Genomic DNA, 72,089 nt, shown 5'->3' with positions numbered 1-72,089 from the left:
TTAACCATATTGCACATAAACTTACTTACCAACTTCAGTTCTTTTCTTTTGGGGCAGATTTCTTGAAGAAAGGTGTCTGTCTTGACTGTTGATGACGTTGGTAATATCTGTAATGGGTAGCAACATGTTCGATGAATATGTTCATAAAGAAACCATGATACAAACAGAAGGTCAACGTTCTTCAAGATATATACAGTGTTTGGTGTACAAAAATAGAATAAAATACTTCTTACCCATGATAACGTGGTTGAAGCAGAGCTGGTGAACCCTGCTTAGGCATCCAGAGCTTCTCACTGCGACCAGCACTTGGGTTTTCGATGTGATTTACCGACTTGTTGAATAGTTATCGTTTGACCGCCTGACTGAACGTTCTCGAAGATTTAACGATATTTAACGATACGTAATTAGGGTTAAATCTACATATACCATTTTTATGGTCGGGCGTCCACGGCTGATTGGTTTTGCAAATCAAACACAAGGGTGTATATCACGCCCCCTTGAGTGTTCACTGGGTGGTCACGTAATCTGTTGTAAGGTTTGGCACCAGCATCTCAGGTTACAATTTGATATTAATTCAAGTAATCCACTGATAATGTACATAGGTAGTTAACCTAATTACATTCAGTTTTGTCCGACAAGGAGCGAGTTTAATCTTTTTTTAGACATCCATAGTGTAAGTCAGCTCGAGGAATTTTCATATAGTATTATCATTAATCAACGTATCCTATGCAACAGTTATGTTGCTACCCGGACAAAACTATTTCAACATTCTATATTGTATCGCAAATGTAAACGAATAGTTTTTATTATAAATACAAACCTACATGTTAAGCGGTAATACCAATCACGCATTAAATAACATATAGAGAGAGAGAGTATTAGTGGATTTTACGACCGCTTCAGCCGTTGGCTATTTCGCTGTCGGGGCCAGACGGGTTAAACGATAATAAATAATAGTGGGAAATAAGAAGGTAATCGGCTGGCCCAAAAAACTATAAGTTAGGGGGTATAAAGAAGAAAGAAATACAGTAAAGGGGGTAGAAGGGGGAGAGAGAAGTTTAGCGGAGGTGTAGTAGAGCTGTATGAAACCTAGTCTATGAGGAGCAACTAGTAAATAGACTTATAATGGTATATAATCAGTTAAGCTGATATGCTAGTATAATAATATCTAATAATAAGTTAAAAAAAGAAATGGGGTGGGTGGAAAACCTACTATAAAAAGTTTGGGCTTATTGGCTGGGGGTAGGGGAGTCAGGAGAGGGGGTGAGTCGTGACCGTGAGCGTGGGGACTGAGCTTGGGTAGGTGGCTGGATGAACGGGTGTGATTATGTGTGTCTGGATATGGGCGAATTTTTCGCGCGGACGTCGGAGAAGTCGGTCCGCGCTGAGAATTTGGATCCCGATCCTAAATTGTAAAAGTGTGGATTTTGTATATAGTAATTATGCTGTGATATGTTGGGATTTTTCTAAAGTCTACTTATGAGATTTGTTGATTTAAGGAATGTAGCTATATGAGAGAATTTAGCGGGATGATTGAAGGGATTTAAAAGCAATGTGATGTTGTTTTTGAGCTGGGGGGGAAGGGAGTTGTATAGTTGTGCTTGTTGTTGTGTATATTGTGGGCAGTGGTTAAATATGTGGTCTAGGTTTTCTGGTGTATTACAGTAGGAGCAGTTTGGGTGTGGGTGTCTGTTTTGTTTATAGAGAGTTTCGTTTAGGGTAATTTGGCCGCTTAGCATTCTGTTTATAATTTTTTCTGTTAAAATAGACTTTGTAAAGTTGCGGCACTTTGTGACTGCATGTTTACTGAAGAAGGATTTTGTCAGTGTGGACTTACAATTTTGAATATTAATTTTGAAATTTTGAGATAAAGTGTTTTTCCTGATTAGTGATTTGATCTCGGCTTTACTGGTGGTGAAATTTATGCTTGGGGATGGTTGGGTGATGGCTAATTTTGCTGCTGTGTCTGCTAATTGGTTGCCTGTTATGCCAGTGTGTGCAGGTGCCCATAAGAGAGTTACTGTTTTGTTTGTTTCTGTGATGTTTGTGTGTATATCAATAATGTTGTTTATAATATCTTGCCTTGATTTGGATTTTTTGTTATGAATCTGAGTTAATGAGCCTAAAGAGTCCCGAAATTATTAAGAAGTTTGTGTCGTTAGATAGTTTTATGTAGTGATAAGCACATTGTATGGCGAGTAATTCAGCTGTGATGATATGTGTGAAGTTTGTATAATGGAAGTTTGTGGTGATTGATGTGGGTTGTGTAATCTGAATGCCTAGTCCTGTTATGTTATTGTTTGTTTGGGATGCATCGGTATAGATATGGGTATGATTTGGCCAGTTTTGGTGTATGTAATTGTTTGTTGTTGCTTTTTTTGTCTAGGTTTTTAATGTCTGGGTGTGATGTGAATGTTTTGTGAAGGGTGAGGTCTGTTTCGGAGGGGGGGGGGGGGGGGGGGGGGGTTGTCATTGATGTATATGTTTGATGGGGCTGTATGTTTAATGTTTTCAAGTTTGTGTGTTTTAATGAGTTTGTATAGGTGTGTAAGGTATGGGGCTAAAGTGTGATTGTTTTTGAATTTCTTTAAGGTGGCAGGTCTAAGGTTGTTGTATTTGGTTATGATTTGTTTGAGAATAGGGTTGTGTTGGGCCCCAGCCCAGTAGTTAAGGATGGTTTGATTTCGCCTAAGTTGAATGGATGTAGTTCCTGATATGAGCTGAAGATAATTTAGTGCGGTACCGGTTCTAGTGCCCAGGGCTGTTTTAAGGGCTTTATATTGGATGGAAATTAGTTTATTGTTTAGCTTTTCTGGGAGTTGAGGACTGGAGCAGCATAGTCAAGTTTGGATTGGATAAGTGTTTTATATATATTTAGTAGTGTTTGTTTGTCAGCGCCCCAATCAGAACCGCTGATGGCTCTCATTAGATTTAGATCTTTTTGGCAGGATGTGACCAAGTTATGAATATGGGGAGCCCATGTTAGTTGTTGGTCAAAGATGATTCCCAGAAATTTTGCTTCTTTTTTGAATATAATGTTTTGATTATTTAGGGTGAGTTTGGGTGGACAATTTGGCATGTGTCTGTTTTTGAATAGTAAGCCGATGTTTTTTTTAGTGTTAATTTGGAATCCCCACTGGGCTGCCCAGTGTTCTAGGTGTTTAAGAAGGGGTTGAATTCTTTTTTGGATTTGTTTTAGAGATGTTGACGATGTCCAGAAAGAAATATCATCAGCAAATTTTGCAGTGGTTATATTTTTAGTTATAGGCGGAAAGATGTCGTCAATCATGAAGTTGAAAAGAGTTGGTGATACTATACTTCCCTGTGGGGTGCCATTTTCTAAATCATGTGGGTCAGATAAGGTGTTTTTTGTTTTTACTGTGATGTTTCTGTCTGTTAGGAAAGAGTGAATGAAATTTAGTATTCTACCATCTATGGCTTTTTCTTTAAGTTTTTGAATTAGGCCATGATGCCAAACCATGTCAAATGCTTTACTAAAGTCAATGAAAATGGCCACAGTGTATTGTTTCTGGGCGAGTGCTGTTTTAATGTCATGTTCTAAATGTAAAACGTGGTCTAAAGTTTGTCGGTTTGACATAAAGCCACTCTGGTCCTCATTAAGTAGGTTTTGGGAGGTAATTTGGAATTTTAATCTATTGTTTATGATGGATTCCATTATTTTACAAATGTGGGATGTTAGTGAGATAGGGCGATAGGAATCCGGTTCTCGTGGGGGCTTGCCTGGTTTAAGGACTGGTACCACTAGGGCTGTTTTCCATGAGTGGGGGAGGGAGCCAGATGTCCAAATTTGGTTGAATAGTTGGAGAAGAAGTTTTTGAATTTTTTGGGGAAGGTGATTAAGTATGGTGTAGCTGATGTTGTCTGGGCCTGTGGCTGGGGCTGTGTTTTTGTTACTGATTGCTGTTTGTAGTTCATAGATGTTGAGTATTTTGTTGAGTGACATGTGTGTGAGGGGTGGTCTGTGGGAGTATGTGGGGTGGTTTTTTATTGTGTCTTGCATGAGGGGAGTGTGGTTGGCGGAGCTGCTAGTGGCCGAGAAGTGGGCAGCCATGGCGTTTGCCTTTTCTTTGTCAGTATTTAGATTAGGAAAGGATGGGGCTGAGAAGGTTTTTGAAGTGTCCTTAATGGCCTTAAGTTTTTTCCATAGGATTTTGGTATTTTGTTTCCCCATTTTCAAGGAGCTAGTAAATGTTTCCCAATGTTTTCTTTTGGCTGCTCTTATGAGTTGTTTAGTTGAGTTTCTGAGATTTCTAGCCAAGGGGAGTTTGGTTATGTCCCGCTTGGCTTTATTTAAGGTTTTTTTCCTATGTTTTCTAGATGTTTCTATTTCTGAGCTCCACCAGGGGACAGGGGTATGATGGGGTGAAGTTTTGACTGTTGGGATGCATTTTGTGGCTATTTTATGTATGGTGTTTGTGAAGTTTGAGTTGAAAATGTCATTGTCTATGTTATGAATATGGTGAGTGTTTATTTGGTTGCAAAGTGTATGGAAAGTTTTCCAGTCACACTTCTTTAAGTTAAATTTGGTTTGCTGGGAGGTATAGTCTAAAGGGGGGTCGATTTGGGATTGGGTTTGAGATTGGGGTAGGTTTTGGGTGGGTAGAGATATAGAAATTTTGATGGGCATGTGGTCACTGCCCCATGTGTCCGATTAGACCTCCCAGCATAGTTCGGATTGAAGATGGGGGGTGGTGATAGTTAGGTCTATTGCTGAGGGGGATTGGAGGTGGTTTGTGGGAATCCTAGTGGGTTGGTTGTCATTAAGGCAAATAAGATTGTTTGTTTCTATCCATTCTTGGATTAGTGTTCCGAATTTATCTGAGTAGTTTTTTGTGCCCCACAGTGGATGGTGAGCATTGAAGTCGCCTAGAAAATTAGTGTTTTGGTCAATATATTTGGTTAGGACATCAAGGTCTTCACCTGTGAAGGGTTTTGTTTTGCTATGGTAAACATTTATGATGCTGATTTTAGTTTGATTTATGGTAGTTTTGATGGCCAGGCATTCAAGATTTGGAGTTGGGATGTCTATTGTATCATAGTTGAGATGGTCTTTAATGAATATGCCCAGGCCACCATGTGGCGGTCCGGGGAGATTAGTGGGGCGGGGTCTATCTTGCCGAATGAAAACATAGCCTGGAATTTTGAAGGCTTTTTGGGGGGATTATTTGGTTTCTTGTACTGCGATTAATAATGGAGAGATTTTTTGAAGGGCAATGAGGGCCTTAAGCTCATGCCCATTTGAGGCGATGCCATTACAATTCCACTGGATGAACACCATTATCTGGTTTTGGAATGAAGGGGGTTTTTAAGTTGAATATTATGGTGTTCCGGGGCTAATTTGGAATATGGTAGGTGGGGTTTCATTTAAGGGCCCTGATGGCTGCTTGGAAATTTTGAAATGTTTTATGGTAGATGTTTGCAAGATGGGCTAGGGAGTGGAGTTTCTTGGGGGTGGGTTTTTTAATGAGAATGGCTGCTGATATGAATTCGATAAGTTTGTGTGTGTTTGAGTTGAGTTTTTTGGGTGTGACTATCAATGATGGGGCTGTTTTGAGTGTCTGGAGTTTGTGGGAGAGTAGTTGTTTTCTTGTTGTGTTTATCTTGTAGTTGATTTGTTTATGTCTATGTTGGGGGTGGTTGGATGGGATTGGAATAGCTGATTTGGCAGGGGGTTGGGGTTTGGGATGGGGTGGGTTTTACTGGGGCGGTATGGGTGTGGGGAGGTTGGGGGGGGGGGGGGGGGCGGTTTGTATGGAGAGGAGGGCTGGGATTGGGTCAGTGGGGAGGGTTGGGGGGAGGGCCGGGCAGGTGGGGTTTAGAGAGGGGATGTGGTAGGGGGCTGAGGGCGGGGGGGTTGGGGGGGCGGTAGCAGAGCCATTTTGGGGGCGGTTGAAGTGTTTGGCCTGCGCGGGGTGTATGAGGGTGGTTTGGGGGGGGAGGAGGTCGGGGGGGGGGAGGGTGGGAGTTGGAGCTGGGGGGGGGTTGGGTGGCAAAGAGTTGTTTACGTTTATTTCTCTGGGGGCGTGGTGGGGGGGGGGGGAGGGATTCGGGGAGGGAGCTGGACATGGAGTCAGATGTGGAGTCTAGATCAATATATTCAGTTATGGAATTGTATGTTGGTATGGTGGCGGGTTTAGGTAGATGGTCTTTTGTGATGTGTTTGTTAAGCTTGCGTATGTGTGTCTGTTTTATCAGACAGGTGTTTTGTGTTGCTGTGTGGCCTTCTGTTCTACATTGTGTGCAATATGGGGCCCATGTGCATTCTGCGGCTTCGTGTCTATACGAGTCGCATTTTTGACACATGGGTGGTTGTCTGCATGTGGATGTTGGGTGATTGAAGGAGTGGCAGATGGAGCATTGTGGGGGATTTTTCTTACTGGGTTTACTTTATAAGTGAGAGTGCCGAAAATGATGTGTGTTGGGAGATCTGTTGATTTGAATGTAAGGAGTACTGTTTGGTTGGTTGTCCTGCCCAGTAAGGTGTGCGATTGTTTATGTTTTTTGTTATCTTGGGTTGAGAGTGGTGATTGTTTGCCATGTTTATGTATTCTTGTATGTCCTCTTGTGTGTCCCTGTAGTCTATATATATTACCCCTTGTATTTGAGTGATCCATTTGGGCACCTGCCATGTGATGTTGAGTCCGTCTATTATGGGATGTCTGCTGGCATGTGTAAGTGTTTCTTGGTTGGGAAAGGTGAGTTTGAAACCTCTGCAGCATTTGTTTATGTATTTGTATGTAATATTAGCTTGGTGTAGGCAGAGGGCAAACTTGTTTGTAGAGAAGGTGTCGTTAAGGGGTGTGGATGTAGTGGAAAATGCCAGTAGGATGTGTTTGGGTGTTGTAGTTGTTTGCGGGGGTGTTTGTTGTGAGCAGGATTTTTAGTTTGTTTGTTCTATTTCAGGGGGTGAGTGTGAGGGGCATTTTGTTTGTTTGGGTGATGGGTGTTTGTTTGCAGTTGAGGGTTGTTTGGCTTGGTTTGGTTTTGGGGGTTGTTGGATTATGATTTGTGGTTCAATGTGTTGGCGGGGAGGGGATTGATGTTGTGTAGTGTTTGGGTTGGGGGTGGGGGGGAGGGGGGATGTTCCTGACGGGGGTGGGGGGAGGATGAGATTTAGTTCTTCCAGGTCTAGACCAAAATCGAAGGGGACTGGGTTTGTACTGTGAGTTGGGGTAAGACCTGGAAAGTTTTTCTTGCTGTTAATGGGTGTAGTGAAGAGTGAGGTGGATTGTGGGGATGAGCGAGGAAGGGAGTCCATGATGGGTTTGTTTTGAAATGGGGGGTGGGGGTTTGGGGGCGTGTGTGTGTGTTGACAATCTGTGTACAGTGGGAGGGTAACACAGTAATAACACAATAGTATATAGAAAAGGGGAGTAAGAAAGCATGCAGTATTGGAAGGAGGGGATAAAGGTAGATATACTTAGCAGGAATAGAAAGGTTGGCGATTCGTGGATGAGGGCCAGTCGGTTTTCCAGACGGAGAGGCGAGTGGGTCTCCTAGCCCGGGGGGCCGGCTTGGCCGTGGAGCGATAGTGGCGTTCGCTGATGTGGTGTTTGAGTCTTTTAGTTCGAGATCCCTGTATTTGGAGAAGTTCGAGATCCCAGTTTGGGTAGGGTATTTGAGGAGGGTTAATGCACCGCAAAATAGCGTCCGACCATGCCGGAAGTAAACAAAAGCCTATGAATATATATGAACAACTGTCGGATTATAAAGTCTCACGTCGGTTCCTCCGTGCAACTTCATGCCTGACTTACATTCATATTGTTCTTTCAACACACTTACGCTTCTCCAAATTTAGAAAGAAGCTGTGTACACAGTGTTCTTGCTAGTTGCAATTACGCGTCCGGTTTGGCAGCAACTTCAAAGAGTGGACAAATGGTTGCTCCTTCAGGTAGCTATAATTACCCTCTCTATAATGCAATATCGTATTATCCATTTGTAATGAATGATAGTAACACTTGATTGGATTGGATTCAGTTAAATCTACATTTCTCAGGGTCTCTAACATCGAGATTTGAAATATCTTTCATGTAAATACATTCTTTGTCTTGTGACTTGTATATATTCGCATTCCTGAAAAGTCTGTGCACAATTGCACAAGCAACGTGGTCTCTTTCTGTGAAAAATAGCACTCTTTATTTCAGCCACAGCAAAAATCCCGAACCACGCGCAGTCAGCAATGTTACGTCTGGTTACCGTCTTGCAGTTACGATACAGGTAAGACGTCAAAATATTTATGAGAGAGAGAGAGAGAGAATTTGGAATACCCAAGCGATGCCTATTGTACGTGCTGTGCCGCCAGACTTCCTGCCAACAAGGCAATTAAATTTTCTCGGGTATTGTCACTTCATACGGTGATACATTGTCTCGCGAGTGGTCGAAGGGTATTGTTTATCAGCGCCACCTTTATCATGCCATGTGATCGTTTTGTTAATTACGCTGTATGTTACGGTTTCGCCGATCCTCAACTTTCATAGCCTCCAATAAAATTTATGTGATCATTATCTTTTCCTTATTCCGACTGAATTAACTAAATTATTACCCCCCCCCCACACACACACACACACACACACTCCAAAAGCAAATTCACTGTGGCTTGTTGACCACTACCAATTAACAGTTGTCAATTTAACAGTTCGCATCTAGTATGTTATTGTATATATTGAAAAATGTGAGCGTGCTACTATGGGGAGGGTTTAGGAAGGGTGTTGGTTCTTCACCTGGTCACTCATCAATCAGACTGTATACGGTATACTTCAATAATGATAAAATATCATTAGTGCCCCTGTACCCCAACTGGATATGTCATGCGAATTAATTTTCTTTTCGTCTGTCGATTCATATTTTGGAAAATCAAAGGGGAACCACTCCAGCTTATGCAGCACACACATTTGGGAAGGTGGCTTCAATCATTAGGCTTAATACTAATACTTCTTATCATGGCTTCACACTCGTTCCGAACTTTTTAAAGATCGGACACCAGGTTATGCTGTCGAAAAATTCAAGACATTTCTTTATTTTCTTGAGTAGAGACAGGCCTATCAGAAATTCGAACTTGAACAGCAGCGCCAAATATACATTCCGGCGCAGTGATCAGCTGGTGTCAGTGGTGATGACCAGCCTAGTCCTGTACCAGGCTGGCCGCATGGAGCTCTAGGTGGTTTGTGCATTATGTATATCATGACAAGTTCAGTCCCTCGTGTTATTTAATGCCACACTTGTCAATATTCAAGCCATTTGAAGACAGCTTGGTCCGGTGATTGTTGTTATGAGCAACAATTCATGCCACCATGCCATGACACTGTCAACATCGGTTGCTGTGGACCAATTCTAACCTGAAATTCCCCAGTTCAGTAGCATAAGAGCCCTATCTTCTCCTACAAAATAAGAGATATATGATAAGGACCTCTGTATTTGTTGCATTGTCTTGTTTACAGGTTTATGCATTCAGTGATGATGACCTGGACCTACAAGTGACCTTAGTTCAGGTGAGTTACAACAATTCATACTCAATGAAAATGAACCATGTCACCTAATATGAGGTAATACTTTTACTTTATGTTCGGGGCTTATCAGGGATAATTACTTAATTATTTCATCTTGGTCATGAGGCCATTAGCGGTGACATGATGACAACAGCAACCTACATGTCATGTACAGGCTCCTAATATTGGATTAGCAATGAAGCCCAGTTGCTGATTCTTTGAGTGGATAGTCTGAACTAGGCATTACATTTATCTTCAGAAAAAATGTCATTTATATGTAATGTACATTTTTCAACTGAATTAGTTTGACGTTGACATTATGTTGCAGGGGTTACTCCATGAGGAATCAGCACAGGAACGTCATGAGATTAGTAAAGCAGAAACAGAAACCCAGATAGCCCACCTGTACCTGTAAAGTTTGCATACTATTGTTACCGGGGGCACAGGTGGCCTATTCATCTATGGCGCCGCAATTCGCTGTACAGAGTTGCATCCCCTGGGCACACCCGAAACCTATGATTGTGGGTTCGAATCCTGTTTTGCCCCGGTTCTAGGTTTGTCAGCACCATACCAGTGATCGTGGGTTTCACCGAAGTGGTAAACGTCTGAGACCTGCATCACTTCGGGGTTTCCTCCCACATTAAGCTGACACGCCAGATATACATGTAACTGTAATACTGTTAAAAGCGGTGTTAAACTCACTCACTTCTTTATGACCGTATACTTAATCTTGCCATAGACTGAAAATGCCATAAGTTTATAAAGCTATTTTGACCCAATATTCAGCAGTTTTTTTTGTGCATGTATCTGCATATATTTAATGTGAAGTGAAGTGTGTTAACTGTTTGAGAAGTTCAACTGACTAGTGAGTAACATATTATGGAACCATTCACCCATATGATATGTTTCTTTTATTAGAATCTACCCGTCATGGAATGCCAGGATCTTCCAGTAAGTACTTTGTCAGATTTGATACTACTTTAACCTCATTTTACAGTGCATATTAAACATTGTGTGTACACATGGTTTGTTATTCTTAATTATACTAAAATATTAATACATGTATGTAACTGAAAGTTATTATGATCCACATGATCAAATAAGCTATTTTGAATACCTATAATAAGAAAAGTATGCAATTTATGTAACTTTATGTACCTACTAGCGTATCTTTTCGAAAAACTACTATTCAGGTGATACATTACAAAGGAAGAGCACCACAAAAGAGTAGAAAGGTAATTAAACTTTAATCATTTCATGAACAACATACCGGTATATCAAATGAATTACTATATTAGCTTGAAAAGTAATGTTATTGCTGTGATGGTCAGGCTCAGTGACTGCATGTCTTGAATATGTCTTTCAGACTTGAATATGAATACAGGCCGCAAATGTTGTTTTTGGTAATAGTTAATTTTTTGTAAGAGTGGTGTTTAAGTAACAATGATATCATTCATATGCATAAGGTATTTAATACTTTCTTTATCAGATTCCACATTCAAGTTCAAGGCTTAGAAGCATGAGGAAAACAGGATCTGAAAAGGTAAGTTAGGAAAGCTTTCCATATATGGATTGGATATATATGGACGGCTTAGTTTTGAATTAATGCTGTTTTCAAACATTCCTTTAACACTTAACCATATTAATAAATGGTTTCACACAAATAAATGCTCTCACTGCAATGTTCCTCAATCCATCTGTCAGTTATAAAACTTCCGTTTGTCATCTTCTCTGAACTAAGTGCCAGGTCATAGAAAAGGAATATCAATGTCAAATAAGGCACATGTCAGGCAGACTGATCAAGCACCTGATAGTTTCTTTTGGTGTGGACTACATTTAAGTACCAAAATTCTATAAAAAGGACCCATTTTAGGATCTTTTTATGACCTTTTATGCTTCTAATTAATCTGACCTATTATTTTCAGGCATCTAAGATTGTGCAAACTGAGAAAATGGTAAGTTAATATATATGTAACTGATTTATAGTTAATTGACTAAACCCTAATATGTTAAAAATGGTAGATAGTTCCTGATATATGTAAACCAATAGTTTGATTCTCTTTCAGGTTGAGACATACTTGCAAAGGAGGCGGCACAATAAAAAGGTGAGCAGATTGTAGAAATAAAGGGCAGTAACTGACAAGCTCATATGCTAGTGTATACATGTTTGTGGATTTCATGGGCCATGGACACTGTTGCTGTGCATGTCTATAACTGAAATTGATGACTCACCCTGATTATGATCCTTGGCAACATTACTATCCACATGGGTTTCATTCAGATGAGAGCTAATGATTCACTGTCTTATCAATATGATAACCACCACATTTCCTATAGCAAGATCAGTATTGTGAAAAACTGGAAATTAACACAGGCAAAGGCACAGGCACTGTGTTAATACAGTGTGGATTGTATTTGTGTATCTTTCTTCCCTTATTTGGCTTATTTGTCATACAGCATCTGGTATAAGATATGAATTATCAGTATCCAGTTCAGACAATCTGATATGCCCTTGCTTTAAATTGTTAAAATATAAATTGAAAACTTCAAAATAGAATAAACAGAAATGACTGAGTCCTCTTTATCCACTTAGTACCATGCTTTAATATAAACACACATAACACTGATTTTGTCCATAGATGTCCCCCTGCATATTCAATGTTGGCATGATTGTGGAGGCACTGGAGGAGGATGGCTTTTGGTATGTAATTACTGTTTGCATTGTTGAAGGAAATTTCATATATTGAATTGTTTTCATCACGTTTCACACAAGTATTTTTTTATGATTATGTTCAGATTGCAACGATTTGCTAAGATACTGATGGATCATGATCTTCCTTATGTATCAATATTTATTATTTCATATCAATTAATTGCTTTAACTCTCCTGACTGAAAATCAATTGTCTGTCCCCCTTTTTCATACTAGGCATTTCATCTGAACTTTTTAGCTCTTTGAAACAGAAACTTTGCTTGAAGGATCACACTTTTTGTGACTCTTGAAATTGCTCACAGAATTGCATTGCGGCAGTAGTGAAAATGACATTTGTGTTCATTACTGAACCATTTCTGCAGTTTATGCTAAAAAAACATAATGTCTTTTCTGTCTGATCTTTCCCATCTGTTACCCAGCTACAACCTATGCCAAGTAACTCCAGTTTTCATATCTTTTGAAACCTCTGGGTTTTAAGCTGACATTTTATGTGATGACATGCAGATTAACACATGTTAGATGCATCTGAGTTGTACAATTCTTATAATTTGATGTTCTCTTTGAAGTCCAGTTCATTTTCCATCTGCTAATAATAGATTCTGGGAAAATGTCAGCGGGGCAAAAGTTATTTACAGAACAGTGAAAATGGAAATTGATGTTATCCTTCATTTTCTGCCTAAATCATGATTTATTTTTTATCTTTATAAAACAAATACAGGTATAAAGCCAAAATATTATCGGTCCAAAAGGAGAAAGTGAACCTACATTGGACTGGCTACAACTTAGACGAGGGGCTATCAAAAACAAGATTAGGTTAGAGGGAAGCAGAATACAAAGATAGAGCATAAACATAATCAGTTATAAAAGTTTTCACACAGATTACAACATGATTAATGATTTTCTTACCATCAATAATTTCTCATAGCTTTTTATCTGAATTTTTACATTTATCTTCAGAGCTCATCACTATTTACATATTTGTATTGTCTAAAACTTTTCACTGTGACTTTTTTAAGCCTTCAAGAATTGGTAAACATGTAACAAGAATTAATGAACAGGTTACAAGAATTAATATATAATTATATATCTGATTTAGTTAAAGAAAGGTGATGAAGTAGAGGCCCCATGGCTGGTGCACAGAGCAGATAGGTACCCTGGTCATGTGGAGCGCATTGATGGAGGTAATTCTAAGAATATTTAAATAGCTTATACCCCTTCAATTGTACGTGTGCTAAGTGACCTTGGACTTTGAATATGCTATGATTCAAATTTATTAAGTCTTACATTGTTGATCCCTGGCCCCGTCATACCAAAAGACGTTAAAAGATGGTACTTGTTGTTACCCTGTCTCGCGCTCTGCATTAAGGAGCTAAAACAGGGACTGGTCAGCTTGGAGTCATGTTCTGTGTTTGAGTAGGGTATTCATGTTAAACTGCGGAATGGTATTTTAGTGGGCGAGCATCAGTCCGGACTAGTACAAGCAGCCACACACACACACACACACACACACACACACACACACACACACACACACACACACACACACACACACACACACACACACACACACACACACACACACACACACACACACACGTTACTTACTTACTTACTTCCTTCGGAGATTTAACGTGCGCTTTCCGACTGATGCGTATTTCGCACACGGCCCGGCCAGGCCATTTAATGTGTTTCTGAAAGGGGCGAAAGTGGTCTGTGCAACCCAAGAGGGGGGTTTAGGGGTTATAGAATATATAATTTGGGAATTTTGAGATTTGGAATAGATGCTGATGGGGTTGGGGAGGAGAACTAAGGGAGCTGGGTATGGTGGATGTTTGTTTGTTTATGTGATTTTGATTTGGTAGGTTATTGTGTTTTTAGATGCGTTTTATTAGTTCCGTTTTTATTAAGAATACGCCTAAGGCATTGAAATTTTCTAGTTTATTTTGTGGGTTTAGTATTGCTTCTAGAGTGAGAGTCTTGTTTAGATTGAGGGTGGTTTGTAATGCGGTTCGATGTGTTAGGTAGTGTGTGCATTGGATGAGTGCGTGTTCTGGGGTTTCTGGTTGTTTGCAGTGTGGGCAGTTACCTGAAGTGTGTTTTTTTATTTTTTTTAAGTGGTTATTTAGGTTGGTGTGTCCTGTTTGGAGTTTAGTGATTATTCTGTCGATTTTTTTTGATGGATGGAGAATTTTTGGTTTGGTAAGTGGTTTGCTGAGCACTTTTTTGATTTGGCTATTTGAGTTTAGATATAGGTTATGCCATTTTTGTGTGATTTTTTGCTTGTTTACACTTTTAATTTCTGATGCATGCACGTTGCTATATATGTGCAATAATCTTGGACGCGACGTTAAACCCAATTTCAACTCACCTCACCTCTCTTACATTGTTCATGTGGCTAAGGCATGTGGAATGTGTTTATTACTGAAATGAAAAGCATTTTAATGTTTTTTCATATCTTTTCAGAAAATGTGCACATAGGTTTCAATAACCAGACGGAAAAAAGAATTCAATTCAAGTATGTTGAGAAGAAAACTTAAGTAAAGCAGACTATTTACATTCATAGTACATCTTATGCCGTAGGCTCTATTGTAAACTCTAGGCTGCATATAGGCTGCAATTTATCTGATGCTATATTAGACAATATGGATCCACTCATCTATACAGCTATTTTCTTCTGTGACAGGACCCATCGCTGAAAACATCGCCTCACCCATGAGACATAGTGCAAAGTCGCCCTTGACATGTCTTGTAATATAGCATGTGAATAAATATTTTTTTGAAAGATCTCACGAAATTAGTTTTATTTTTTGTGCTTGTAATCATGTGAACTAAAAATGTTTGTTTTGGGGGAAAAGGTCATTTAAAGCAACTCCAGATTAAACTATCCAATGATTGAACCTTATTTCTCCTGAATTTAAACAATCCTGCTAAATATTACTGCAGAAAAAAAATGTGCTAGAAATTTCTGTAGAAAAAAAAAATTGTGCCAGAAATTTCTGAAGTAATGCATTTTCTGAGCCAATTTTTGAGCTTGTAATCATGTGTACACACTGGGACACACATTATTTGGATTCGTCTCCTCGAGATCTTTCCAATGATATAAAACATGTTTTTGTCGCTCGCTTCCTTCTGTTTGGTCAAGTTCGGACTCCTGGCCATTCCTAAGTTGTCCCGCCCTGCCTTATATGCATTTAGCTTTAACCTGTAGTCTAATAGTCTACCATACCGTGAGTCAGGGGCGTTGCTGAGTCCTTTTGCAAGTGTGCAGGCAACATTGATATAAATTGCGGAAACATTATGAGAGGATGGTGTGGGTCTCGTTTTGTTTTTAACACACACACACACACACACACACACACACACACACACACACACACACACACACACTGTTAAAAACAAAACGAGACCCACACCATCCTCTCATAATGTTTCCGCAATTTATATTTCCAATGTTGCCTGACTCACGGTATCTTAGACTATTATTTTTATGACAGGTTAAAGCTAAATGCATATATATAAGCTATTCCATGAAAGCTAGGGCTTTTGTGTGTGTGTGGTGTGTGTGTGTGTGTGTGCGCGGGACATTTCGGCAACATCCGAATAAAGACTCATCGAGCAAGCTCTTTTAGGCGGGCTATCAGTACATTAAAAATACAGAAAGGGCAACACTAATGTAGCCTGTATTGGCCAAATATAATGACTTAATGACACATCCATTTATGTCTTTAATACCTATTTTCAAAAAAGATCACGATAGCGCAATTTTAATGTGTGGGAAACAGAAGAAAATATTCTAAATGAGTGCAATACTCGTGTCCACAATATATTTGGCGTGTACTTGCTTGTGTTTCAACATTTTGTCATTTATATCGAGTAGGTCCTGTCGCCTGACTGTGGTTCAGTCAGAAGCCTGGCTTGTCAGTTTAATAAGATCTTTGTTCATATTCCGGTCGATGAGATTTAACTGTTTATCATGTGACACAGGACACATTATATCCCCAAATTTCCCTCCATTTTGTGGCAGATTCAGACAGACCGAACTGGATATCGCTGTAGACTTTGTACCCTAACCGTCCGTAAAAGCAAACAGCAACAGTAATTACTCCCCAGTACGAAAATATTTTCAAATGTCCCATATTACATTGATGCAGAGTATCAAAGTTCCCCGCCATATATGATGCCTCACAACTGCATAATTATGATGTTACTGAAAGGCATGAAGGAGCATGCTTATATTAACCACAAATAAGACAACGCTGTTGTGGATTTTTAAAAAATTATTTTAAGTATTGAGCAATACAGTTGATGGGGTGGGTCTATTTAACAGTTTTCTTGTTAAACGCGCACTCAGCATTATTCCAGCTATTTTACTGTGGACTGTACATAATCGAGTCTGGACTAGACAATCGATTCATTTGGAATATGATGTCATGCATCAACCAAATCAGCGAGCCTGACGACCCAACCCTGTTCGTCGCCTCTTACGGCAAGCATGGTTTGCTGAAGACCTAGTCTAATCTGGGTCTTTATTAAAATAATAGATCGAAGGAAATGGAAGCACTTTCTGGAACAAATGTAAACATGTGGAAATAGTATCAAAACTGCCAACTGCCTCATGGCCTTCGGTGTTAACGATGTGACCGCAGAGAGCTGTGCCTTAGTGCAACAGATGTTTGAGGTCAGTGTATGAGGGCCTCATTATTATAATTTGAACTAACAATGCAAAACTTGGAAATACCACCATTCCAAATGGAAATATGACCATTCCAAAATTTGTCAAGGTCATATTTCCAAGCTTGGATTTGTTTGGATTTGTTTGGATTTTTTTGGATATGTTTGGATTCAACATGTCATAATCATATCTGTTAAACGTTGTACAACTTTTGACCTTATGTGAGATTAGTAATGACATGAAAGTAAATAATTAAGAGTATTTTGGCGCTATTTACCACGAAAAGACCAAATTATGAGCAAATTTAACTAAAAGAATTTCTGTAATTTAAAGTGGCTACTCTTTATATTTAATTTCTTATCTTCCTTGTCTATAATCATATGACATTGACTATGGACTTTGAACAATTAAACAAATATTTTGTTTTCCCATACCGACTTACGGTTGTCGTAGAACAAAGACCGTTTCGAGAATAGAGGGAGTCATTATTATAATTTGAACTAATATACATATGTACATCATAGTACTAGGTATAAATGAATTTTGATAAGTGTTCGTACAAGAATATGAACTTCGAATTATCTCGGAATTATGCGCAACACATTGGTCTGGAACTATCTGACGGTAATTCAAAACAGGGAACAAGATTTCGTCAAATGATCATTGAGCCAGGAATGCAACGATTTAAATGCTGACAAAATGAATAAACATATCTGAAACAGAGTAGACTGTTCATGCGGACAATAATATGCTACGTCTATTGCCAATGAAGTTTATCACCCCATGTTATAGCATTTGTTTCATATAAAAGATAGAAGCCAAATAAATGGACAATTTGTTGTTATGAATTAGCTTTACCTCTGTGACATATCACGCAAATAAATGTGAATATGTTTATCAAATAATCAATTACAGTTATTAACCTAGTGTCCTTATTTATACACAATTTAATTACGTATTGGGGTACAATATATAATACACATATACACGGAATGATTTCTTATTTTGTCAATTTAATCATAACACAAATCATACAAATCAAAATGTGAAAGTAGTGACTAACTTTATGATCAAGGGTATAAATACTCAATTGTATCTATTAATCCTAATAGTATAACAATAAACCCTGTGTATATACTGAGCATATTTAGATACATCCGGATCTACGACCGCAGCCATATAATCAATCAAGGAAAGTATATTAGATTGAATTACAAATGCGCTATCACTTAAACAAAATTTTCCGTTATCCACGTAAGCCTAAACCTGGGAGAAATAAAGTTCTGTTCTGTTCGGAAGACGTCGTCATGCACAGGACCAAGGAGGGTCCATTCCAGTTTGGAATGAACGTTGGATTGCTTTGGAAAGATCGCTCATTCCAAACTTTCCAAAGCTTGGAAGGATCGATCTTTCCAGAAAATCCAAAATTGGAATGGCAACATTTCCAAACATATTTCCAACACAGGAAATGTTTGGAATTGCTTGGAATGGTTTGGAATTGTTTGGAAATATGGTTAGAAGGAACAAGTTAAAATATGTTTTATCAGTAATTTGAACAATAAAAAGACTATGAATTATTTATAGCGTTTAAACTATATATAATAAATAATACATTTATCTCAAACATTCACTACTTGTCTGTCTAGCGAGGGGCTTTTACAGTCGCATTCTCCCTAAGGTGAGAGAGAGACCCGCACTTGACTGACTGACTGATATAGAAGATTTAACGTGCGCTTTCCGACTGCAGCGTATTTCGCACACGGGCCTGGCCGGACCATTTAGTGTATTCCGAGAAGGGTGAAAGTGGTGTGTGCACCCAAAATTGGGGGTTTTTAGGGGTTGCTTATATTGAATTTTTGAAATTTTTAAATTTGGAATAAATGCCGAGGTGGGTGGAGGAGGGAACTAAAGGAGCCGGGTGAGGTGGGTGTTTGTATGTTTATTGGATTTTGGATTGGTAGATTAATTAGTTTTCAGATGCGCTTAATTAGGTCTGTTTTGATTAGGAATACGTCTAGGGCCTTGAAGTTTTCTAGTTTATTTTGAGGGTTTAGTATTTCATCTAGAGTAGGAACCGTATTTAGATTGAGGTTGGTTTGTAGTGTGGTTCTGTGTGTTTGGTAGTGGGTGCAGTGGATGAGTGCGTGTTCTGTGGTTTCGGGTTGTTTGCAGTGGGGGCAGTTGCCTGTAGTGTGTCTTTTAAGTTTTTTAGGTGGTTATTTAGGTTCATGTGTCCTGTTTGGAGTTTTGTAATTAATCTGTCAATTTGTTTAGAGGGGTGTAGGATATTAGGTTTGGCTAGTGGTTTTCTGAGCACTTTTTTGATTTGGCTATTTGAGTTTTGATATTGATTATGCCATTTTTTGGTTATTTTTTGTTTGTTTACACTTTTAATTTCTGATTTTGAGATGGGTAGGTTTAGGCATATTTCTGGTATTTTGAGAGATAATTTAGCTGCTTTATCGGCGCTTTCGTTGCCGTAAATTCCTACCTGGGCGGGGATCCACAAGAAGGTTATTTGTTTGCCTGCTTTTGTTAGGTCGTTGGAGCTTTTAAGTATTTGGTTTATTAATTTAGGGCGTTTTTGGGTATTTTTGTTTTGGAGGGCTTGTAGTCCACTAAGGGAGTCGGTGAGAATTAGGATTTTTGTTTTGTTTTTAGATTGTTGGTTATGCAGGGCTGAGGCCATGCCCATAAGTTCGGCCGTGAATATAGATTGGTTGTTAGGGAGTCGGTAAGATTGTGTGGATATAACTGGTTGTGTGGTATGGACTCCGAAGCCTGTGTGGTTGGAGATCGGGTCCGAAGATCCGTCAGTGTATATGTGACACCAATTTGGCCAATTTTCGTGTATGTATGCAAGTGTGGTGGTTTTAGCTATGTTTGGGTCGGTTTGTTTATTTATTTGGTTAGCTAGCGTTGTGTCTATTTGGGGTATTTTGAGTTTAGGGGTGAAGATATTTGATTTTTTGCAGTTTTGTTTAAGATTTTGAGTTTGGTGTTCATTGAGGTAGTTAGTTATTCTTTGGCATATTGGGGTTAGTAAGGGGTGTTTGCGAGCTAGAGCTTGGTTTCTTGGGCTAATGTTTTGGTTAAATAGGTTTTGGATGAGAGGGTTTGTTTGGGACGCGGCCCAGAAATTAAGGCTTAGATGTTCCCTGCGTAGAGTTTGTGGCATTTCTCCTGTAAGGGCCTGAAGTGAGGTGTAGGAGGTGCCATGTTGGGTGCGTGTAATTAGTTTAAGGGCTTGGTATTATATTGAGTCAAGTTTTTTAGATAGAGAGTTGTTTAGGGTATTGTATATGGCGCAGCCGAAGTCTAGTTTTGATCTAATTAGTGTTGTATATAGTGAGAGGAGGGTATCTTTGGAGGCTCCCCAGTTAGAGCCGGTGAGACATCTTAATGTGTTAAGGTCTTTGCTGCATCTAGTTTTTAGGTTTTGGACGTGAGCCTCCCAGGTGTGGTGTTGATCGAAAATAAGTCCTAAGAATTTGGTTTGTTTTTGGAATTTGATTGTTTGGTTGTTTAGCTGGAGGATTGGGTAGGCAGGTTTCATGTTTTTATGTTTGAATACTACTCCTGTTGTTTTATCTGAGTTAAGGGAGAAGCCCCATTTGTCTGCCCATTGTTGTATTTTATTTAGAGATTTTAATGCTTTTAGTGCGGATCCATAGGGCACCGTCATCCGCGAATTTTGAAGTGTTTAGTTTAGGGGATAAGCCCTCGAATAGATCATTTATCATTATATTGAAGAGGGTTGGGCTGAGGATGCTGCCCTAGGGAGTGCCATTTTCTAGAGGACACTGGTCCGATAGCGTATGGTCTATACCCACGGTAATTTTGCGATGAAGTTTATTATTTGGCCTTTTAGTCCTATTTTTTTTAGTTTTTGTATTAGCCCGTGGTGCCATACCATATCGAAAGCTTTAGAGAAGTCGAGGAATATGCCTATGGTGTATTGCTTGTTTAGCTGTCCTGTTTTTATATCCTGTTCTAGTCGGGCAAGGTTATCGAGAGTTGATCGGCCAGGAGTGAAGCCGCTTTGGTCGGGGTTTATGATGTTGTTTTGGTCTAGGTAGTGCTGTAGCCTATTTTTAGTCATAAGTTCCATTATTTTGCAGAGATTTGAGGTTAGGGAGATGGGCCTATAGGAGTTTGCCCGATCTGCTGGTTTATTTGGTTTAGGTATTGGGATTACTAGAGCTTCCTTCCATGAGGATGGGACCTGTCAGTTTAGGTAGACTAGGTTGTATAGTTTAAGTAAAGTTTGGAGTAGGTTGGTAGGTAAGTGTTTGATTATTTGGTAAGAGGTGAGGTCTAGGCCAGGGGCTGTTCCATTTTTTCTATTGTTAAGTATGTGATTTAGTTCTTCTATGGTGTAAGGTTGATTTATTTCTAGGTTGTCTTGTCTGTTTTCTTTGGAGAATTTGGTTTCTTTATTTAGTTTATCTTGGAATTTCTTACTGAAGTTACTGTTGCTACTAACTTTAGAGAAGTGTTTGGCTAGGTTGTTGGCCTTTTGGGTGGGGTTAGTTGAGTTGTTTATATTGGGGCTTTTTTTGTGCCGTTTGATGCCTCGGATGGCGTGAATTTTGCGCCACACCTTCCTACCCGCACTTGACTCGACAAGACACTTATAGGTCTCAAGATTACGTATTCGGCTGGATGGCAGCTGCCATTTAATTACAAAACAGACAGTCGTCTAGACGGCTCACATGTAAGTGCGCCGACATGTGCCAAGATCATAAAATGGACAATCTTTGGTAACATCTAATTTATTGTTGTCTCACGCCAGAGCTGTCGATAATTCTGTTCATTGAACAATTGGAATTCAGGAAGTTATCAATAATTGTTTTACTTAACATAAGATAAGATAAGTTGTTTACAACATAATATTATGATGTCAGGACGTACTGTAGTCAAAACCATATATTTTAAAATCAATTTAATGACAGACTATGATTTCCAAGTCCCGATTATCAAATCAATGAGGTATCAGTTTCACCACATGTGCACAGACCGCCTATACTTATATATATATTTTTCATAACTATTCTCCAGTTAAAGTCCTATCCTCTTATCAAAACATCTGTGAGAGTGATCATCATTAACGAAACTCATTCTCATCAAAGAATACAGAACAAATGAAGAATCAGATGCATACATTTATTGCCATGCTTCATTCATCACGAAGTAGATTTACATACATTTGTGAATAGCACTTAAACTGTGATAATGAATTTTACCATTGTCCATATTAACATAATAATATATACAAAACAGGAAATGCATTTAATAAACAATTACCATAAAGGACAATCAAATCAAGCCAAAAACACGAAAAATACATATATATATATGGTTAGCGACCGTCATTATACAGCGAGGGGGAAAATTCGTCTGCTCTAACTGCCTTCACAAAAACATTCCAGGCCTTAATTACCGAGGCAGCTGTGACGTAGTAGCATTACATTCGCTGCGTTTGCAGCATATAAGATGTGTAATCTGTGGAGTAAGTAAAGTAATTTTACGGCTGAAATCTTACTTGCATGGTTATTTTAATATAAAACTTACGTTTTAAAAACACAATTGTTCTTATATAATGTTTTTAGGTTTGGTTTATAAATACTAGAGAAGATATTTTTTACATATAAAACTGATCGAAAATACAGCTGAACAATAGAAAATCAAAATAGGAGTTGTGAATAGTGACAAAATTAAATTACATCACTCTGTCAATAATTATTGATTGATTCCGTCAAACAACTGTCAAACCATTTATTGCCATGTACGTACATGTACACAGGAAGTCGGCGCTGTCTGAGGCGCCACGTAAATAAATATCGTGGTTTTATGACGGGAGATCAGACGAACCGTGAACCAGGGGCATGCGACGAAATTACACCTAAAGGTGGTAGAACCAGGGAAGAGAGCGAGAGAAGAGTCAACCCCGATGCACACCCTCTATAACGATGAACTCTCCAACTTGAACAACGACGAGACAGGAATGATGCCATCCTTCCCCACCATGAGCAGCGCATTATACCGACACAGACCGAAGACGATTCCTGTTTTGCCACAGACAAGATCGGAGGTGGATCTTCAGGATTCCTGGACGCAGACAGCAGATGGACGACCCTTCCTCCTGTTTGCTGACGGTGATGATGACAAGATTCTGGCGTTTGGCAGTCTAGAGAGTCCCGAGGCCTTGCAGAGATTCTATACATGGATGGAACATTCACTGCCTGCCCTGGACTGTGGAATCAAGTGTACATCATCCATGCAAGACTCGGAGCCACGACCTACCCCCTCATCTTTGCCTTACTCCCCAACCGTCAGACAGACACCTACTCAAGACTCTGGGATAAAGAGTGCATGAACATTTGAGATGAAATTTATTATAATGTATTATGAATTTTGAAAAATGAACATTTTGTTATTATGTATTATGAATTTTGAATAATATCGTAATCGTAATTAAATATTTATCTCAATCTATTCGTGTTTCTTTGGTTGTTCCATTGTATGAAATAGGTAACAGACTAGGGATTAGCAGTGCCATGGACCGTGAACTTTGTTGTCTTAAGCTGTTGGGGAAATGGGATGTAGGGGTTTTGGGAGGTTACCGTCTCTTGGACTGGCTAATTGACCGTACATATAATTGGTAAATATATTCGTTTTGACACCCGTGTTCCATGCGCATCCCGGCTCATAAGCAGAATACAGACAAATGAGGCCCCGTGATCAGCGGAGCGTGAACAACATGGATGCCGCCTTTCGGCCGTACCGGACAGTCAAGCTGCGATCTCGGAACTGCTCGCCCGATTGAATCCAATTGCAAGCGGAGACAAGATTTACTTCCCTTACCCAAACATGATCGTTGCTCAGAAATGTTCAAATCTATCTTCAGTAAATCATGAAATTAATGCGAGCATGACATTTATGCGAAAAATGCGATCGACAGCCTCCGTGGTCCAGTGGTAGAAGGTCCGCCCGGAGAGAGGAAGGTCGGTGGTTCGATCCCCGGCCTCGTCATACCAGAATACGTTAAAAGCTGGTACTTGTTGTTACCCTGCCTGACGCTCGGCATTAAAGGGCTAAAATAAAGACTGGTCCGCTCGGAGTACACTGTTTTTGAGTGGGGTATTCATGATGTGGCATGGTATCTCAGTCGACTGGCACTCTAAAATCTCCGGACTATACAAGCAGCCACACACACACATGCACGTGCGGCATGCAGGTCGCCATATAAGAGCAATAATCTTGAAGGCCACGTTAACCCTCACCTCACCTTTCGCCATGGTAGAATAGTTTTGTTTTATTTTGCTTGTTGAATTATCAACAAATAGTTAGAGCTACACTGTAAACACCAACCTGGAGATATACAAAACCACTACTGAAGCGCATATCTGATCAAGAGGACAAATCCGCTAATATTTCCTTCTTAAACAATGCCCGTTACAGGCATTCGAATCATTATATTACACCAGAGACCATACAATATAGTCTATTCTATTCTCTGATTATACGATGTGTAGTTTAAATGTCGGAGGGTGTTGAATAATATTTTTTGTTTGATTGTTGTTGAACGCCACACTGAGCAATATTCCGGCCATATAACGGTGGTCTGTAAATAATCGAGTCTGGACCACACAATGCAGTGATTGACACCATGAGCATCGATTGGGATATGTATCAAGTCAGTGAGTCTGACCACCCGATCCCGTTAGTCGCCGATTATGACAAGCATGGGTTGCTTGGAACGTATTCCAACCCGGATCTTCACAGGTATTTTCTTTAAATAATAAGGTATCAAATTTAGTATAAGTAAGTATAGTTGTTGTATATATTTAAATATGTTTGTCATGAACCCAACCTTGTTTAAATTATATGGGAAGATGAGCGGTAACAATTTATGTCATTATTTCAAATCAGAATGATAGCATTGTTTGTAATAATCTGAAGGAATAACAATGACAATAATATCCTAATTATTTCAAGATATAATACTAACCCTTAACTGAAAACGTCCACTACAGTGTACACTCGGTGAAGAAGCCTATGAACATATGAACTTTTCACATACACTAATGGAAGTTAAGTTTGTGAAGATAGCAAATGATATTATTCGGTCGAACGTCAGCCAGAACTCCTTTTTGGAATTCTGAGTCTACAGTCTGGGTGCTATGTACAAGGCTACTCTAATAAAGTTCCTGACGTATTTTAGGCCAGGGGTGGACACTCGCATTAATGTGGTGACTCATCATTGCATTAATTTTCTCGATTTACAGTATTCATGAAGAATATTTTGTATGGGACCAGACGCATGGTGGAATAGAGAAAATTATGAGGATAGACTTACTAGTAAGTATTTTATGATATTCATGCCAGCTCAAAATAAACTTTGATTTATTTTTATGGTATCCACAAGTTAAGAAGGATTAAACTAACATCTTAAGATGACATTAAACTGAATTATATTTGCTGTTTACATATCAAAGTTTCCGAAAATGTTTAACTTAAAATTTTTTTAGCCACAGCAAGGCTATTCATTCGTGACATGTTTCATCTGATCTGCTGATTTATTTTCAACACTGTCAAATCTCCTTCCTTGTTTCGAGAGAAGTACTGTGAATAATCACTCGACCTCCGGACATGGCACATTGAAACTTGGAGGTCAGGGATCACACCTCCCCTTTCTCCCAAGGAGGGGTGGGGATGTATTCGGGATCTGTTAGTCATCAACCTCGTGTGTGTCAAGAGTTATGTGCGGAAGATTCAATGTTTAACAACAGCGACGCAGATGGTACTGAATGCAACGGAAACAAATCATTGAAACGTTGCCAGAAAACGACCAAAGGGAAGTCTCACCCCTGCTCGTCCATTGTGATATAAATCCAGGGTGTCGAGGTGAGGCCTGTGTCTTGTATGTTTGTTGCATGTATTCTTGTAGCGGGATGTTTGTTGTAACACGTCCCATTTTAATTCTGGAAACCCAAAAGTCCAGAAACTCTACGCTCTTTGCCCAGTCTCGGTTAAAGGTATTTACAAAATTAAACATGCCGTTTTCATGGGAACATACCAAGGAAGAAAAAATGAAAAAAAAATTGTTTAAAAACTCAATATTTAGACTATGTCGCCCATGGGCCTGCCCATGGGCGAAGTCTGGCCCATGGGTAGGCCCATGGGCGAGAATATGTTCCTTTACTTAAAACTCATGTTTTTGTTTCGCAAATACATTTAATGTATTCATTGAAGTATCATGACACAAAATTTAATTCATTTTAACTTAATTCAACGATTTTATAACGATATTGAAATATTTCGCCCATGGGCGAGAAAAAGGTTTGGCCCATGGGCGAGAATATGTTCCTGTACTTAAAACTCATGATTTTGTTTCGCAAATACATTTAATGTATTTATTGAAGTATCATGACACAAATTTTAACTCATTTTAACTTAATTCAACGATTTTATAGCGATATTGAAATATTTCGCCCATGGGCGAGAAAAAGGTTTGGCCCATGGGTAGGCCCATGGGCAGGCCCATGGGCGAGAATATGTTCCTTTACTTAAACTCATGTTTTTGTTTCGCAAATACATTTAATGTATTCATTTAAGTATCATGACACAAAATTTCACTCTTTTTAACTTAATTCAACGATTTTATAGCGATATTGTAATATTTCGCCCATGGGCGAGAAAAAGGTCTGGCCCATGGGCGAGAATATGTTCCTGTACTTAAAACTCATGATTTTGTTTCGCAAATACATTTAATGTATTTATTGAAGTATCATGACACAAAATTTAACTCCTTTTAACTTAATTCAACGATTTTATAGCGATATTGAAATATTTCGCCCAAGGGCGAGAAAAAGGTTTGGCCCATGGGTAGGCCCATGGGCAGGCCCATGGGCGAGAATATGTTCCTTTACTTAAACTCATGTTTTTGTTTCGCAAATACATTTAATGTATTCATTTAAGTATCATGACACAAAATTTAACTCTTTTAACTTAATTCAACGATTTTTTAGCGATATTGAAATATTTCGCCCATGGGCGAGAAAAAGGTTTGGCCCATGGGTAGGCCCATGGGTAGGCCCATGGGCGAGAATATGTTCCTTTACTTAAAACTCATGTTTTTGTTTCGCGAATACATTAAATATATTTATTTAAGTATCATGACACAAAATTTCACTCATTTTAACTTAATTCAACGATTTTATAGCGATATTGAAATATTTCGCCCATGGGCGAGAAAAGGGTTTGGCCCATGGGCGAGAATATTTTGCTTTACTTAAAACTTATGTTTTTGTTTCGCAAATACATGCAGGTGTTCTTACTATTTTCATGGCACATAATGTAACTCAATTTTACTCAATTCAGCTATTTTACAGATTTATTGAAATATTTCGCCCATGGGCGAGAAAAGGTTTTGCCTTCGAAATCCTTGATTATTATATCATGCCAGAGTTCTGAAATTTAGTGACAATGTGGCTGAACAGTAGAATCTGATGGACGTTTTGTGCAGAACCTGTTTGACACTATGGGTTCCAGGACCACTAACACTCTGAGCTGAAAAAGTTTGGTCCTAACCGCACCCAACATCTTTAATGAACCCGGCCTTATCTCTCAAAACGTTTTGGCAGTTTATCATACGAATTCATGTGCGTGTACAACATTAAATTTTAGTTAGTTTCTATTTCATTTCCCATTTTATGACCCGTTGATACATCCCACTGTGCAATTCGTCTTTTATTGCATAACGTTTGGCTGAATATCTTCGATCTAACGAAATCTCGAAATAATTATTTAATTACAAGCAGTGTCGAACTGACCAGTAGGAATTATGTTTCAATGCGATTGAGGAAAACGTGAGTGAATATTGTGACACTAAAGCAACTTTTAACTGCATTGTCACTTTTGGTATGAAAATGGTAATAGTTAAGAAAAACGTAACAGCCTTCTTATGATAATTCTCATATTCTCATTAGTACGTTGTGTCTAATTACAGTGTCGGCCTTATTTACAGGTGATTCTACAATACTTGTTGTCGGTCAATTACAATCTGCCACACCACGCGTGAATAAACAGTTATGCAGGTGTTGCTGTGGGCAAATACCTAGCCTGTACATGTATATTTTTGTGGATACATGTATTACATATTTTCGTTGATGTGTGGATATATTAAGCACCAAGACACAAAAAGTTTATGAAAGATGAATTTGTGCCTTGATATATATATTCAACGCGAACGAAGCTTGTATTTTCTCCGCGATCCTGATGTGTATCATCGTTTAATTGGTCATTCATTAAAAGTATGTTGTGAGGCGATATCAAAGGAGCCGCTCAATATACACAGTGTCGTCCGTTTCGCGTGAACTACCACCCTACCCTGTCAGTAAGAGTTATGTAATCGGTACACAAATATATTTGGTGCGATGTCAGTGTGGAAGGAGTTTGAATTACGTCCGCCAGTGGCCACAGAAAGTATAGTACCAATCAACAAGGCCAATGCCGTACTAATAACCTAGTGACTCGCGTAACAACGGCTGTCAATATGTCTGCTACATCTACCATACCATCATCCCTGTCACAACTGGCGTATTAACGGCTTATTCAAAATATTAATTGTAGAAATGTCGTTACCAGTCTAACGTACGTCGTATTCAGTCCTCAACTGGATGTTACATTCCTTATATCAGTTAACAGCCCTGTTTGTGAAAATATTTACTAGACATAAGATTTAAAGACTAATAAAATCAATTGTAAGACCGCATAGACCATAAAACCGAATAAAATATGTCTTGGTATCATCTCTTGTGTATTAGATGATGGCAATGACCGGAAATTTTATAACTTTAGATTAAGAAGGAGAAACATTAAAGTGTTTTACAATACTTGAAAATGAGCAATAAGATGTAGCAACATAAACATGCATGGAATAGGGAAAAAGGATGAAAACAAATTGAAAAGGATTTTAATACAAAATTATCGAACTAAATAACTTGCCTGAACAGAAGGGGTACCCAAACTTGTTTGACAGTTATTCGTGTGTTGTAGACTGTCGAATGGGACTCATGTGTGTACGTAGGGTACGCATATCTATTGCAAGTTTTAGTACTCATACACTTTCTCTTTTTGTGTTTTGTTTGTTTGTTAGTTGTATAACGCCACACTTAGCAATATTTCAGCTGTATGACGGCGGTCTGTAAATAATCGAGTCTGAACCAGACAATCCAGTGATTGACATGTGCATCGATCCACCAATTGGGATACGATGACATGCATCAACCAAGTCAGCGAGCCTGACCACCCGATCCCGGTAGTCGCTTCTTACGACAAGCGCTGTCGCCCTTTTACGCCAAGAATGGTTTGTTGAAGATCTTCACGGGTCTATTGAATGCAGGGATTTGTAAAGTCATTCAGACAGCATACAATGCCAACTAAAAAATTATACTCAGTGTCTCCGCAAAGTAATATAGTACGGTACTTAGAGTACATGTGAGATTATACTCAGATTAGGGAGATGTTTTATCCATATAACGTGTTATTATTCTACCTAACAATGTATTTAATGAAATGAATGCAAAACAAACTCAACGGCTAAAAGGTTTCATTGAAAAAACTACCCCTAGTCTTGACTAATAAAACAACTGCAACCCGACACAGATTAAACGCAACTTACAAACACAATCATAATCTGGTTAGTCTGTATCACTCAACGAGGCCGCTTACTTTGCCCACAGTATGAAAGTATTGGGCAGTTCAGTAATTAGGAGCCAAAACCAGGCAGGTACGCTGGTCACACTTGACTGGTCTGACTGATGATTAGGTCGTCTGACAATTGTGAGTGAACCATAGCAAGAAGTATCTGCGAAACTATTTGCTCCTTTTATGGGACCGATTAATTTTATGACCATGGGCCTCGGCACAAGCGTGGTGTTGGAAGACAAGTTATACATGTACATCCGATATGGTGACTGTTTTTCGCTATTCATATTCTAAATACATTCATAATACCACAACATTTTAGTACTCCTTGAAACTTTACAATCACTTCAATATGTACAATAGATTGAACGAGAACACTTGATATATTGCAGATTATTAAATCATTGTCTCTATTATCAGCCGCTACGTTTGTATCGTTTGCATTGTACAAAGAAATATTTTATCTGTCCTTTTGCAGATTTAGCCTCAGAATGTGCTCATTCGAATTAGGAACGAAAATAATTGCTTATCATGAGTATATATGATACAGTTAAAAGTTACTTGTACACTGTAGACGTATTCACTTTAAAGTCTACAAGTTTGTAAGCTTGTAGACATCATTAAGAAGTAATTAACAGTCCCATGCTGAGACCTTTCTCAAAATTCAGACCGGTGGCAGGCTGCCAACAAAGAGAAGAAAATATCGAAACCCCGACACGTGTGTGCTCAGTCAAACAATGAACTTACGACCGGCAGAAAACAACTCCAGTTGAGTATGCCGATGCTGTATCTCAGCCGTGTTGGCCTGAAAATTTAAACATGCCAATTAAATCCAAAATCGTATAATTATTTTTAATAGAAACCGTATCTTAATTTGTTCTTGCACTGCATCATATCGTGTATTTCATCTGTATATGTGTAATGTGTATATGTATCAATGACTACACTTATACCGCATATTCTGCAACAGACTATAATTAATCACCTTATTATTGTCTCTCCATTTACCATGGCTGACTGCACTAATACCCTTTTAACAGTGGACACCGATATCAGTATATATATAGGCTTTTCGTTCAAAAAGGAATATGCAGGAAATTATATGTAACAATTAACTGTGTACTAATTACATGTTTGAATGTTATCAGTTTTACGTTCTGAGATACAGTGATGTAAGCATCTTCTAAAATCTTCTAAAAATATAATAAAATACAAAACTCTCTGCCGTAATTTTTTGTGGAAATCATTCGATCAAGTAAAAAATGACTGCGTGACAAGACGAATCAACTATTTATACCCGATAAAAGAAACTGCCGTATTTTAGGAACAGTGCTATAACAAGGCATTTGAAATTTCTAACAAGCAGATACATTAGAGACAGTGACTAGACAACAGGTACGTAATCCGTATCAATCAAAGGTGTAAAAAAACTGAAAATCATATCTGTCGGAGACCTACCAAATTACCAAGTTTTATCATTACTATATTTATTACAATGCAAATACTTTAGTGATACATTTTTAGAGGAGAGGGCATACACACAAGTATATTGCTTCCGTGTGTAAATGCAGGTTGTACTTGGTATCTCAGTTCTCAGTTTCATACCGGTTGTATAACTGAATTTGTATATGGAACCATGCGTACAGCATGACAATTACTTGCTATTCGTCATAACACGGTCAAACAATTTTAGGCACCGCTTTTGCGAGTTATGTAGTACAATAATGTTTTATTAAAATCTATTTCAATTTGTTTTCACCATTTTCCCTATTGACAGTCGTTGTTACGTGCGTCACTAGGTAATTAGTACGGATTGACCTTGTTTATTGTTTCTATACTTTGAGGATTTCTGTGACAACTGGCGGACGTAATTCAAACTCCTTCCGCACTGACACCGCATCAAATATATTTGTGTACCGATTACATAACTCTAATGGACAGGGTGGGGTGGTAGTTCACCGGACGACACTGTGTATATTGGGCGGCTCCTTTGATATCTCCTCCAAACATACGTTTATTGAATGACCCCATTACACGATGATACACATCTCGATGAATATATCAAGGCACTAATTCATCTTTCATAAACATTTTTTTGTCTTTGTGCTTAATATATCCACATATCAACGAACATTTGTAAAACATGTATCCTAAAAAAAATAAACATTTTCAGGCTAGGTATTTGCCCACAGCAACACCTGCATAACTGTTTATTCACGCGTGGTGTGGTAGATCGTAATTGACCGAGAGCAGGTATTGTAGAATCACCTGTAAATAAGGCCGACACTGTAATTAGATACAACGTACTAATGAGAATTATCATAAGAAGGCTGTTGTTTTTTCTGAACTGTTACCATTTCCATACCAAATGTGACAATGCAGTTAAAAGTTGCTTTAGTGTCACAATATTCACTCACGTTTTCCTCAATCGCATTGAAACATAATTCCTACTGGTCAGTTCGAAACCGCATGTAATTAAAAAATTATTTCGAGATTTCATTAGAATGTAAGATATTCAGCCAAACGTTATGCAATAAAAGACGAATAGTTTTTTTCATTAAAATACGCGCACGCGTACCTGTATATTGCAAACCTTTTTCTCGCCCATGGGCGAAATATTTCAATATCGCTATAAAATCGTTGAATTAAGTTAAAAAGAGTTAAATTTTGTGTCATGATACTTGAATGAATACATTAAATGTATTTGCGAAACAAAAACATGAGTTTTAAGTAAAGGAACATATTCTCGCCCATGGGCCTGCCCATGGGCCTACCCATGGGCCAAACCTTTTTCTCGCCCATGGGCGAAATATTTCAATATCGCTATAAAATCGTTGAATTAAGTTAAAATGAGTTTAATTTTGTGTCATGATACTTCAATGAATACATTAAATGTATTTGCGAAACAAAAACATGAGTTTTAAGTAAAGGAACATATTCTCGCCCATGGGCCTGCCCATGGGCCTACCCATGGGCCAAACCTTGGTTGTGTAGCTGGAGGGAGGGTGGGGGGAGAGGTAGGGTGGTGGTTGTTGTTGCGAGACTTGGTTGTGTAGCTGGAGGGAGGGTCGGGGGAGAGGTAGGTTGGTGGTGGTTGTTGCGAGACTTGGTTGTGTAGCTGGAGGGAGGGTGGGGGGAGAGGTAGGGTGGTGGCGGTTGTTGCGAGACTTGGTTGTGTAGCTGGAGCGAGGGTCGGGGGAGAGGTAGGGTGGTCGTGGTTGTTGCGAGACTTGGTTGTGTAGTTGGAGGGAGGGTGGGGCTTAGAGGTAGGGTGGTGGTGGTTGTTGCGAGACTTGGTTGTGTAGCTTGCGGGAGGGTAGGGGGGGAAGGGGAGAGGTAGGGTGGTGGTGGTTGTTGCGAGACTTGGTTGTGTAGCTGGAGGGAGGGTGGGGGGAGAGGGGGAAAGGTAGGGTGGTGGTTGTTGTTGCGAGACTTGGTTTTGTAGCTTGAGGGAGGGTGGGGGGAGAGGGGGAAAGGTAGGGTGGTGGTGGTTCTTGCGAAACTTGGTTTTGTAGCTTGAGGGAGGGTAGGGGGAGAAGGGGAGAGGTAGGGTGGTGGTGGTTGTTGCGAGACTTGGTTGTTTAGCCGGACGGAGGGTGGTGCGAGAAGGGGGGAGGTAGGATGGTGGTGGTTGTTGCGAGACTTGGTTGTGTAGCTTGAGGGAGGGTAAGGGGAGAGGTAGGGTGGTGGTGGCTGCTGCGAGACTTGGTTGTGTAGCCGGACGGAGGGTGGTGCGAGAAGGGGAGAGGTAGAGTGGTGGTGGTTGTTGCGAGACTTGGTTGTGTAGCTGGAGCGAGGGTGGGGGGAGAAGGGGAGAGGTAGGGTGGTGGTTGTTGTTGCGAGACTTGGTTGTGTAGCTGGAGGGAGGATGGTGGGTAGAGGGGGAGAGGTATGGTGGTGGTTGTTGTTGCGAGACTTGGTTGTGTAGCTGGAGGGAGGATGGTGGGTAGAGGGGGAGAGGTAGGGTGGTGGTGGTTGTTGCGATATTTGGTTATGTAGCCGGAGGGAGGATGGTGGGTAGAGGGGGAGAGGTAGGGTGGTGGTGGTTGTTGCGAGACTTGGTTGTGTAGCTGGAGGGAGGGTGGGGGGAGAGGGGGAAAGGTAGGGTGGTGGTGGTTGTTGCGAGACTTGGTTTTGTAGCTTGAGGGAGGGTGGGGGGAGAGGGGGAAAGGTAGGGTGGTGGTGGTTCTTGCGAGACTTGGTTTTGTAGCTTGAGGGAGGGTAGGGGGAGAAGGGGAGAGGTAGGGTGGTGGTGGTTGTTGCGAGACTTGGTTGTTTAGCCGGACGGAGGGTGGTGCGAGAAGGGGAGAGGTAGGATGGTGGTGGTTGTTGCGAGACTTGGTTGTGTAGCTTGAGGGAGGGTAAGGGGAGAGGTAGGGTGGTGGTGGCTGCTGCGAGACTTGGTTGTGTAGCCGGACGGAGGGTGGTGCGAGAAGGGGAGAGGTAGAGTGGTGGTGGTTGTTGCGAGACTTGGTTGTGTAGCTGGAGCGAGGGTGGGGGGAGAAGGGGAGAGGTAGGGTGGTGGTTGTTGTAGCGAGACTTGGTTGTGTAGCTGGAGGGAGGATGGTGGGTAGAGGGGGAGAGGTATGGTGGTGGTTGTTGTTGCGAGACTTGGTTGTGTAGCTGGAGGGAGGATGGTGGGTAGAGGGGGAGAGGTAGGGTGGTGGTGGTTGTTGCGATATTTGGTTATGTAGCCGGAGGGAGGATGGTGGGTAGAGGGGGAGAGGTAGGGTGGTGGTGGTTGTTGCGAGACTTGGTTGTGTAACCGGAGGGAGGGTTGGGGGAGAGGTAGGGTGGTGGTGGTTGTTGCGAGACTTGGTTGTGTAGCTGAAGGTTTGTTTCCGGTTACATCAGCTTGCATGTGGAAATGGACTAATCTGACTCTTAGTAAAACAACTGATGCATTCTGTTTGGAAGGACATATAAGTGTTGACAGAAAAGTTTTGAGGTGAGGTGATGTGAAATAGGGTTAAATGTCGCGTTAAATTATCGCGTGTTTGTGTGTGTGGCTGTTCGTACAAGTCCTTATATTTTATAATGCTAACCTACCTATATACCATGCCACAGTTGAACATCAATACCCAACTCAGACACAGTATACTGACTCTGAGACGACCTGTCTTTGTTTTAGCCCCAAAGAGTAAGGCAGGGTAACAACAAGTACTATCTTATAATAACGTCTTTTGGTATGACGCGTCCGGGGATCGAACCCCGTCCCATCCGCTCTCCGGGCGGAAGCTCTACCAATAGACCACGGCAGCGATTAGAAACGTTTGGAGCCTCACAAGGAATTCAATAATGTTTTGCTGCGGACATCACATAACGACCAAGTTGCGTATCCTTGTCAATGAAGTGAATTGTTTGATGGTAATTTTATGGACGTTAAACGACTATTAAGTAGACACTTTAAAAGGTGAGGTGAAATAGGATTTGCTTGCACGTCCAATATTATTGCACTTATATTGCGACGTGCTTGCACGTGTGTGTGTGTGGCTGCTTGTACTAGTCCGGACTGATGTTGCTTTATAGTGCTATCCCACTGAGATACCATGCCGCAGTTTAACATGAATACCCAACTCAGACACGATATACTCCAAGCCGACCAGTCCTTGTTTTAGACCCATAATGCCGAGCGCCAGACAGGGTAACAACAAGTATCATCTTTTAAGTTAAACGTAGTTTGATTTGACGCGGCTGGGAATCCCCGAACCGTCCTCTCTCCGGGCGAACGCTCTACCACTAGACCACGGAGGCGGTCCCAATTAAAAAATATAATTGTTGTGAATAGTATACTCAACAACAAAAGTTCCTGTCACACCAATATATCAGTGTATTTTTCAAACAAGTAAAGTTTGGTTTTCAATATTGTGGTGCATGTATGGAATCAAGTCACAAAATCGCAACTGCTGCAGAAAAGTTACTATGCATTCCATGCAAAAGTTGACTTTTGTGCAAGCCCCATGCATTTCACTACCCAAGAATGGGTATGAAAACATGTGCGTGAACGGAATTCCATATGCATTGTTTAGCATCGTGCTGACAACCACTCAGAAAAACAACAAAATTACGCAATTATTCAACATTGCGAAATGCCACGCCTGTCCGAAAATGAGCGTCTTCGAGCAATTGGAATTCTTGGAGCAGGATCGAGTCAACGCGATGTTGCAAAACACCTTAATCCTCACATCTGATCTTCACGGGTCTCAATAGTACGGATAATCTCTGTTATTTTTGTTGATATTTCAAACGTAGAACATGGGATAGCATACGTTATTAACATCGCCTTGATCTCACTTTAAGTGGTGAACCACCCACAACACATTTCAATCACACTCACAAACAAGGTACATACAGGTGAAGACTAAGTTATTGTGTGCGCTACTAGCTACTGATGATTTGTCGAGGGACAATGGTCTTGAATGTTGATCATAGTCCCATTGGAATACGCAATAAAAACACATTACCCTCTGCGTTCAACATTGGTAAAAGTCATTCGTTGCTGATATGAATGACTGTATAATAATTGCTTATTCAGTGGTCAAGTACAAAATGAATATCAAGAAATGAATTTCCCTCATATGTACATTAACTGTTTGTGTACATCAATCATTTTGGGGTCATGTTAGGCTTCAGGGATGATATTTTCACCGACAGTTGTACTATTCAACCATAACAAATACTGTGCAAATCACAATAAAGCTCTTATGGTCGTTGTTTACGCTTTGAAATGGTCAACTATTGCCAACTGTTAAATTTCACTTTTCTCTGTATAAAGAACTCGCTGCATACATGGTCCATGTATAGGTTAATTACTGTAATTGGTTATTTGATATTCAGTTGCGTGATATGTCACAGAGGTAAATCTAATTCATATCAACTAATTTATTTGGCTTCTATCTTTTATATGAAACAAATGCTATAACATGGGGTGATAAACTTCATTGGCAATAGACGTAGCATATAATTGTCCGCATGAACAGTCTACTCTGTTCCAGATATGTTTAATCATTTTGTCAGCATTTAAATCGTTGCATTCCTGGCTCAATGATTCATTTGACGAAATCTTGTTCCCTGTTTTGAATTACCGCCAGATAGTTCCAGACCAATTATAAAATTTCCAGCCCTATGTGTTGCGCATAATTCCGAGATAATTCGAAGTTCATATTCTTGTACGAACACTTATCAAAATTCATTTATACCTAGTACTATGATGTACATATGTATATTAGTTCAAATTATAATAATGACTCCCTCTATTCTCGAAACAGTCTTTGTTCTACGACAACCGTAAGTCGGTATGGGAAAACAAAATATTTGTTTAATTGTTCAAAGTCCATAGTCAATGTCATATGATTATAGACAAGGAAGATAAGAAATTAAATATAAAGAGTAGCCACTTTAAATGACAGAAATTCTTTTAGTTAAATTTGCTCATAATTTGGTCTTTTCGTGGTTAATAGCGCCAAAATACTCTTAATTATTTACTTTCATGTCATTACTAATCTCACATAAGGTCAAAAGTTGTACAACGTTTAACAGATATGATTATGACATGTTGAATCCAAACATATCCAAAAAAATCCAAACAAATCCAAACAAATCCAAGCTTGGAAATATGACCTTGACAAATTTTGGAATGGTCATATTTCCATTTGGAATGGTGGTATTTCCAAGTTTTGCATTGTTTGGAATGGATGATATTTTGTCCAGTGATGATTAGTTGACGCCAGTCTAGACTGTCCAATCAACGTAAATATACAAACCGTGATGTTACTTGACCAGTTGATGACACCTGTCAAACTCAAAGTGCCCCTGGTCCTCCACCCACCATGTGTAATACTTTAGCGTAGTTGATTGTTTAATTTGCAGTTATATCACTGTTAGGCTGAGTGATGAGAGAATACATTTTGTTGTTTTTGTTAACGATCGTTTCCATTTTAAACGTGGTAACCTTATAAGTGACTAACTTTTATATCATGATGAAATGAAACATATTAAAATAATCAGAGGGACTGACGATCGCATTTTTCGCATAAATGTCATGCTCGCATTAATTTCATGATTTACCGAAGAAAGATTTGAACATTTCTGAGCAACGATCATGTTTGGGTAAGGGAAGTTATCTTGTCTCCGCTTGCCATTGGATACAGTTCCGTGATCGCAGCTTGACTGTTCGGTACGGCCGAAAGGCGGCATCCATGTTGTTCACGCTCCACTGATCACGGGGCCTCATTTGTCTGTATTCTGCTTATGGGGATGCGCATGAAACACGGGTGTCAAAACGAATATATTTAACAATTATATGTACGGTCAATTAGCCAGTCCAAGAGACAATACCCTGGTTCTAACACCTTTAGGTGTAATTACGTCGCATGCCCCTGGTTCACGGTTCTCTGATCTCCCGTCATAAAACCACGTTTAACCATGTTTATTTACCTGGAGCCTCAGACAGCGCCGACTTCCTGTGTACATGTACGTACATGGCAATACATGGTTTGACAGTTGTTTGACGGAATCAATCAATAATTATTGACACGGTGATGTAATTAAAATTTGTCACTATTCACAACTCCATTTTTTATTTTTCTATTGTTCAGCTGTATTTTCGATCAGTTTTATATGTATAAAAAATCTTCTCTTGTATTTATAAACCAAACCTAAAAACATTATATAAGAACAATTGTGTTTTAAAACGTAAGTTTTCTATTAAAACAACCATGCAAGTAAGATTTCAGCCGTAATATTACTTTAGTCACTCCACAGATTACACATCTTATATGCTGCAAACGCAGCGAATGTAATGCTACTACGTCACAGCTGCCTCGGTAATTAAGGGCTGGAATGTTTTTGTGAAGGCAGTTAGAGCAGACGAATTCCCCCCCTCGCTGTATAATGACGGTCGCTAACCATATATGTGTATTTTTCGTGTTTTTGGCTTGATTTGATTGTCCTTTGTTGAAAACAAATGTTCAATTGTGAAAGCAAACCCTTTTCCCCTGAACGTTAAAAGACAGCTGACTTTGTTTTTGTCTGAAATATCAACGTTGGAGTCGTTTATATATTCGGAAATCCATATTATGGTAATTATTTATTAAATGCATTTCCTGTTTTGTACATATGTATATATTATTATGTTAATATGGACAATGGTAAAATTCATTATCACAGTTTAAATGCTATTCACAAATGTATGTAAATCTACTTCGTGATGAATGAAGCATGGCAATAAATGTATGCATCTGATTCTTCATTTGTTCTGTATTCTTTGATGAGAATGAGTTTCGTTAATGATGATCACTCTCACAGATGTTTTGATAAGAGGATAGGAAATTGGAAATCATAGTCTGTCATTAAATTGATTTTAAAATATATGGTTTTGACTGTAGTACGTCCTGACATCATAACATTATGTTGTAAACAACTTATCTTATCTTATGGTAAGATAACAATTATTGATAACTTCCTGAATTCCAATTGTTCAATGAACAGAATTATTCACAGCTCTGGAGTGAGACAACAATAAATTAGATGTTACCAAAGATTGTCCATTTTATGATCTTAGGCACATGTCGGCGCACTTACATGTGAGCCGTCTAGACGACTGTCTGTTTTGTAATTAAATGGCAGCTGCCATCCAGCCGAATACTTAATCTTGAGACCTATTAGTTGTCTCTGCACTACACAATCAGCAATCTAAAAAACAACAAAAAATCCTCATCCTAACCGACTCCCTCAATGGACTACAAGCCCTCAAAAATAAAAACACTAAAAACCACCCCAAACTAAAAAATCAAATACTCAATAGCTCAAACAACTTAACTAGGGCAGGTAAACAAATAGAGTTCATTTGGACCCCCGCCCACGTAGGAATCTTTGGAAATGAAAAGGCAGATAAAGCAGCAAAATTTTCCCTTAAACTCCCAGAAATAAGCTTAAACTTACCCAGCTCAAAATCAGAAATCAAAAGTCTCACTAAACAAAAAATCAACAAAAAATGGCAAAATATATACCAAAACTTAAATAGCCAAATCAGGAAAGTACTAAAAAAACCCTTAAATAAACCCAAAATACGACACCCATCCCAAAAAATCGACAGAATAATTACTAAACTACAAACAGGCCACACCAAACTAAATAATCACCGTAAAATAGCTAATATACACACAACAGGAAACTGCCCACATTGCAAACAACAAGAAACACCAGAACATGTACTCATTCACTGCACACACTACCAAACACACCGAACAACACTACAGACCACCCTAAATCTTAAAACCGGACTTACACTAGAATCAATCCTAAATCCACAAGATAAATGAGAAAAATTCAAAGCCTTAGGTTTATACCTAATTAAAACAGGACTAATTAGTCGCATTTAAACCCCAAATAAAATAATAAAACCAAAACTACCTTATCTAACAACCACCCAACACACACAGCTCCCTTAGTTCGTCCCCCACCCACTCTTGGCATTCTTTCCAAATCTCAAAATTTCAAAATTACTATATAAGCAACCCCTAAAGGCCAATTCCAAACCATTCCAAGCCGTTCCAAACATTTCCTGTGTTGGAAATATGTTTGGAAATGTTGCCATTCCAATTTTGGATTTTCTGGAAAGATCGATCCTTCCAAGCTTTGGAAAGTTTGGAATGAGCGATCTTTCCAAAGCATTCCAACGTTCATTCCAAATTGGAATCGACGCTATTTGGTCTTGTGCTAGGGACAAACGATGTCCGATGCAATTCCCTGTTTGACTCAAACAATTGACTTACCTTTGCACGTGTTTGTGACGGGTGCCAACCTTTTCGCGAACACGTGGTATCATATCTATTCGATAGTGTTCCATATTCATGAACATGGAAATGTTTTTTTTTTATAGTATTTGAAAAGAACCAGTTCCCACCGCATATCGTTCGCACAATGTGACTGCCGATTGCGTGAAAGAAGGCATTCAATTCTATACCAAGCAATAGCTGCCACCAGTTTGTGTTGTGTAATGCAATAGTCACGTGAATGAGTGGAACCAGTAGATCTACTTCCTATATGCACTGATGCATATTTCTCCTTCAGAAAACCACAATGACATTATTTCTTCGATCTGAAAGGGAATACTATTTCATAATTGTATCATTATTCTCGGGTTGATATTTCTCGAGGGTATTTCTTTGATTAATCAATCAGCGAAAAACCATGCATATTGTCTGTGAAATGAGGCGTCGAAAGGCATGTCCAGTCAATTTACAGACTTTTAAATAACCTGAGGACAAAGTATACTTTTCCAAACACAGTTTTAGAACAAAGAATTTTTGTCAACAAAATATTCCCACCTCAATGAAATGGTCAAGCTCAAAACCAACTCTTGCTTCAAAGAACGAAAGTCGTGGTCTGCAATCGTGAGGAAGGATTAGGGTGGAGAGGTGTGGGTGTTGAGGGTTTGGATCACTCATCGCAACGTACTTGACAGCTTCACTTAATGACAGGTCAACTACGAGGTTATCGTACTGACAAGTTTAAATACGTTGTTAATCCGCGGCTTCAGGTTACATAGCGTGTGGTGTTAATTGATTGTACGGTCTCATGACCTAAATACAGGTCCCCTGGTGATTGTAACATTTGGTTCTCGTTTCCCTTATGATGAACGCTGCAAGTTCAAATAAGTGTACGTGAATAGGCTTTGGACTTTGTTGAGATGTAGTACTAGACTTTAAGACAAAGGGCCTCCACACACAGAAAAGTCGTGATCTACCGTACACCCTCAAGTTAATTTTTCGGCATCATTATTTATCAATAAATATTTTGTAGAACGAACTGTAAATGGACCATGATCGTGTGCGGACAACGCTAACTTACTTAGTCGTTCCTGTGGTTTACCTTTAAGGATCATCAAAACTAGCGCGACACTACTGTGACACTACTACGACAATACTGCGACACAACTACGGCGATACTGCGACAATACGACACTACTACTACAATACTGTGACACCACAACGACACTACTTAGACAATTCGGCGGCAGTACAGCAGCATTACTGCAAAACTACTGCAACATTAATGCGACACTACTACGGCAATACTGCGACACGACTACGACAATACAGCAATACAACTGCGACACTACTAAAAATCTACTTCGGCAATAAGGTATGGTGGCCGAGAGGGGACATCGCTTTCTCGCTTTATCGCTTTATCGCTCTATCGCTTTCTCGCTTTCTCGCTCTATCGCTCTATCGCTTTCTCGCTTTCTCGCTTTCTCGCTCTATCGCTTTCTCGCTTTATCGCTCTATCGCTTTCTCGCCCTATTGCTTCTTCTAATGACTAACCATAGTCATATGAAGGAATCGGGTGTTCTTTAACTTCTTTTTAATAGTATGTGCTGTAAATCTTGAAATTAACGTTAATTATAAATGCAAAAAAATTAGCGTAGACATAATAACCGTATTCGACGTAATAAGTGCCCAGGGCGCTCTCAAGAATAATATTTTGGCGAAACAAAGAGTTGAGTTGAAAGATAAATTTCGTGGTTTATGCTGACAGCCTGAAATGTTTATGTACGACAGATATATTTTTCCCGAATCTAATTGCCCATAATTAAGTGTGCATAAAACGCACGAGTGCGTATTATACGCGAATAAATAAATCTGGTGTACATTAATCAATCGCAAGGGGTGCTAATTGGGATTGTTCAATAGCCAATATTTTAGCAAATATCGCCGTGGGCGTTGATTAGAGCGGGGCGCATATTACTTTCGAATAAGGTTGATTATACTTTGCATTTATGTCTCAGAAATGACTGTTGATAAGACGGCCTCACTGAACACTTTGAATAGCGGAAATACCAACTTGAATATTAAACCAATCAACTATCTATTTCCACATTACGGTTACTGAGAACAATATGTCATCCCAAAACTAGAAATTACATAAAGGACATCCGGTAGTATTAACCATTGCTTGGGTGAGGACTTCCACTTTGATGACATCTACTCCGCAAACAGAATAAACGTTGATATAAGCGTTGTTTTTAGGAAAACACTATTGCTTTTTAGGAAGTACGTACTACTCAGCGCTATTGAGCGGTGTTATTTGCTATTTGTTTTGATAACTTGGCCTGGGGGCGGGGGATCCAATAGCTAAATAGGGTCATAAATCAATCAAATTCTTTTTTTTACGCAGAAATACGTGGATTGTTATAAAAGCACATATGTCTGAACTGTTAAATTATATTTCAGTAGATAGTGAGAAAATTTCAACATTCCGTCCATATGTATTATTTGAAATGCGACTGGAAAAATCTCAGCTCTCTTTTATGATTAAAACCCACAAGAGGGAATATTGCTATACCGCGAGAAAGCGATAAAGCGATAGAGCGAGAAAGCGATAAAGCGAGAAAGCGTTAGAGCGAGAAAGCGATAAAGCGATAGAGCGATAGAGCGATAAAGCGATATTTCCCATAATGCCGTACATTAAAACGGTTTTTGCTGATATTTAGTGATCCTGTAATTCTCACCGCTATTTTGCCTCTTATGATTATATTTTTTAAACATCTAGTAGTAGATAAATATGTTACAAAATACACATGTATTTTTTTCTCGTTTAGCTTGCATATTTTCTTGTAGTGTAATAAATAAGCAAGATTCAAAGAATACAGATAGTCACTGTTCATATTTTCATTTTGCTCATAGTACCAACCCCCCATTCCTCCATCAAACTTAAAACTGATAAAAAGGAGATCATATATGTCAGTTGTATTAGCCAGTTTGTATTGTTTGCAACGTCCAAAGAATTATTTTGTTCGGTAATTAGATTTTGAATTGAAGCCGAATATGTGCTCGTCCGATTTCGGGATCACAATTATGTTCATTAAGTTGCATGTACATTATGCATACATGTACACAGTTATGTTTCCCTTACAAAATACAGATGAATTAGATATATGTCTCTACCTTAAGTCACATATACGACTTTCGAGAGCGTCATTAACCCGTAACCCCATTCCTTGGTCAATAGAAATGAAATGCGTTGTAAATATTTTTTTTAAACAACTCGTTTCTTATAATGACTTTCGATCAAACTGTCTTTGGGAATAAAATTTAATGCTAAAGTGCTTGTAAAATAAAGTTTAACTTTCCTGCAAGGAGAGACTAGATATCCAATTATAGTATAGGCTCAGGCAGGAATATACATATTTATGTAGCAATTCTCTATCCATTTAAACTGTATGGTTAACAATTGTGCGTTCTGATGTGAGTTATGTAGTTATCTACTACCTTTTTACACAGACAATGAGTCGGAAACACACACACACACACACACACACACACACACACACACACACACACACACACACACACACACACATGTGTCTCTCCACATGTGTAGTTTACACAAGTACACATATCAACTGTGGTAACGCCACAGCGATGGGGGCAGTGGGATAGCCTAGTGGTTAAAGCGTTCGATCGTCAAGCCGAAGACCCAGTTCGATTCCCCACATGGGTACAATGTGTGAAGCCCATTTCTGGTGTTACCCGTGATATAACTTGATTATTGTTAAAAGCGCCGTGAAACCATTCTCACTCACTCACAGCGGTATTTATCAAATTACTATATGCAAGTGCATTTTGTAGTTGTAGATTTGCACAAGACAAGAAACACAATTCAAGTTAAACATACATCAAATGTCAAAAAGGACAAATACGGACAACCTTATGACACACTGTAACATCATATACTACCGAAAACAAGTTATAGAACACCCACAATTTAAGATTGTAATTTTGCAAAACAATCAGCCATGACTAATTAACCATAGTCTTCTTAACTTCTTTTGAAAAGTATATATTTAGATTTTAACCTGATTTATTTAGAGCGTATTGCCATGATCTGCCACGCGCTTTCGGCGTGATGGTCACATACAACTGAATAGGGCCATAAATAAATCAATTACATTTTACGCAATAATCGGTGGATTGTTTTAAAATTACCTACGTCTGTACAGTTAAATTATGTTTTAAGTAAATAGTGAGAAAAGTTCAACATTACCTCCCAATTGCAGCAGATATCACATGCGGCCCCTGTAGTGGTCAAGAGGGGATACTGCTTAACCGCGAGAAAGCGATAAAGCGATAAAGCGATAGAGCGAGAAAGCGATGTCCCCTCTCGGCCACCATAATAAGGCAACAGTACAACAATAACAATGGGACACCACAGCGTCATTACTGTGACAATACTGTCACATAAAAACGCACAAATATTTAACTTTAATTCGCAAAATCCCCGCGAAGCCTCCTCAGAACTCGCGCGATTTTTGATTTTGTTATTTGCGTATATGGAAAGGGTACTCATTAGGAACACTCGCCATTCGTCCGTCTACAAGAACTTAAATGAGTCAAACAAGTTTGTTTTGTCTATGCAATATCTATGGAATACTACAAGGGACATTGTCGCGTTATCGCATTGTCGCCCTTGCAAAAACAAGCTAAAAGTGTCAAAATTAGCCAAAGCGCGACATTGCGACAATGTGACAACGCGAGATTTTTGCCTTTGTCGCATTGTCGCGCTTTGAGTCATCTTTTTTTCACCAAAGCCTTGATCTTGGAGTAGGTGGTAGGGTCTTAGAGGATGTTGTTCACTTGCTCATGGAAGTGGACAGTGTCCATGATGACTGTGGCCTTGCCCTTGTCAGCAGGGGCAATCTTGATGGTGTTGTCATCTCGGAGTTCTTTAATGGCTTTTGTCTCAGCTCTGGTGAGGTTAGGGTTTTGCGATTTGGTTTTAGCAAGAATGTCACAGATCTGGTGACGCAGATAGTCCACCTTACCCCCTGGTGCGACCCTTAAGCCCGAATCAGCGCCCTTCCGCATCGCCCTCCCGTTCATAGGAAAAGCCTTCCACATCATCAGCCGCCTCCTCAAACAGCAAGCCAATATTGACACCCACTTCACCAGTTCGAACTCCCTCAACACCCTGCTAAGAGCCAACGGCAGGAACACAACCAAACCCCCAAGAGCCTAAAGGTGTAGTTTACAAAATTGACTGCAACTGTGGACATCTTACGTATGTGAAACACCCTGCCCCATCAACACCAGAACGAAAGAGCACAAAACCTCAACCATTAAATCAGACAGTAAATTAGCCATCTCGGACCATGATTTCACTGAAAGAAAACTAACAGAAGCAGTCCACATTCGCCGCCACAAGCCATCAATCAACAGAGATCAAGGCTATTTCATCCCATCCGCCTATCATGAACTCATCAATAATCAAGCAATAATCACTTATCCTGTTTGATTAGCTTCATGTCTCATTGTCTTCAATCTATGTGTTCTCTGTCCATCGTGTTGTGACAGTATTATCCTTCGGTAGTCAACACTTACTCATGTTATCCCACTTATGTATTTTGATGGTAAACACACATGGATACTGTAAGTATGTATAAATATTTAGGCTTAATTATAACGCCAAAACTCATTTGGACCAGAGCATGTAAAACACTTTCTGAACAGGCTTCTAAAGCACTGTGGCCAGTAAAATCCCTGATCAGGAGACTTGAATTTACTCCTAAAGATTCGTTTTACCTATTTGATAAGAAAATTGTACCAATTTTGTTATATGGTTGCGAAATCTGGGGCTACCAAAGAAGGGAAAGCATAAAAATTGCCTACCGAAAGTTTTGTAAATTGTTGTTACACATTGGATATAGAACATCTGACGCTGCTGTCTATGGTGAGTTCCTTTGTACACGACCTATTTTGTAAGATGTGTTAAATATTGGTTAAGATTGCTTCATATGATATTTAATAGATATCCATATAATTGCTATCTCTTTTTATTAGCTACTGTTGATAGGAAACGCCCCAACTGGGCCACCGTGTAAGAAATTTATTATTTTCCTACGGCTTTGGTATCGCTTGGATTTCACAGGATGCTGGTGATCCTAAGCTATTTATTACCCAGTTTAAAGAAAGGAGTGTACAATTGTTCTTTGCATGAATGGCATGCCTCCTTAGACTCAAATGTATTAGATTTTAATAAGACCCTGAAATCATAGTTAGATTGAAAAATATTTATCTCTTCAAATGCCCTTGGAGTACAAACGTCTATAAACAAAGTTTAGAATTGGCTGTAATTCTTTGGGTGTGCAGCATCTACGCAGGGATGTATCAACAATGACCGATGATGATGTTCTGTGTGAACATTGCAACGCAATTGAAGATGAAATTCATGTTGTATATGTCTGAAAACATTATGAAGATGAGCGTAAACTCTTATCACCTAAATTGTCAAATAAGCAGCATTATTCCCTTAAAAGCCTAATAGTATGTACTTCGTCAGATATTGATGTATTATTGCCATTTACCAAGTTCTTAACGCATTCTTTCAGAACGGTTCCTCTTAATAAGTTATTTTGTTAATTTGAGTATATCTTCATGGGGTAACTCAAATTATGATGTAAAAAGTTTTGTACTTTAGGTCACGTGGCGTTTAATGCAAATAAACCTGTCTGTCTGTCTGTATGCAATTGTTGTTACTGTTAATCCTCTACTGTTAATCCTGCACCTACTATATATATTCTGTACTATGTCCCTCATTCAGCTCATATCAGGAACTACATCCATCAACTTAGGCGAAATCAAACCATCCTTAACTACTGGGCTGGGGCCCAACACAACCCTATTCTCAAACAAATCATTACCAAATACAACAACCTTAGACCTGCCACCTTAAAGAAATTAAAAAACAATCACACTTTAGCCCCATACCTTACACACCTATACAAACTCATTAAAACACACAAACTTGAAAAAATTAAACATACAGCCCCATCAAACATATACATCAATGGCAAACCCCCTGCTTTTAAATCCCTTCAATCATCCCGCTAAATTCTCTCATATAGCTACATTCCTTAAATCAACAAATCTCATAAGTAGACTTTAGAAAAATCCCAACAAATCACAGCATAATTACTATATACAAAATCCACACTTTTACAATTTAGGATCGGGATCCAAATTCTCAGCGCGGACCGACTTCTCTGACGTCCGCGCGAAAAATTCGCCCATATCCAGACACACATAGTCACACCCGTTCATCCAGCCACCCACCCAAGCTCAGTCCCCACGCTCACGGTCACGACTCACCCCCTCTCCTGACTCCCCTACCCCCAGCCAATAAGCCCAAACTTTTTATAGTAGGTTTTCCATCCGCCCCATTTCTTTTTTTAACTTACTATTAGATATTATTATATTAGCATATCAGCTTAACTGATTATATACCATTATAAGTCTATTTACTAGCTGCTCCTCATAGACTAGGTTTCTTACAGCTCTACTACACCTCCGCTAAACTTCTCTCTCCCCCTTCTACCCCCTTTACTGTATTTCTTTCTTCTTTACCCCCCCCCCCCCCCCCCCCCCTAACTTATAGTTAACGATTACTTTCTTATTTCTCACTATTATTTATTATCGTTTAACCTGTCTGGCCCCGACTGCGAAATAGCCAACGGCTGAAGCGGTCGTAAAATCCACTAATACTCTCTCCTCATTCAGTCTTGCTTGACAACGGTTTAAGGATCTATACCGTAACCTCGCTTTTTACAGTATTAAAGTTGTTATCCATAAAATAGTCATCCGTCAACTTCTAAGTAATGCCTATCAAACAATTTAAGTTGTAAGTGTACATATATTGCAACGCCATGTTTAGTCTATAACGACTCTAATGCGACAAACTGCTGCAACACTATGTTTAGTGTATAACGACTATACTGCGACACACTGCTCAGCACTTTGTTTAGTCTAAAACGACTCTATTGCGACAAACTGCTGGAACGCCATGTTTAGTCTATAACGACTATACTTCGACACACTGAAGCAACACTATGTTTAGTCTATAACGACTCCACTGTGACAAATTACTGCAATACCTTATGACCATAATGCGACACTACATCCATAGAACTGTGACACTGTCACAAAGCTACGGTGACGCTGAAGTGAAGGTACGACAATACCACGGCACCACAACGACACTTGTGCAAAGCTACATCGATTGCATGCAAATATAAATTCAAAATACTGCAATACTGACGTGAACAAAACGAGACACTAGTTCTTCATTCAAACTTTGATTCGCATTTAACAATACTTTAACGTTCAACTAAATTTTATGGGGATGAAAGTTATATGTATGCAGGATGTGCCAACCAAGCATCTTTAAAGGTCACTCCATTTTATAACCACTGATATAGCCAGATGATTAAACCAAACTATCGCTAATAGCCGTGGTCATCTGCCAGATATCGCCCACATGAACAAGGGAGAAGGTCAAGGATCTCTCACCATTATCGGGGGGATAAACACAGGATTACATTCATTTTGTTTTCACCAAATTGGTATATTCATGAAGAGCTAATTTGCAAGTGATTCCATGGCACTTGATTGGCAAAACATAAATCTGAAAAAAGCCCATAACACTACTGTTTCTTGATTGGGTGATAACAGAACGGGTGGAGTTTGCGTTATATTATTCCGCTTAACGATGTGGCTGATTTCATCGTGGCCTACATATTTTTGTGTTTATGATCAAACAAGCGATCTGTGGGGTGTCCGTGTTGTTGATGATATCTTAGAATTTACTTCAATATTTGTTTGTGGTTATGGAAGTATAAACGTGGAAACTGGTGTACAATGAGTGAGTGAATGAGTTGGGTTGAACAGTATTCCAGTTATATCGCGGCGTGTCAGCTTAATGTGGGAGGAAAGTGATGCAGGTCTAAGACGTTTACCACTTCGGTGAAACCCATGAGCACGGGTATGGTGCTGACAAAACTAGAAACATAATCGGGGCGAACAGGGATTCGAACCCACAATCATAGGTTTCTGGTGTGCCAAATGGACGCAACGCTGCACAGCGAATCGCGGCGCCTCAGACGACTGGGACACCCATGCCCCTGGAAACCGGTGTACAAACTGCCTTTTCGGATGTACACAGTGCGCCAACCGGATTTTACGTTTATACTCCATGAATGAAACTGTTTTGTTGAAGTATGTTCTTCAATAATCTGTAATGTTAATAATATAACACGTCCCATTTTAATTCTGGAAACCCAAAAGTCCAGAAACTCTACGCTCTTTGCCCAGCCTCGGTTAAAGGTATTTACAAAATTAAACATGCCGTTTTCATGGGAACATACCAAGGAAGAAAATATGAAAAAAAAATTGTTTAAAAACTCAATATTTAGACTATGTCGCCCATGGGCCTGCCCATGGGCGAAGTCTGGCCCATGGGTAGGCCCATGGGCGAGAATATGTTCCTTTACTTAAAACTCATGTTTTTGTTTCGCAAATACATTTAATGTATTCATTCAAGTATCATGACACAAAATTTAACTCATTTTAACTTCATTCAACGATTTTATAGCGATATTGAAATATTTCGCCCATGGGCGAGAAAAAGGTTTGGCCCATGGGCGAGAATATGTTCCTTTACTTAAAACTCATGATTTTGTTTCGCCAATACATTAAATGTATTCATTGAAGTATCATGACACAAAATTTAATGAAAAAATGAAAAACAAAATGTTCAAAAACTCAATATTTAGACTATGTCGCCCATGGGCCTGCCCATGGGCGAAGTCTGGCGCATGGGTAGGCCCATGGGCGAGAATATGTTCCTTTACTCAAAACTCATGTTTTTGTTTCGCGAATACATTAAAGGGCTAAAATAAAGACTGGTCCGCTCGGAGTACACTGTTTTTGAGTGGGGTATTCATGATGTGGCATGGTATCTCAGTCGACTGGCGATAATTAACGATAATTAACTTTCACTCTTAATTCCAGTGCTAACTGGCAAACGTAAAAGAGAGAGTAACCTGTGCGAAATGGATGTGTCAGGGATAAGGAATAGTCACGTACAAATTCTGCGTAAGTCTGTGAACCGCCTCCATGGAGCGTCTGCCCTGAGAACGGAGGTCAATGGTTCGAGCCCCTGGTCGCGTGATACCAGAAGATGGTACTTGTTGTTAGCCTGCCTGGCTGTCGGTATTCAGGGTACAAAACAAGGACTGGCCGGCTCGGAGTCGCAATAATGTATCATTTTTGGACATATCTTTAAATCGGGATAATTTCGAATTGTCTACATAAACCAGTATTCAATACAGCAATACGTCATGTACATGTACGGGTGATCCATAATTCATTATGAAATGTTCATGTCAAACGTAAATATGATTGCGTCTATGTTTCCGGGAAGGACAAGATATGACATGTACATACTGATACTTTCATGTGTGGTACTCGGATAACCGGAAGAACATTAAATGGAAGTGTTTTCAGAACACGTGATCGGTTACATTCATACAAGGGTGTGCTGATTTACACTGCATATTATAAATCAAGACCTCAAATTGTGAGCTATTTTGTATCTTAAACAGACATTGTTGTACTCTTTACAAAGGGACCTGTTTTCAGTTTTTCTCAAATTGTTTTTTTCAACCAGTCCGCAGTGCTTGTTGGTTTCACCAGAGAGAAAAACACGTCTTGGACTTGCATCCCTATGGACTTTATTTTTCTCAAACATTTAGCGGACACCCAGTGTTTCGAATATCACGACCACTCATTTGCAATGTCCTATTGTTTTAATGCCTTCAGAAGTGCCAAATATTTACAAAAAATATATATGAATGAGCTATATGAATATGCTATTGTATGCTCACAATGTTACAGGGTAATTTATACAAACATAACATTTGCATTAGAAACAGGGAGTTGGCAAAGGCGACGTTGGAGGTGACTAATTTCATGCAATTTGCAAAGGCAATTAACTGTCGGAAATGTCAGTCAGACTTGTAAGTCACAGTAGGCGAATATGGAAATGAGGAAATTCGTGGGCACTGTAGCTATAAAGTGCAGAGTTGTTTCTGGTGAGCACATTGCAAAACCAGCACCTACTGTGACAAAACACCAGTCAGCATCATGGGCGTCAATATCATCTTCGTGATTTCTGCAGTGGGTAAGTATGCCTCATGGTGCTGATCTCATTGTATGTCAACACAGCCACATGGAATATATCATTATCATTTATTTTGTTCGTACATGGTTATTTGAGATCAATGCGGAATGTTCCCTAGGAACCTATGTTGCGTCTTCGGGTCGGGCGTCTTCCCGTCGAGCGGGGAGGTCGGTGGTGCTATCTCAGGCAGGAAAACCCAAACGATGTTAAAAAGTGTCACATTGTACTTGTTGTCCTGCCTAGCATTCGGCATTAACGGGGTAACAAGAACTGGTCTGCTCGGAGACAGTATGATGTTTCGGTGATTTGGTTGATTGCGTGTCATTGTCGCCCAACGGCAAGGGTCTGGTCTGGTCCAAGATCACTATTTTGAGGTTGATGTCATATAGCCGGAATATTGTTGAGTCCGGCGTAAAACATGAAACAAACAATAGTTTTTCAATGCGAACAGCACAGTCGCCTGAGTCATTGAAACTGTCTTTGTAGAGTTCTTGTCCAATACGTCCAAATCCTGCTCGACGTGGGATCGTATCGCTTCAGCACCATGATCGCCGGTTTCAACCAAAGTTTTCGGCCTGATTTCGAGGTTTCGTCACACAAGCATTACTGAAATACTGTTCTAGTGAGTGAGTGAGTGAGTGTTGTTGGGTTTTACGCCGCTTTTAACATTATTCCAGTTGTATCAAGGCGTGTCAGCTTAATGTGGGAGGAAAGCCAGAAGTGATGCAGGTTTCAGACATTTACCGCTTCGATGAAACCCACGAGCACGGGTATGGTGCTGACAAACCTACAAACATAATCGGGGCGAACCGGGATTCGAACCCACTATCATAGGTTTCTGGCGTGCCCAAGGGACGCAACTTTGCACAGCGAATCGCGGCGCCTTAGACGACTAGGCCACCCGTGCCCCGGAAATACTGTTCTAAGCAGCGTTTGATGTGATCAGTTGAAATGCTTGGAAGTATAAATGGTATGCATTGCAGTCCAGTGGTCTGAACACTGTAACTGTGACATACTTTGAAGAGGCACCGATGCCATGTGATTGTACACTGTCACTGCACACAGGTAGTAAATCTTGTCAGGCGAAGGTAAGCAATGTGGTCCGCGGACAATAGATGGATGGTTGCCTGTGTTCGGCAGCTTCACTCTTGAGAGTTCCTTTGATTACGGCGCTACACCTCACTGAAACACATTGCGGTGTCTCCTTACGCAAGAGATTAGTTTGAAATATGACTTTGTTCGGACAGCAGTTTAATGGGTACCCGGTAGGATGAGACGGTAATGTGACCATAACGTTCTCGCAAACCATACGACCGTTTCGGTTGCATACTTCCTAGGGAGCAAAAATGAAATTTAAGTGCACACTGATCCAAACACCGCGTAAATAATAATGGCGCGGCGGGATGTTGATGTTGCATTATAAACTTACTAATTATTATCATTAAAGAGAAGCTGAGAGAAGTATTTGTTCTCAGGTAACACATATAAACTTACGAGATAAACAAAGATCTGTTGTGAAGGCTTTCGTTCAGTTTACTGATCTAAAACGATTTCATTTTAATATCATGAATGCATCCATATGTTAATTGTGTTTACTAATTTGTGAACGACGCGAAGCTGCTTGATAAAATACAGAAAATCAGTATTAGACACGAACACATTTCTTATTCTGCGTCTTATGAAACAATACATTCCGATTCTACCAGCTCAAACCATGACGTACTTAGATGTGAGACCTGTTAAGATCCGAAGTAGAATAGGTCTTCAGCAACCACTACTTGCCGTAAAAGGCGACTATGCTTGTCGTAAGAGGCGACTAACGGAATCGGGTGGTCAGGCTCTCTGACTTGATTGATGCATGTCATCGTAGTTGCGTGGATTGATGCTCATGATGTCAATCACTGGATTGTCTGGTCCAGACTCGATTATTTACAGATAGCTGAAATATTGCTGAGTGCGGCGTTAAACAACAAAGAAACAAACATGGATATGTACTCACAGAGTATGAATACACACAAGTGTTTTCCAAATGAAATTTTCGTGCATCAAATACTCAATAACACCCGTAAATCTGATAACAAATATATTCATTTCCTCGTGTAAATGATCACGAACAATATGGACCCCATGTTTATAAATATTAAGTCGTTTCTGATAAACATTTCTACAAAAACATAGTTTTTACTTTTTTTTCAATATTATCAATATTTATAACTAAAAATATGCGGGTTGGGATTTTGTGAATAGACAAGTGATCTGCAAATGAGGAACGAAGGAGTATTCCAGCGATATCGCAGCTGTGGGCACTGGAAATTGACTACAAACTATATTTATGTTCGGAAACGAACCCGGGTGCTCGATGCTCGATGCTCACTGCAAACAATTGGTAGCAAACAGAAAGCATCGCGTTAGTCTGAATCCCTTTCAGGACGTGTCCTACATACATACACATGGCATAACTGTCCCGTTAGGATCAACGAGGATTTACTGTTTGCATTGCAATATAACTGTAGCCATTAATGGCATGACTGACCAGGTGTTTAGACTCAAATAACATGTCCTGTTTAAACCCGGTATTTCCTCAAGGATATATATTATATATATTTACCTGTTTTACTTGTGCCATATGTTCCCGTTTACAAACAATTGGTAGCAAACAGAAAGCATCGCGTTAGTCTGAATCCCTTTCAGGACGTGTCCTACATACATACACATGGCATAACTGTCCCGTTAGGATCAACGAGGATTTACTGTTTGCATTGTAATATAACTGTAGCCATTAATGGCATGACTGACCAGGTGTTTAGACTCAAATAACATGTCCTGTTTAAAACCGGTATTTCCTCAAGGATATATATTATATATATTTACCTGTTTTACTTGTGCCATATGTTCCCGTTTATGTTCAGGTGAACAATTGACTTGCCTTTGCATGTGTTTCTGGCGGGTGCCACCGATGGGGCAGGATATGCCCCCCTTTCGCGAACACCTGGGGTTATCACGGTCTGGTGGTGATTCATAAACACACGCTGATGATAGAGTCTTAATCGCACAATCGACTCGGTTTTTGAAAAGGTTTATAAGAATTATGGAATCGTTTTGTCGCTCTTTACATGTTTACACTGACTTGCTGTCGGTTTGGCAGTATGTGACCATTTGTGTTTCTGTTCATAAAGTCAATCAATTTTCTTCCAGTCAGTTTGGCGTATGGTCAGGACTGTAGTTCCGAAATGAACTTGGCAATATGTGCGTCAAGCCTGACAGGATATTCTGGCGATCCTGAAGCTTTGGGAGAATTCTGCAGGTAAGCTATAATAAATAATATCCCAATCTCATTGAAACAAAAACTTAGTTCTCGGCTACCGCCAGCAAAGATTTGAGGACATCCCATTACGGGTCACGTCAAAACGACCTTTCATCCGACATATCAGAGCGTCGTTTACCACATCGGAAAAGTGGCAGTCGGTGTGGGGTTTATTCAAATCAACCTCGAAAGGTCAACACAGGGTACTTCGAACAACAGTAGGTACGACTGATTCCATCAAAATCATCGTCTATCTCTCGCTTCAATGTCATAAACATTTGAAAAAGAAGAGACTTTTTCAATAGCCCGTGGGAGGTACTGCCATACAATCTCTGCCATCAATAAGAGCATTCCAGAATTTTGTTTTGTTCAGTTTTCAAATTTGGAATCGACATCTCTCAAAGCGTATTCTGGAACGTAAGTCTGAAAGGTTGAAACAAGTGCCGTAAATCTCGGCAAGCTGCTTTCTGACTGGCTAATGTTGACCTCTTGTTAATCATTTCATTGGTCGGCCAAAGTTCGCGAGAGGTCGTTCTGACGTTACCTGTAATGGGATGTCCTGTAAAAGTCTTTGAGAAGCGGTAGAGAGCACAAAGGTATGATTACAAAGAGAATGAATAAAGCCAAGGGGGGTAGTAAAGTGGCGCTGGTCCTGGAAGTGTACCACTTTGGTGAAACTAAACACAGTTAATCAAGCGCCATGATCACGGCGAACCTGGCGTTACCAAGTTAAGAGAATTTATACTGTAAATCGGACTTGGTGTTGAAGTTGAATCTTTCGTTGACGTGTATCTTCCCCTGTATTTTCTGTAGTACTGCTGCAGCGACCGAAACCTGTGTTGCTCGTGTGCTCGATGAATGCCCAAACCTACGCTCCTCCAACACGGCACAATACATCACGATGATGCAGAACCAGATTTCCTCCTTATGTGAGTATTTCCACAACAGAGAGCGAATCATCATCAACTGGTGCCCAGAAAATACCAAAGACGTCAGTTGATCAGTTCGCGAATATCAGCTATATCTGGAAGCGCTCGTACAATCTCCAATGCTTCAGTTCAGATTTCTGACTGAGGTCACGAAAACCAAAGACGTATATAGATTGTATATACGTCCGTGCGAAAACAATGCCCAAAATTATTGTTATCGCCAAGCTATTGAATGCCAACACACTTCTCTGTATAATACTCTTAAAATATAACGTTACACTGGTAATATATGAAACCCACGAGCACGGGTATGGTGCTGACAAACCTACAAACATAATCGGGGCGACACCGGGATTCGAACCCACAATCATAGGTTTCTATATAGCGTGCCCAAGGGACGCAACTCTGCACAGCGACTTGCTGCGGCTTAGATGCTCCCCATTATTCCATGAATATCCCCATAAATGGGTTACACACATTGTACCCATGTGGGGAATCGAAACCGGGTCCTCAGCATCACGTGCGAACTCTTTAACCACTAGTCTACCCCACCGCCCCTTGACGTTAAGAGATATTAGACAAAACACACGCATTCACTACCAGGGCTTGTCTTAAACAATGCCTGAATATGTTAACAAGCAAAAGGCTAACATAACTGGTGCTGTTTGTGGTGTCCAGGTCTATTGGTTGTGGAAGACTCAATAAATGAGTGAGTGTAACGTCGTTATGAATGGTGCTTCAGTCAATGCGGGAAGTCCCTCTATTGTTTCAACGATCCAATATTTTTCATGCATGGGTAGTGGGATGTCAATTATTCAAGCCTACATTATATAATTATTATTAAATTTAAATCCACATTTCAATTAATATACACTTGTAATTTGATAAAAACAACAACTGTGTGTTGGGGTGTTATATTGCACTCAAACTAATTATTTGTCGTCAGACGTACAGTAATTAACTTCGGGGACACATCACTGCATGGCGGGAAATCAATGAATGGCGTGAAAGAGTATATTAACCATGCATAGTCAAACCCACCCAGAACTTTTCGGAGAATGTTAAGACTCCCCAACACTGCAGCCTTCTGCATTACCAAGATTGTCAGAAGGGCTGTGTATTCCTGGTAGCAAACCTGGGCACTCTCCCAATGTCAGTCAACAGATTGGGAGGTACCAAACCTAAGGTACCGAGAACAATGGGGAGTCGGACAACATGAAACTTGGGATGCAAGCGTGATATTTCGAAAGCGAGGTCCGCATATTTGTCATGTGTTTCCTCAATCTTGTCAATCACATTGCTGTCAAAAGGGACAGAAAATTCAATCATATAAATGATTTCATTGGATTTATCAAAAGGACAGGATCAGATTTGTTGGCCTGGATACGTCTAAGGCTGTAAATGTGCCTATTCCAAAGAATTTTGTATTTATCATTTTTCATGACGCCCTCTACATATTCCGGGTCGTACCTCTGTGTCAAAACCACAAGCAAGGCGAAGACGGTAATAAAATGATCGAGCCACTCCATAATGTCGCTTAAGATACTGTGTTTGTGCCAAAGCTGGGCATCCACTGACAATGTGTTGGACAGTCTCATTAAATTCATTACATAATCTACATTATTATTATTATTATTATTATTATTAACACTATTATTTTATTTGACAGGTCCTTCTACTAATGGAGATGGTGAGTATATATAACAGCAGTAAAGCCCCGTTAAACCGGACGGTACCGTTTCCACTTACCGTTTCGACCAAGTAAAGAAATGTCAGGATAAAATTCGCATAGTCGCTTAGTATTTTTTACTGTCTCAATGAATACATTAAGACTGACAACATCAGAACACGGGAATTTGACCAGGAAGTTTAACTTGAGCTTCAGGTATATGGATGATCTAATATTGTTCAGTTTTGTTCAAATAGCCAATATTCTTTCATTGATTGACCCACAGAGAGTGTCAACAACTCGAGTTTGTTCTTTCTGCGAAAATCTCAAAGAGCTCCATATGACTTTCGCTCAAAAGTTCTTCGTCCATTGTGACAGTCAAGGCCTCAGAAGAGCATTTAACAATATTTGGAGACATGTGAGAATATTTCCAAAGTAGTGACTAAAATGTCCGATGCAATTCTGTCAACATGAGCCATATGTTCTCGTGTTTGTTCAGGTAAACTCTTGATTTGATTTGCATGTGTTTGTGACGGGCGCCACGAAGGGGCAGGACACGGCCACATTTTGGCGAACACCTGGTATCGTCACTGATTGACAGTGCTTTCTCGGTGAAGAGTCGGGTTAGAATGGGTCCTTAGCAACCAATGCATGTTCCAGGAAGCGACATACCGGATTAGGTGGTCAGGCTCTCTGACATAGTTGATGCATGTCATCGTTTGCAAATTTCACAGAGCGATGCTCATGATGTCAATCACTGGATTGTCTGGTCCAGATCCAATTATGTACACACCACCCTAATTTAGGTGGAATATTGCTGAATGCGGCGCTGAACTACATAAAACAAATGATAGTAAACACATGCTTATAAAAAATCAGAATCGTACAGGGGATTGTTCCAATGATTATGGAATGGGTCTGGTACTTCCAGTCACAGATTCGTTGAATAACATGGATTTGAAACAGCCGGGGTTCGGATTAACGGGTTTTAAACTTTAATAATGTACAGATCTTTAATGAATAATGTTACAATTTGTGACAGGTTTGACCCTACAATGAAAGTATACATATCTCAGTGTGCTTCTTAGGTACACGACCCATGAAGGTCCGGGGTAGAATAGGTCTTCAGCAACCCATACTTGCCGTAAAAGGCGACTATGCTTGTCGTAAGAGGCAACTAACGGGATCGCTGACTTAGTTAATGCATGTCATCGTATCCCAATATGCGCGGATTGATGCTCATGATGTCAGTCATATATGCCATATAGCTGGAATATTGCTGAATGAGGCGTTAAACAACAAACAAACAAACAGCTAAGGTGCACAAACAAAATGACATGAAAAACTTGAAACATTTGAAAATTCAAAATGTCAGGAAGCCACTCACACACTATTTCAGCTACAGCTGAAGACGACTGTCAACCTGGGTACATGGGGAGACTCATGACGTGTGCGGCGCCATTACCGAGTCTGGACATGAACCCAAATAGTGCGAACTACCAACAGTCTTGTCGGTAAATACACACACTTCTTCTTATGTCAGTCGTGTTATGTATTGTGTATGTATATTGTTCAACTAATCATATATGTATACTCCATTACGTCATTATGTCATTCTGCATAATTAGTATTATTGCGCAAACGTGATAAGGGGGGTGTAACCTTAGAGATGTAAGGACATTGTTTTCGCATATAGTCGAGATTGTTCTCTGGCTTTGGCGTTTTATATTTGCTTGAACTGGGTCGATATTCTGTTGGTGCCTGAAGTCCCTTAGTCTCATCATACGCTGAGTTGCATTGATCAATTTTGCTGAGTCAACTACAAAGAAATGGTTTGGCCGAGACACTAAAACGGCCCTCCCACTGTATTGCAAAACCGAACAACGAGTGTTTCTCTTTACCTGTGAACAGCAGAATCTCTCCACTAATACACAGCAGAAGTAATTCAAAATTAACATATTGATCTTGTCGTTGTGTATGGGAGGGTAACCGGAGAATGCGGCGACAGATACACACTTGCTATTTTGTGCAAAATGTGTCAGTGGCGGGTGCTAACGGTATGGCAGGATATGCATATTACGCTTTTCGCGCACACCTGGTGTCAACATAATTTTCAAAAATTGTTTTACCTTTTGCTCTCGAAGGAATCTGTTTCTGCAGTTGGAGAATGTTCTCTGGCTTTGATTTTTCATATGAATGGATGCGGAATCAAATTGACTGCAACATATGCATGCTTATGTTTTATCATAAAGTAGAGGCATATATGGTTGGGACAGGGTTAGAGTTAGTTTTAGGTTTCGGGTCGAAATTAAGTTGGGCGATAGCTGTGACCCACCTGTGCAGTCTGTATATGCAGTCATCACAAACAAGAACATCGCCACCAACAGTAATGGCTATAATAGTAACAGTGTTTTATCTGATTAAGTGTCATCGTACTGCAAGATAAATAAGAAAATTATCAGTTTCTGGTAACCTTTTGCTGTAGCATTTATTTAAATAAACGTTGTGTAATTATATCGCCTGAGACCAAAACTCGTTTTTAGATAAAATGAACAAGAACTTGTACCAGACACGACATGATTGAGGAACCACAGCCATCCCCTTTTCATGTTAGGCTATATTAACATGTTTCCTACATGTGTCTGCTCGCCGAAATAAGAGTGCATGAAGTGGGTTTTACATCGCCTAGGATAGTATTTCAGTTATGTCTCGGCGTGTCAGTTGAATGTGGGAGGCAATCCCAAAGCGTTGCACGTCTCAGACGTTTACCGCTTTGGTGAAGCCCACGAGCGCAGGTGAGGTGCTGACAAACCTAAAAGCAAACCCATAGGACGCAACTCTGCACAGTGAATTGCGACGCCTCAGACGACTGGGCAACCTGTGCCCTAAACGACAAAGACATAAATGTAACCAAACAATGCATTTCAGTAATTGTCTTCTGTCAATTCAAATTATTTACGAAGGTGATGGCCGTTCAGACTGACATGGTCCGCTATGTTCCCCCATGTATGAATATTTGACTACAGTGTGGCAGTAGCAAATACTGTTTTTGAAGATTAAAATAATTTATTTGTTTTAAACAGAGAAGGCCTTGCAGCCGTGGATTGTTTGGAGGGCGTGTTCAATAGTTGTTCCAGCAAACCGGAGATCCAGCAAATGATGGCCAGTATGGACACTGCCACCTTGAGGAGGATGCTCGGCAGCTGTAGGTGAAAACTGGTCTCTGTTGACAAGATAAATAATATTTATACTTATGGAGTGAAACAATGGAACGCATGACGTGTAACCAGGACTACTTGATAAGGTGGCAAGTAAGGTGTTATTCACAGCAATGTACCTAAATGCAAGGTCTTCGCGGCCAAAAACCCCGCGGAAGACATGTTAGCATGATTTTGTCACACATGCATCGCCTGTTAGGTGGGAGTGATTGGAAACAGTGGCAACAATAGTCATCATGTCGAGACAACACATGAATGTAGCACAAATGGCAAACAATAGGCATGATTAGCTCAACAACTCCAAACTCCGATAAATAGGTGAAGGTCACAACAAATCCAGATCGGAAAGTTATAGATGATCGTGGTGGGTATGAAAAGTGAAAACTTCAAAATAAGCCTCATAGCGTTTAGGTCTACCTACTGTCAGGAGCGGGTCCTGGGCATGGTGAGATGTCGCGGGGTCACATTCGTTTTTCACATTCACCCAAGTATGACAACACATGTAACCAGTTATCGTTATTGAGTATCCATTCAATACTTGCGATCCCTTATTTTATTCCGTCTTAATCCTTGGAAAAGACATACAGAATATCTGAACAGAGAGGCCCCTCTAAGGGAAAGTAAACTGAAAAAATGATCGCGATTTGGTTGCGAATATCAGTTTTCCAGGACACATTTAAATAATTTCCGAAAGAGACATTTTCATAATATAGAATAGAAAGTATTCAAATGCACAAGTGAAAGTGTTGAAATCACACGCTCCGTAAACCATATCCATAACAAATCTATTTGGGGGCGTGGCGGTGACATATGTTTTCATTGGCTGATATGTTTGCAGCGTCTATATTGAGATTCTTAGTCGTTTTACACATATACCGTTTCTGCTATTTCGGTTAATCCTACAACAATTACAACATTACATATATCGTTGAATGTGTGAAGCGACCTTTCATGTTGACATTGTGAACAGTTTACAATCGGTAACTAACGTTTCATTGCTAACACCCAGTTTGGGTTTTGTAAATAAACAACTAGCTGCCCTCGGCCCTATTCAACAAAATGAATACCTGTTTGGGATTAATCCCCTGAGTAAACAACAGAAGGTATCTTCGATGCTTTTACTAAAAAGGCATAATAAGACATAAGTTGTGGATACGGTAATCAAATGGATGAGCTGACACAAAAAGGCCGCAATGCATTAACAAATCGGAGGCAGGAGCAGGCAGACTTGGTGTCGGCCCGATCATTATGATCGGTGTAATTGCGCAACGCGTCAAACACCGGAAACCGGTTTTAACCCCAGTAAGGGGATTCCCCCTCAGGGGGGGATTTTTTTCGTTTGGGGAACGATTTCCACTGTCGTTTTAAACGTCCGCTTAACGCTATTTCCCTTTTACAAAATTAATTTTTGTCAAGCATCAGTGATTATGTATTAAAGTCTGCAAAGTTGCAATATTGAGTTTACGTGCACTTTAATCCAAGACAAGGGATAATCCGTTTTGTATATAAACTTTATCTTCTCCGTTGAGAACCTATGCCTGTTGTCAGAGTCGACCATTTGAGGTAGAGAGGGCTAGAATGCTGTTGTTTTAAATAACCGATAGTTTCTTCCTGGAAAAAATAACTTGTGCTCAGGTTTTGCGACGAAATATACATTGTTCGCAGGACATTCTGGATCACCTGAATTTATTAATTGAAGATATTACTTCATTCATTTAGAAAAAAATAAGTTATGTGTCTTGAAGCATTGACAGAACAAATATACAATCACTACCTTATGTCCGAGTTTTCAAATTATACACGTGTTAATAATTCCTCTTTTTGAATATCTTCAGGTTGAATCAGTGAACAGACCTATGAGCACCTGGACAACAGCTTTGCAGGAAACTACATCTGAAAGCATTGCAGTATGGTTCATTTGAAATAAAAGAGTAATTCGTTTGTAGTTTCTTGAATAATTAACTTTACACATCGTCCGGGGAAATATAATATTAAAGGTTGCAAACATGAAAGACGTGGTATCCCACTGTGTTTTCAAAGTATTCCCGTTACTTGACACGACAAAACATACGTAACAGCAAGCAAGTACACATGCAGTGTATGGCTAAGTCGTCACAGCGTAAGTCGCTGCCAGAAACCTCTGATAAGGATGTTTCTAGGATTGTCAATTCATTCCCATGCTCTCAGGTGTCACACAAAGTGAAAAACGTCAGAGACCTGCATCACTTCGGGCTCTCATCCGACATCAAGCTGACAGGCCGTGATATAATGGGCGTTATGCCACACTCACCCACTACATTCAATGTTTGACCATGCTGTGTCAGACGCAGAAGGTACCAGACTTACGAAGACTTCCAAGAGCGTCATATGACTCTTGCTCAAAAGTTCTTTGATCATGGGTACAGCATTCAAGGCCACAGTAACAGATTTCAAACACTTGATGGTAGGTTGTGGAGGACATTTTCCGAATTCTCGGTTGTGACTTGCACCATACACGTTCCTGTATTTGTTCAGATAAACGCTTGACTTGACTCACCTTTTCGCAAACACGTTGTATCAGCATTATTTTTTCGGTTCATTGGGGTATGAATCGACGAACTGATGTGCAAACTGTATACCTCAATGAACCGAAAAAATACATAGTTAATCCTTATAATTAAATTCGACAACGAATGCATGTGTTTTTCACAACCAAAAACATATGTATATATATAAGCAGACAAAACTGACGAGATTGATAAACATTCCAAATGTAGGAATACATGGCGTGTCATGTCATGAATCAGGTGATTGTTTAATTTATGCACATAACTTGACACGCCACCAAAGTCACCAGCCAATCAACGGAGAGGAAAGATCATAGGACCTGTCAATCAAGTCAAGAGGTGAGAAGAACTGCAACAGTCGGAACGAACAGGAACAAACATGTCCGAGGGAAGGCGGCTGTTTCAAATGACATGGTCAGTTACCACCAGATTCAAACATTAGTTCCCTGAGTACGGGAAGACACAGTTGGAAGAAATGAAACTGTGAGACCTAAAATTGTATAACCCAGGCAAGTGAGCCTGCACTTTTGCTGGTTCATTCCTTCTCGGCCTTCGGTCTCAAAGGGTAGTTTGGACAATGAATATGCATGAATATCGTTACATGTCATGTGCATGACGAGACACGTGAGCAGAAAGTGAATTCCATAGACTCTAATATTGGAAAGGGTTTTGTCGCATCTATTTTTAAACAAAATACTTAATGATTATAACAGCGATTTTGAGGTTTTAAAAGTTAATCTGTTTGATGGATGTGACATTTTGTCATCAGTACAATATTCTGAAATAGCAAATCTTGTGATCCAATCCCCAATATATACCATAGCGGACACTTCTATCTTTATACAACTATAACAGTGGGGTTTTCATGTTCTCAAGAGGAACAGAAAACTATGACCAATTATTATCCTTCTGAACAAATCTGTCTTTGTCGAAATGATCATACGCATAAACTTGCATTGAACGTTAATCTTCTTTACATGTTTTGTACCGTTTCTGTATGAAATTGACCTCCGTGGTCTGATGGATAGAGCGCCTGCCCGGAGAGCGGAAGGTCGATAGTTCGATCCCACGATTAACTTTTCCATTATTCACCTTGTAATGGGAATTAAGCTTGAAATGTTTTTTCGTCTTTCGGCTTTTGATTGAAATATACCCTGCTTGTGTTGCAAAGGCTTGGGATGTTAAGGGAGATAGAGTAAGTTGCTAAAGGAGTCCGTTAGGCGGAATGGATGAAATGTGGCGGTAAATCTGAGCTACTTCTGTGAGTTTTCTTACAGTGATGGAGGTTGTTGGAAAGGATCTAAGTGTTGTCCCAATTGATGTTGTGATTGGGATGGTCCTATTGGCTATTTAACTGGTGAGATTATGTGATCTTTAATTCTGGTGTTGATGGGGCATGATGTTTCACCTAAGTAGGATTGTCCACAGTCACAGTATATTTTATAAACTACACCTTTAGGTTCTTTGGGTTCGGTGGTGTGTCTGCCATTGTCTCTTAGTAGGGTATTGAAGGGCAAGACAAGGAGATGACATTGTCGACGAGTTTGGATGGCTAGTTTGGATGGATAGTAGATGACACCATTGCCACCCTAAAACGCATTGCCAGTGATTCCAAATGGCAGCAAAGAGAAAACCAAAGCGTGGTTCATCGAGGACAGGTAAAGAAAATGGGTGTCTTCTCTCCATCTGACAGGAAAGGAATGTCGAAGATCATCTCGATTACCAAAAGAAAAAAACGAAGGTTCGGTCTATCAAAGGCTGGCGAATGAAACGAGGTGAGGTGAAATGGGGGTTTTCAGCTACAGCTACAAATCGTGCTATTTGAAAGTTCCTGCTTTCGATTTCATGGAAGTAATATCAACAGTTGAAGTTAGTATTGAGCTTGTGAAGATAGCAAATGATATTATTCAACGGAACTTCTATCACACAATACTAAATCATGGAATTCTAAGTGACGGTGCGTCACATCTTACACAGTCAATTCAACAAATTGCAAAATGTCTTTGTTTTGTGTTTCTAAAGGACTCCACATTCAGATGGACAAATACCATGAAATGGTTAACTTTCATTGAGAAAAAATCCTAAAATGCGAACAATATATTCCATTTGCGTTTTTATCCTTTATATCTAATGCCTGTACGAGCACCTTTGTACAGTTAGTGATGCGGTCACTTTATTATGATGCGTAAACAAACTTCGCCCTCACACACCCTGTGTAAAAGTATACATATATAAAATAAATCGTCACAGAAGCCTTAAGCAGGACGGACTGCTCTTTAAAATAAGAGCTTTTACAAACAAGAGAAGAGAAGTCTTGTCACGTGATATGCAAATTAGCTTATCGCAGTGGTGTTAAGCGGGGTTGTTACTTTCAGGATTCATATGATAGGTCAATTTGAAGGTTAATGTCATCGGAATGTGTTCCTACAAGTACTTAACAGTGTCTTACGAACTTATATTCAGCAAATAATACAAGCTTGTTCAAAGTACACAAGCATGTCCCGTTTAACACCGGTATTGTTTTCCTACTTTCGCTTTCCGCGAACACCCGGTGGCAACACCAGTAATCCATTCATATAATATTCACAGCTATTTTGCCTTTAACGCCCAATAGAATCTGTTTCTGTGGATAATCGAGATACAATGTCTTTCAAATTTGATTTAAAAGAAATAATACTGGCTTGTTTAAAAATAATATTGATAAGCATGTCCTGTTTTACACCGATATTTCCTCAAGGATATAAAGTCATGGTTCATGGGATGGTATAGTTTCCTACTTAACAATGTCTTACAAGTTTACATTCAGCAAATAATAATAGTTGCAATCAACTTGGCTTAGCAGTAGATTTGTGTTAATTCCCGCAAGGGGGCACGGGTGGCTCAGTTGTCCAAGGCGCCGCGATTCGCTGTGCAGAGTTATGTTTCTAGGTTTGTCAGCACCATACCCGTGCTCGTAGGTTTCACCGAAATGGTAAACATCAGAGACCTGCATCACTTCTCATTTTCCTCCCACATTAAACTAACCCGCCGTGGTATAACTGGAATATACTGTTAAAAGCGGCGTTAAACTCGCTCACTAATTCCCGCAATGTCTTTCCAGTCGGTTTGGCGCACGGTCTGAATTGTAGTTCCGAGGCGGAATTAACAATGTGTGGGTCGACTCTGTTTACATGAGTTAATCCCGGCCAGTTGGGAAATTTCTGCAGGAAAGCAATACTACAGATTTTGACAAGAAATACAAGTACATTTGTATAACTATTATCACAAGAAAACAAGTACGTGCACTGAAAACACCTAGTCAAATAATTTACATGTCAATCCGCACTTGTCACAGCGTTCGCGATAGTCTGTTTTTGTCAATGCTGCATGACAACGTCTTTGTTGCGAACAGTTGAACGTTCATGTTTCAGATACTGAGTTGCTTTGTATCTGTGCTAAGTTCAATAGAGGGACAATAGGGGCGACTACCATTTTGTTTAGCTAGCATGCTAAGTAGGGATTGCATTTCATTACCTACAACACTATCTTCCCCTGCCTTTAACGTAGTGATGATGCTGCTGTCGAAGTTTGTGTTGATGCAGTGTTGCTACAATGCCACAATCTTGCCACCATTCAGGCAGCAGAGAACGCCACCGCATTGCGGGATCTGATTTCCTCCATATGTAAGTATGTCTAAAACAGAGAGCGAAACATCCTTGTAAAATATGAAAGAAGTCAGTTTATCAGTTCGCGAACATTAGCATTATCTGTAAGCGTTCTTAAAATCTCCAATGTTTTATGCAGTTATTGAGGTCACGTCTTCATATTATTGATATATAAGCAAATGAACGCTTAGTTTCTGTCACACGTCTGTGAAATGACTACTGTGCTACTGTTTGAATAATACACAGGGGCAGAATCGACGCTGAGCCATCGAGCTTAAGATGAACAAAAACGAGCTGGAATCGCAAAAACAAAACAACCGAGAACGTTTGTCGTTAGGAGGTATCACATATTCTGTACGTGTTTCCGTACAGGCGCCGCGATTCCGGGTGCAGATTTGCGTCCCTTGGGCACGCCAGAAACATATGATTGGGGGTTCGAATCACGGGCTTTCCCCCCACATTAAGCTGACACGCCGTGCTATAACCGTAATACTGTTAAAAGCGGCGTTACACTCAACTCACTAACTTACGTGTAACAGAGTAGTCTTTCCCTGTGTGTCTTCATTGTCAGGGATGGGCTATAGTAATAACCACATCTCGACATGTGCTCAGATTTCCCACACCCGACTGTTGTTTGGGTCGTAATTGTGTATTGGGTGATAATAAACAGGTTATGGATGAATGAGTGAGCGTGTGTAACGCCACTTTGAAAAGTATTTCAGTTATATCACGGTGTGTAGGTTTAATGTGGAAGGAAGCCTCTTTGACGTTTAACATTTTGGTGAAACCCACGGGTATGGTGCTGACAAACCTGGAAATATAATCAGGGCGAACCATTTGAATCCCCGATCATAGATTTCCGGTAATATAATTTCCGTCGGTTGTGGCTGAGGATCACCACCACCGACGTTTCTCTGAAATCCCAAGACAAGAACACTGACAGTAACCAACCCTGGACGGGACCTCTAGACGCGAGCTCCATCATGATCGCTTTACAACAGCTACCACTACCGCCAAACGCAAGCTCTCTGTCTTGCGACGCATGTCCGATCGGTACGTGCGTAACCGTTAGAGAATCTTGGATTTCTGCACGTCGATCTGTCTGAAGTTAAGATACCACGCCATCACCTTTGAACATCTACAGTGTTGCAATCGACACCTCGTTTGGTCATTGGTATTATGGAGGCGAGTCCAGCCGTGAAGAGGACATGGTTGAACAAAGTGTATATACGACGCATTTAAAACACATCTATGACGTCACTCTGTTATTTAAACAATCCATTATTTTTCACGAATGGACATCAGTTATGAATACTATCTTGAACCCACTCAATACCCTTCAAACTTACGAAACACTTTTTGGACACTTCGAATTTTGTCCAGAAACAAGTGTCATAAGCGGGACTCGAACCCGCGCACTATGATTTGAAGATATATTATAGTCGACCTCAGCTTCTGCAACGCGTACATGGTGTCAAGCTAAATAATTGTATAATCCTTAAAGGCCCTGGAAATAACAGCTAATCATAATGTTTTGTCAAATTATGTTACTTATATTACAATGTTGATGTTGAAGAAATTTTATGCCCGTTTGATAAGACAAATTTTAAAAAAAGACAAACATACACCACTCACTCAAAAAAGAAAAAAATTCTGTGAATTCACCCTGTCTATATAAGCGATACGTGGGGCGTGTGTGTATGGAATGTTACAAACAGAGTTCATCCAACATTAACGGAGAAGTCTTTGCTTGTGCCGGTTTCGTCAAACACGGCATTCGTAAATTCTACTACCTGGATGACTGCCCCCTGCCCATGGAACCAAGAAACCTGCGGATGGCACCTTGTGGAATGGCAGCCCAAATTTTTCCGAAAAGGTTTGGCGTATTTACTGCAGATTCTGTGGCTCTGGATGACGTTCATGTTCTGAGGTCTCCGAATGTGGATACAAACTCGTGCAGTGATGGGAGGAGCATTGTCATGTTGACAAAAGGCGCCTGGTGATTACAAAGTAGTGACAACGCGAGGATGTGAGATCACTTCACGATAACGCACATCCGTTTCCCTGGATATGAACAAGATCTTCGCCCATAAGATATGGCCTCCCAGTCCCTAGAAAGTTAATTAAAAACAATCCCAACCCCAGTGTAGAATGGTTTGGCAAGACTAGTTGCCTCAGATTGGAAACCAAGCATTGTTATGGGCATAATTTGGATTTAATGTTTTATCAAATGTTATGTTTTATTAATGTGTGGTAAGTACACACTGAGGTTCTGATGTCAGTCATACAGTGTTGCTGGTAAATACACACTGAGGTTCTGATGTCAGTCATACAGTGTTGCTGGTAAATACACACTGAGGTTCTGATGTCAGTCAATACCGTGTTGTCAGTAAATACACATTGAGGTTCTGATGTCAGTCATACCATGTTGTCAGTAAATACACACTGAGGTTCTGATGTCAGTCATACAGTGTTGCTGGTAAATACACACTGAGGTTCTGATGTCAGTCATTCTGTGTTGTCAGTAAATACACACTGAGGTTCTGATGTCAGTCATACAGTGTTGTCAGTAAATACACACTGAGGTTCTGATGTCAGCCATACAGTTTTGTCAGTCAATACACACTGAGGTTCTGATGTCAGTCATACCGCGTTGTCAGTAAATGCACATTTATATACACTTGGAGTAGACATAAAAACTATATTTATTGTGTACTCTCAAGTGAATTATTTGACATTTTGTCGGAAAACAAGTGACCTAACAGCTAGACCTAAATTCGTTATTCTGGTTGATCTACAACTAGTCTGTTCATTTGATAGGTGCTCCTAAAGAAACTCGTTAGCATACAAAACTGAGGTTCGTTAAACCGGGCTGTACCATCCCCACTGTAATTGTCCAGTAAACAAATGTCCAGATGAAACAAGCGGAGTTGTGTATGTTATCAAAATGAAGACTTCAGATTCGCAAAATCAAATCACATGTCTTAACCTTCAGATATATGGATGATCTGATATCATTTAAAAATGGTACAATTTCCTTGTCCCTTTCACTGATTTACCGTTTCGCACCTTTCGAGGAACAAACGAGCAAGCTCTTTGCACGAAGATTTTAAACAGGGTCACAACATTCAATTCCTGTGTAAAGCTTTCAAAACGTTTTATGGCAGACATGTGGAGAAAATTTTCCTCGCCGGTGTTCCTCGCCGTAGTATTGCTGGAATATTGCTAAAAGCGGCGTAAAATACAACTCACTCACACCCTTGATTTGCCTTTGCAGGATACGCTCACCTTTTCGCGACTCACCGGGTACACTATTATAGGTATAGTGATTCATAAACACATGCTTGTGATATGAGCTGAACCGTACAGTGGACCGTACGTTTATATTAACAGAATCGTCAAGAAAGTGAGATAAAGTTTGTGTGGGACAAGCGGGGTTCGGGTTAACAGGTTTAAATATATATGTCAAAATATGTCAAAATGTCAGTAACAAGTCACCAATACGCTACATATTCCAGCTACATTTGATGAAGACTCGGCCTGGATACATGGACAGACTCTTGAATTGTATGGCTCCTTTGCCCTCTCTGGACTCCACGAATGATAACTTCTAAACGTTTTGCCGGTCAGTCGTATAGTGAATATGTAACTCATCACAAGTATAAGTATAATCCATAACGTCATTGTGTCATTTTAGCGTCATACCAAAAGACTGTCATCATCAACAACAACTGTCATAATTGAAATAACAGCATACTGCAATATTAATGATAACAAATAATCAGCTTCCTTTACCGTTTGTTTTAGTAAATATTATGTACTTTGACCGGGTAAGAGTAACACTCGTTTCAAGATAAAAGAAACAATAACCTGTTCACATCACATCCAATTTAGACCACATTAATAATTTCCGAACATACGTATGTCTGCTTGTCGATTTGGAAATATAATTATGCAACCAAACGATTCATTTCAATCACCGTCTACTCTCATTCGCCTGATGAAGAAGTGAGTACATACTCCGAAACTTTGTGTTCCTCATGATAAAGAAGTTGATATCCATGTATTCTCTTCCTTTGTGTATCACTTCTGAATGCCTTTCAAGGACTTGACGTATGATTGATGTTCAACTGACATGGTCCGCAATGCTCCCCCCAAGTACATGTATGAATATTTCACTTCAGTGCGGCAGTAGATATTCAATTTTATTCTATTTCAAATAGAGATGACATTGCAGCCGTGGATTGTTGACAGGTGTTCCAGCAAACCGGACACCCAGACCATGAAGACCTATAAGGACTTTGCCTCCTACAGGGACACTAGATACAGTAGATACTAGAATACAGTAGAACACGGATATAACGAACACTGATAGGGCGAACAAACAGATACAACGACGTGTTACAAAATCCCCGATTTATCTCCTCTATATTATCACATAAAATTTACGTACATAACAAACCCTTCTCCGCGAACAAACGTACTTATGAAGCAAAATAAGGGATCTCATGAGGGGTTACCAGGAGAAGCTGATAAGGTGGCAAACATGAAATTATTTAATTGAATGAAACAAAATCCCAGGTCTTCGCGGCAAATGAAAACATGATTTCTGTCGCACATGCGTCGCCTATTATGTAAGCGAATGATTGCAAATTCATGACGAGATAATCCGTGACAGTGAGTGAGTGAGTTGTGTTTAACGCCGCTTGTAACAGTATTCCAGTTATATCACGGCGTGTCAGCTTGATGTGGGAGGAAAGCCCCCAGTGATGAAGGTCTAAGACGTTTACCACCTAGGTAAAACCCACGAGCACGGGTATGGTGCTGACAAACCTGAAACATAATCGGGGCGAACCGGGGTATACCCTCAACCATAGTATATAAAGACCATCCCTGAATAATGGTATAACAGACACCATCCTGTATCAGGGTATAAACACATCACCACGTATCATGGTATAACAATCACCATCCTCAATCATGGTATATACACACCACCCTGGATAATGGTATAACAGACACCTGCCTGTATCATGGTATAACAATCACCACCCTCAATCATTGTGTATACACACACCTGCCTGTATCATGGTCTAACAGACACCACCCTGTATCATTGTGTATACACACACCATCCCTGAATAATGGTATAACAGAC

The 72,089-nt window shown here is 39.8% G+C and overlaps 2 protein-coding genes across 11 annotated transcripts; both read left to right on the top strand.

Annotated features, from left to right (window-relative positions):
- The first annotated feature begins 7,325 nt into the window (after positions 1-7,325).
- On the top strand, positions 7,326-15,003 carry LOC124117165. Of its 8 annotated transcripts, XM_048394124.1 has the most exons (14): positions 7,326-7,912; positions 8,166-8,238; positions 9,052-9,509; positions 9,835-9,873; positions 10,425-10,457; positions 10,700-10,741; positions 10,996-11,049; positions 11,432-11,461; positions 11,573-11,611; positions 12,146-12,207; positions 12,937-13,031; positions 13,315-13,399; positions 14,682-14,733; positions 14,902-15,003. In XM_048394124.1, the coding sequence occupies exons 3-12, from the start codon at positions 9,417-9,419 to the stop codon at positions 13,326-13,328; spliced, it is 501 nt and encodes a 166-aa protein (XP_048250081.1). In that variant the 5' UTR covers positions 7,326-7,912; positions 8,166-8,238; positions 9,052-9,416; the 3' UTR covers positions 13,329-13,399; positions 14,682-14,733; positions 14,902-15,003. The 8 variants fall into 8 exon arrangements, with proteins under 8 accessions (XP_048250081.1, XP_048250083.1, XP_048250084.1 ...); XM_048394128.1 differs by having other exon boundaries at positions 7,331-8,238; positions 9,459-9,509; XM_048394126.1 differs by lacking the exon at positions 10,700-10,741 and having other exon boundaries at positions 7,326-8,238.
- Positions 15,004-25,515: 10,512 nt separating this feature from the next.
- LOC124117162 lies at positions 25,516-62,682 on the top strand. 3 transcript variants are annotated; one of them, XM_048394121.1, is made up of 7 exons: positions 25,516-25,800; positions 54,817-54,925; positions 55,739-55,854; positions 57,524-57,544; positions 58,923-59,037; positions 60,607-60,732; positions 62,577-62,682. In XM_048394121.1, the coding sequence occupies exons 1-7, from the start codon at positions 25,704-25,706 to the stop codon at positions 62,587-62,589; spliced, it is 597 nt and encodes a 198-aa protein (XP_048250078.1). In that variant the 5' UTR covers positions 25,516-25,703; the 3' UTR covers positions 62,590-62,682. The 3 variants fall into 3 exon arrangements, with proteins under 3 accessions (XP_048250078.1, XP_048250079.1, XP_046334866.1); XM_048394122.1 differs by having other exon boundaries at positions 25,517-25,800; positions 60,607-60,728; XM_046478910.1 differs by lacking the exon at positions 25,516-25,800 and adding an exon at positions 51,491-51,621.
- Positions 62,683-72,089: the final 9,407 nt, after the last annotated feature.

This window comes from Haliotis rufescens, unplaced genomic scaffold (genome assembly GCF_023055435.1).
Source record: "Haliotis rufescens isolate VD_foot unplaced genomic scaffold, xgHalRufe1.0.p SCAF_13, whole genome shotgun sequence".
In the NCBI taxonomy this organism is placed as follows: domain Eukaryota; kingdom Metazoa; phylum Mollusca; class Gastropoda; order Lepetellida; family Haliotidae; genus Haliotis; species Haliotis rufescens.
This window is presented reverse-complemented; position numbering and strand designations above follow the sequence as displayed.

What these genes read in the sequence shown, in the direction of transcription:
- LOC124117162 (XM_048394121.1), top strand. Translation starts at nt 25,704, where the DNA reads ATGCAACGGAAACAAATCATTGAAACGTTGCCAGAAAACGACCAAAGG. An exon ending in GAACCAGATTTCCTCCTTAT is followed by an intron (nt 55,855 to 57,523) that starts GTGAGTATTTCC and finishes TTTATTTGACAG; the next exon opens with GTCCTTCTACTAATGGAGAT. An exon ending in AACTACCAACAGTCTTGTCG is followed by an intron (nt 59,038 to 60,606) that starts GTAAATACACAC and finishes TGTTTTAAACAG; the next exon opens with AGAAGGCCTTGCAGCCGTGG.
- LOC124117165 (XM_048394124.1), top strand. Translation starts at nt 9,417, where the DNA reads ATGATAAGGACCTCTGTATTTGTTGCATTGTCTTGTTTACAGGTTTAT. An exon ending in TTGTGCAAACTGAGAAAATG is followed by an intron (nt 11,462 to 11,572) that starts GTAAGTTAATAT and finishes ATTCTCTTTCAG; the next exon opens with GTTGAGACATACTTGCAAAG. An exon ending in GGAGGCGGCACAATAAAAAG is followed by an intron (nt 11,612 to 12,145) that starts GTGAGCAGATTG and finishes TTTTGTCCATAG; the next exon opens with ATGTCCCCCTGCATATTCAA.